The sequence below is a fragment of the Falco rusticolus genome, chromosome Z, assembly GCF_015220075.1.
Source record: "Falco rusticolus isolate bFalRus1 chromosome Z, bFalRus1.pri, whole genome shotgun sequence".
NCBI classification, from domain to species: Eukaryota; Metazoa; Chordata; class Aves; order Falconiformes; family Falconidae; genus Falco; species Falco rusticolus.
The window spans coordinates 31,140,507-31,201,454 of NC_051210.1; the positions used below are offsets into that span (position 1 = coordinate 31,140,507).

The following is a 60,948-nucleotide window of genomic DNA, read 5'->3' on the forward strand; positions in this document are numbered from 1 at the left end:
TAAGGTAGGAATATGCTATAAAATTGCACAACTACGGACTGTAGCATCACATAAAGATCATCAAACAAGATTTAACTGGCAGCTTAGCTTAGATAATCTAGACAAGCAGTTGAGAATTTAGCACAGGGAAATGTTCTCTGTCTGTAGGGGCAATTAGCCTAGACTTAACTGTTAAGCTACATCCTAACTGGCATGCCTGAATTGCACTGTGGACACAGTGAGAGTACATAATAATATCATAGTCCTAAATATATACAGCATATCAACGCCAGCAGCGATACCACTACAGTGCAGGGTGTCCTGGTACCATTATTTTCATACTCAGTCTTGTGTCCCTGCTCTAATGATGAGCAGTGCTCTTCCTGTCTGCTACAGACCACCTATGTGTGCGAGACATGTATGGTGCTGTGAATCCTGTGCTGGGTGGTCATTACAAGATGCTGGTTATTATAAAAAGGGGAAGCCTCTCTGGAAGAACACAAAGTAGGGGAACTGGGCCTTAAAAAGATGGAAGAACAAGGCTGCAATCAGCACCAACAGTCCCTAGAAACTCTCCCTGGCCTCTTACAACCAGGCAAAGCTTGATGGTGATACACTTCATGGCATGATGATCTTTTCTTAGTAACAGGGTAAGATAGATTCATTTTCCTACCTTTCATTGCTTTCCATCCTGACTGAAAGTCAATCCAACCAAAAGAAAATACATCTCAGTAGCTGCACTACAGCTGCAACTTACAAGTGAGCCCAAGCAACACCCCCACCTGCTCTATCCAAGAGAAAGTTACTGTATAAAGTTTTGGGCTTTTCACTGGGGGGTGACTTCTTACATGTTTAAGTCCCCCAGAAAGAATATTTTGGACACCATTAGTAGTTAGAAACTGCCACCTTCTCTTTTGTACTGTCTTGATTTATGGTTAGTTATTTTTTTCTCTTGACTCTCATTTGTTGGGCACACTGGGAAGGATTTTTTTTTAAGAAAGCATTTGGCTTCACTTAATCAGAGAGGAAGTAAAATAATTCTTTTTGCTTCTGCTTTATGCTATTTGCAGCCAGTGTTTTCTTGCTTGATTTTACTGCTACCTAGTTTGTTGGCAGCACAGACACCAGCTCTGTTCTGCTGAAATGAGGTAGCGCCAGTGTAATAATTCAGAACATTGCATGCAAAAGTTGTTGATACTCACAAGTCCAAGCAGCAAACTGTCGCGACGGAGGGAAGACACAGTCACTCAATATGAGTGATCAGCAGACTTCATTTATTGTCCCTTACAGTCACCTTTTATGCCTCGTTACAATTAGCTCATACGTATTACAAAAGTTAAGGTCATTATTGGTTAGTTGCCTAAATACCAAGCCCGCCCCTCGTTTCTCTTCTGTAGTTATCTGTTCCCACCTGTAACATTCTTTTCCCACCGCGATCTTCCTGTTACTGTGTAACAAGAACAGCCAAGGATAGTGTATTTTTGCTTTACTTCAGATAAGCTGAGAGGGATGTGCATTGTTGTCCAGCCAGCTGGACTATGTTTATGTGAACTTTTTCAGCTAGCCAGTTATCCACAGCAAACAAAACTCATAGAACCACAGACACATTTTCTTACTGGTATAGATAACCTAGTTTAAACATCTTTATAAACTACATTTCATAGCTTTGTAAAATACAGTGTTACAGTGACTTGCTACTTACACAATGCTTTGAGATTTTTTCTGAAACTTTGAGGCAAGGCCTGTACAACTTAACAGAAATTCTGTTTTTCACCTGGTAAACCCTGTATTCAGTGCCATAATTGCTTTCTGTTCTTCAGTCCACTATTTTTTTTTTAGCAAACTGTGTCTGCTTAGCCAATTTATCTTTTCCAGACTTACACTTTAATGTTATACTCAAGTTCTCTGACTCCAGTCAGCATTTTTGATACGTTACCCTACAGATTACACAGAATTTATCTATGTAATCATGTCACATCTCAGTCTTCTTTTTTGGTAAGACAAAGTGATCATTTTTCTCACATTTCTTATGACATATGTTTCAGTCCTTGTCATTTTTGCAGCATTTCGATGCTACCATCTCTAGCTTTTTAGCAGTTTTGGAAGAATAACTGTTTGCAGTACTGAAATCCATGCTTCATCAAGTCTAACACATAAAGCTAAACCGTCTCCCCCATGCCTCCTCAATGCTCACATCTACGCATCAAGGATCACATGAAATTTTTCAGATGATGCATCATATTAGATCACTGTATTTGTGGGATGCAGCTAGTCCTCTGAGATGAAACTACAGCCTTGATGGCTTGTTCTAAGAAAAAAATGACTGCATTCAAAGAGCTCTTTAGACATATTCCCTTTCTGTGTTCATTTGCCTTTGACAACCCAGATCATTCCAATTTGATGATATGTTCTTAGCCTCTGGAAGAGGTTATGTTGATAGTGACATCCATGCAGCATAAAGGGTAGTCATAATATAAAGTCCCATGAACAAGGCAAGCCACTTTGATCAGAATCACACTTAAATCACAATAAAATTTAAATCACTGTGCACTTACTTTCCTGTGAACCAAGGGCATCACTCTGCTACTGTAAAGGCATGGTAAATATCTATTTAGCATTTCTGAATTTTGAGTTTTATTAACAGCTTTTACTCACTCTGTGAAGAAATATATCTTGACATACATCTTTCCTCAGTTCTTTTTTTCCTTAATTTTATGAGATTCCTCATTATCATTAGCTCTGTCAACCATTGTTTTCCCTGATACAGCTGGTTTTTTCTCATCTATTTCTTACATGTCAGCATTTTTAATTTGTATTGGAGTACTGTGTATTTCCTCTGTTCTGCTTATTTTTTGCAGCTTTTTTCCTGCCTTCTCTTCTCCTCTCAGTCAGTGTGCCAGAGCTGGCCTCTTGACTGACTGTAGAAGTGTTGACTGCCAGTCAGCTCCTGAAAAAATTTTTGGATCACAGGATATATATCAACATGGATCAGTTGTTGTACTTCATCAATCTGTTTTTCTATTTGTGTTGTACTCACCACAGGCAACCTTGGCATCTGGATCAATACTGAGATGAGCGTCTAGAACAGCATCACTTATCTGATCACACATCTTATCTGGAAGACAAAAATAAGAGAGACATTTCTTTCTGTGATGAAAACAAAAAAGTGATTTCTCAATAAAATTTAATTTCCAGTGGGTAAGAGACTTCTGTTTATAGACCATCTGCCAAGAGGCAACTTTAGCAATGTATATTCTGAAAGGTGTGTTTTACCCTGTTTTCACTCCTCTGATATTTTACTGTCATCTGCACAGGCCAGCAGCCTCCCACGTGGGGGAACAATGAAAAAGGCCTGTGAGGGCATCTTGAAATATTAGTTTTATGGGAATAGAAGATACAAGTAGTAACTCTGGAAGAAGTATTTAAGCTAAGAACTTTCTGTAGGGGTTTTGCATTCTTCCCCTCTTTATTTTAACCTTGTATTGCATTTTCTGTGTGAATTGCCTATTTTGATCTACATCTTTTAACTGTCAGAGGTCTGTGCTTAAGGCAGTGTTTATCCCTTCAGTACACCAGTGGGGACCTCTAAGATCTCTTTTTTGGATGCCAAGAAGCATTGTTTGCCCTATAAACAGCTGCATTAGATTTAAGCCACTGCTGCAATTAACCACAACTATTTGGCTCAACTGAATTTAGAAAAGCATCTGCAAATATTATCTCACAGACAAGCATTGGCCACTTATAAGTTTCCAGTTATATATCTGAGGTTTGGTCTTTTTTTTTTTTTTTTAGGACAAAAGCACTGGAGAAAAAAATTATACCTATTCTGTCTTTAGCACCTGTGACTTACTGTCCAAGTAAGACCTGAGTATGTCAAACACATTTGGTTTGTTAAAAGTTAATGAACAATTTAGGGGACAAATTGAGTTTCTTTCTCCCATCAGGGTAACTGAACCAGGTAAAAGCAATTCAGATTATTTATTCAAAAGTACAGGTTTGAAAGGCATCTGCAGATCAAACATAAGACATGTGAACTAATTTTCACCCACCATTATTACAAAAAAAGGTAACCAAAATATGTTCAGCCACACAACTACACAGCTGGATTTACAACACTGTATCAATGATCCAGGTGCCTATATTGCTTTAAACAGCCTATGTAATTATCCATTAATTGCCAATCTAAAATAACTTCTCTTGAGGGTCCGAAGAGGAAGTTGATGAAGAAGCATAAGTGAATGTCCAGTTTAAACTACTTACTTACTTACTTTTAAAGATAATCTGGTCTGGAAGCAAACAAACATTAGAATGAAATTATTAGGTAAGAGTTGAGTTATTCTGTACCCCAAAGGATGTGTAATTCAATGCAAAGTGTAAGTGAAAACTGCATTTTAGTATGAAACTGTAGAGTAGTATTTTCCAGCACAATGTAAAAGTGAAGTGAAACATGCTAGCCTGTAGCTTTGAATGGATCAGCCATAGTGCCATCAATGCTATCTCACGCAAATACAAACTAAAAACAGGCTAAAAGCAAAGCAGTAGTGCTAAAAATATATGTGCCCCTTTTATTCACACAGGCTACAGTGATCTCAGTGTCAGCATGAGATTTGCTTATGGAGGTGCACAGCTCTCTCCTTCACTGGCATAATTTTCACAATCTGAAGCAGCAATTTCCATAGCTTTATGTTTTATTTCTAGTGCTTTCCCCAAACAAGCTGAAAACATTTAACTCTGCATTTTATAAGTACTTGCAAAGTAAATGAAACAAATTAGAGGCTTGAAAAACATCAAAAGAAAACACACAAAAAAGCCAACTTGATAGCTGTAAAGCCTGTCTTCAGCTATTTGTGCTGCACTGATCCTCAGCTCAAGCCCTATCTTACTGAAAATTCTTGCTAGCATATTACTTAAGAGAATCAGAATCCTGGTCAGTTACTAAAGTTGTATGGTACCTTCACTGACAAAAATTAACCACAGTTTCAAGACACAAGGATGTAAGATGAAAGACAGAGACATCATGTGGTCATAATTTCAGACCCAGAAATCGTTTGTGCAATCAACTATGGAATCAGTAATGTCAAGTTCCAAAGTCTGTCATCGGGCTAAATTCGTCAACAACCCAGAGGCAAACAGTCCTGAATCACATCAGAAGGTCCAATGCTCAAGCAGGAAAGGCATAACCTGGAAAAACTGGTAAGTTTTATTGCCTTCAGTTACTTGCACCATTACAACATCCTGCACAGTGTTTTGTAGCAAACAAGTGGTTGCAGCGGTTCGAGATATGATGCTACATGCTCCAGTGGTCTTGCAGCTGTTGGGACTGTTCACTAGGGGCTGGGCACACAGCATAATGTAACTGGTCTCACACTGTGCCACTCCCACCTAACGAATAAGAAACCTGAGAACACAGATACACAAGAAAAACTCTGCTGCAAACCTTCAGTGTTTGACACCACACTCATTTTTCACTATTGGGTCTTTTGTCTTTCCTTCTACTATGGAAAAGGTAAGAGGTAGTCTTAACATTAAAAAACACTCCATTTGAATGTTCCACCATAAAAGGAACTGTTGCTACCTTTACTGTAAATTTGAGTTACTAGTATGTGTGCTGGAGGTCCAAACCTCCTCCGGTCTATCAGTTAACACAGCTTCTAGATAAGTATTTGTATAAACAAAACTGTGTGGAAAATAGCTAAATTTAATAAATAGCAATTACAGCTGAAGCAGTCGTGCAGTCCCAAACCTGAAAAATACAATGGCTTTGTACAGCCTACAGCACCGGTAAACTTGTGGTAGGGAGAGCAATATGGCAAAGAGGCATAAGCAGTATTACAGCTGTATCTGAAATGCAGCTGGACAAAAATCCATACTTAGTATTCCAAACATTTCAGACATTCAGAGTTCAGTGATCACCTATAATAAACACATGCATAGAGTAGTATTTTTTCATTACAGAATTAAAAATTAAATTGTAATTCCAGTACATGTGGCAGCTCCAAGTCTACCTGTAGAAGTCCTCTCCGTGCTTTTTTCTCTCAAACAAGGATTTAATTTTGTCTGTTCCAGATGATGTTGCATTCTGAACAAAACAAATTCTTGTCAAGTAAACCAAGACACTAATCTGAAGTCTATTCAAAATAACTAATCGGGTCCTTCGTTTCCTCTTTTGGAGGAGATATGAATGAACTTTCATTAGATACCATTCTTCAGTGCAAACATTAATAAAAGCAAAGATTCAGTCACCATTTTTACTTACCAGAATGTCCTTCAGCAACAGATTCTGAGGTAAAAAGAAAACGTTTTTCCCTTTTTGAGGTATGAATTGACATGACTTGGTACCTTCAGCAAGCCTGCAAATGAGAAAGACCCAAAGTAACTGGGCTACAGAACAAGCACAGGCAGAAGGTGACGTGGAAAGGTTAATATCTATGCAAACAGCTGAGGTAATCACTTCTGCATGTTTGTTCCTCAGAAGTTCAATAGATTAAGACTGCTCTGTGTGGATTTTACAATGCATTGCTACAGAAACTCCTTTCATAAGACTTTTGTGTTTGGTTAATAGTGGTCCCGCTAAACTCTGCAGAAGCATTGTCATGATGTGAAAGGTGAACACAGCTAAGCCAGAGTTCAATACTTTCACACACTTCCCCAAGCCTCCATTCTTACTGTTTCTTCTAAGTGCAAACTACTCAAGATAGTAACCCAGCACAGAGATCTTATCTGAATTTGTAAGGTCAAATAACACTTTCTCCTAGGTATAATATCTATACATTGTACTCAGCTGCAGCAGTGAACTATGCGGAGAAATGTCTATGTGAGACAAATGTTCCTAACAGCTCCAGGTGGTGAACTGTGCTCTTTCCCCCAAATTCTGTTTGTGTCAGTGGCTATGTGAGGAGCTGCAGAGCAACCAACAGCACACCTTGTAGAAACAATTATGAAGACAGTGGGTTGATAAGTTACCTTGGATTTTGAGACTAAAATATATGTCCTAGCTTAATAAATCTTAAACTTGTCAATGGTCAGGCTCTCGCAATTCATTTTACAGACCCCTTTTCTCCCACTGTTTGCCTTGATGAAGAGATACTAGCAGGAAACAACTGGACTCAAGTATCTAAACTAAGAAAAGAAGCACTGCCCCTTTGGAAGCATTGTTTGCTTTGGCTTATTTCAGAACGCAGTGCAACAAGCACACCGGAGCACCTGAGTACAGCACAGTGTTGCAAAGCTACCTAGGAATGACAACAGGTTATCTGGTCATAACAACACTTGTTCTGCTGAGCAGCTCTACACTGCTGCAATACATCCTGTTGAGCTCAGCTTCTCTAAATCAGTAGTTGTTTCTGAAAATGTTGCTCCATAAACTAAGCATGTTAAACAGTAACAAGAGTGGTACAGAGATCAGGTACAACTTCAGCTACAACTGAAGGCTTTACAGCTGACCATCACAAGCAAACCACATCCCCTACCAGGACACCAACAAACTTCTCACAAGAGATGCGTGTTCATTCTGCAAAGAAGTCTTCACTGCTAAGAAGTATCATCCCTTTACTTCAGGGAGTGAGGGGTATGAGGGAATGAAAGCAGCAATGAAGGCAAAGCGCTTAAGACAAATGAGTCAAAGCCAACCCTTAAAATAACCAAAGCAAAATTATAGCTCAGCTGCATGAATGACTAGAGGAGGCACTGGCTAGCTGTGGTAACTCAAGTGGCTGCTAGTGTGCTGCAACAGGCCAGTCAACCTCGGTGAAAACCACTGCTCTACAGAGCGATACACAAAGAGGTGAAAGAGGTGATCTGGTTGGAGAAAGGAGACCATCTGCACATCTTTTGATTTTGCCCCTTTTATTTATATCTCAGGAACAAAAGTTTTTGGCGCCTAACACCAAAAAACACACCAATTCTCAGAGGACAATGATTGCTTAAGTGTTTGTGAAGGAGAGCAATAAAGAGAAAGACTTTAAACCACAGTTAATGATTGCCAGAAGTGCCCTATGAAATCCATTAAATCATCTATTTATTTGCTTTTCTTTAGCTTCAGAATTTATTATGATACAATACAAAACTAAACTAGTAATACAGAGATCTCTGTGCCTGGAGGTACTTCAATTCTGTGTAATAAATACGCTTTGAGCTCAAGTTAAACATTCCATAAAACACTTCATATAAAGCATAGAGAACCACTCACATGAAGAATTTCTGTGTCCTGTACCTTGAATTCATTATGCTGCATGAATTATGCTCCATTCTAAAATACTTGTGCTTTCGTTGTGTCTTATACACAATTCTTATAAATATAAAATATAAATATAAAATAAATTCTTCTCAGCATGTTTTATAATGTGGGGTATACATATACCCAACCCTAGCCTTGAATGTAAAAGAAAAAAAGAAAAAAAAAAAAAGAAAATAGAGTCAACCTTTGTAAGCGAGAACCCAAAAAAATGGAGGCAAGAGACACTAGAGCATAGGGAAGGGGTGCCAGGGCAGAAGAGACATGAAGGAAGGAGGATGCTGGAGAAAAAGCAGGCACAAGAGAAGTTGCTTGAGCAGGACAACAACAGAGACATCCACAGCGGGGCAGACACACAAAAGAAGACCTAGGGTTGGTAGGCCTCCAAGGGGTCTGCACATGGTGGAGAAGCCCATGTCAGAGGAGCGGAGACAGAAACATGGAGGAGCAAAAGAAAAGCAATGACAACACACTGAACCCAATCTCGTGCTCCCCATCACCTCACTCAAGGGACTGAAGTCAGGAAGCGGGGAGGAGAGGTGTCCAGAGTGAAGTCAGGTCACTTCTCCCTGAGTGATCTTTTGTCTTCTTTTCAATACTAGAATCAGTAATTAAAAGTTCATTAATTGGCAATAAATTCAGTTAAAAACAAGCTGTTCTGTTGCCTGTGGCAGTGGGGTTGTGTTTTACAAGGCAGCAGTCCCAGCCAAGATTTATCTATCACTAGTGAATTTGTTCAAGGAATATCTGTCAGAGCCATGTTTTCTTTTGCCTCTTCTGCTGATGTTTCTTGACCAAGTGTAAAAAAAAGCCATCAGTGTCACCAGATTCAGAAAGCTGCTATGGAAAATAGTGAGATGAACTGTAAGACCTTTTAAAAGCAGGATCACTTCAGCAGCTGAACTTTCAGTATTGCTCCGCGTCCCAGGGCCTCACAAAAATTTACTGTTGGAGCCACAGAACTGTACCTGTCCCAGCTGAAGTCCATGCATATTCTACTTATATTTGGCACACCCATTCAGTATTTCAGCCAGTCTTGCCCCTTTTTGTTTTACAAATTTATTTTTGCCACAGTTCTGCTGTTTTCTCTCATCATCTATACAATACTTCAGTTCAACTTGCTAATGAAAAGAGGTTGACTTCTGAGATCTTACAGCTGAAGTCTTCTGTAATTAGTTCTATTAGAACAATGTATGTTCCAGCTCAGACCACTCAGGTCAGCCCCAAATGAAAATGCCATTCATTCACATTACCTGCCTCAGGAAACTTTTGTGGAAGAAATGCTGTTCTTATGGGCAAATGTATTCAGGTCTTTCTCTCCGGACTGTTCCTGGCACTCCAACAAGCTGTTCCAAGGTGATTTCCAGCCCGTTCTCTCCTAAGGCCAGCTGCTAATGCCTGATGAGAGTCTCCTCATACACTTAGTCAAAAGCTGTTTGGCTGCTCCTTTTTTCCCAGATGAGACATCCCAGCTTTTCAGCTCTTTCCTCCAGCCTCTTCCTGCTTCTGAGTGCAGCCATGATTCCTGGTTTTTCTCACATTCTTCTTTCCAGGAAGACCACCTGAAGTTTCAAGCATATCACACTCTCAGGCTGATCAGTTCTGGCATATAGGCAGGTCTACAACATCCACCCACTTTCTTGCATACCCTAACTGGTTTAAGAGCTGACTTGCACCAGAGGCAGAAACATCTCTCTTGAGCAGAGACTGGGGCACAGCTGAGTGGTCTCCACAGGTTCTTCCAACTATTTACTAGATTGTATTTCCAACTCCTAGTTACGAATTTTAGAGATTTCCACAGCAGTTCTAGCACATCTGCTGGGCTCTTCCTTCCCAAAAGTCTACAACAAACTCATTCCGATTTACAGTACGTACTTAGCTGTGTATTTCTGATCTGGCTATTGTACCCTTAGCTTCAGTTAATACAGGAACTGAGGAAAACCAGTTACCATTTACGGGAGGCAGCATCCTATACTACAAGAACACAGTATCATGAAGCTTTTCAGTCTAGAACATCTTGGATTTCTAACTCCCATCAGTAAGCTGAGGCAACTGTTTATGAATTAAACTGTATCTTCAGTGTATTTTCAGATCAGAATTTGTGCAAACCTAGAGGATTTTCGCCCCATCAGACTGTGGTTTTGCTCCCTGTAATTTGCGTTCTTTACATGATATTTAAATCTTGGCCTTTTCTCTGGTTTTCTCTTATGAAGTCCATTATTCAGTGAATAGGCTTTCTTGAAACCGAAAATACAACTTTCAGGATGACAAAGACACTGCCAGACAAAAACCTCTCACAAATCCAGGCATGTTTCCTTTAAGACCTCAATTCCGTTTCAGTTACAGCAGAAGACTTAAAAAACACAGCTGTTCCTCTGCAACAAAACCACCTTGCAGCAGCGCTGGAATCACTTGTTAAAGCACAGCTGGAAACTACAATAAGGCCTACATGGGCCAAATAAACTATCATTATGGCATGGTCTAAATGTGCCAATGGAATAAACACCTGAACGTAAAACAAAAGTCTCCAGTTCACAGCCCCAGAGGACAGAAGGTGACAGACAGAGCAAATGCCAAATGGTTTGAAGCGGTGGGACAAGGTTGGTTAGGCGGGTAAAAAAACCAAACCAAACCCAACCCAGGTGGGGACAAGTTATGCTGGAATTCAGATTACAGATTTTAACATACAATTTGTAAACAAAGCTGAGAATCTCCAGACGCTACAGCATCCAGTGAGCGCAATCTTTGGTGTGCATACATGTGCTATGAAGACCTCCGGTGGCGGGTAACACACCGACACGCCATTTGTAACGCGGTTGCTCCCCCCGGTGCCCACCCACGCATGTCACCCGCACCAGCCCTGGGCTTCCAGATTTCAAGAGGTCACGGCAGACATTCCCAGACCCAGGGGAAAGCACCCTCGGTTCGTGGGGATTTCGGCATTCCAGCAGCAGAAGCCCGAGTGCCGGCCGGCAGCCGTGGCCCCGCGGGGGGCCGGAGGCCGCTGCCCCCCAGGCCAGGCCAGGCCGGCGGGGGCCGCCTCACGGCGCCCGAGGAGGGGCCGCGCCGCTCCCGCCCCGCCCACCGGCCGCCGCCGCGGGCGCAGCGCACCGGGGCCATGTCGGCCTCGCGAGCCGCGGCGCCGGGCCCCGGCGGCGGGGCGGGGGAACCGGAGCCGGTGCCGCTGCGCGGCCGGGGACTGGAGCTGGAGGGAAGCAGCACGCCGACGTCGCACCGGCTGCTGGCCTACAGCGATGCGCTGCTCTCTATCATCGCCACGGTGATGGTGAGCGCCCGGCCCTGCCGCGGAGCGGGGCCTGCCCGGCCCGGGTCTGGCCCTGCCGCGGGACCCGGGCGGGCGGCGGCGCCGGCGGGGTGGCGGGGCCGGGGCGGGCTGGCTCCGCGGGGAGGCGCGGGGCCCGCCGTTAGGCGTCGTGAGGGAAAAGGCCCCCGAGCAGCCGCAGCTTGGACCAGGCCCTCCGGACCGAGCCCGTGCGCGGGCCGTGGGCCTGTCTACCCGGCGCTTTCGAGGGGCCGTGTTCGCCCGTTCCCCCGGCCCCGCGGGGCGCCTGGGAGCCTGGTGCCGGCGGTCGCGGCTGGCCGCCCCCGGGCCGCAGCGCTCGGCGGGGCGGGGCGGGGGCGCGGGCCCCGTGCGGCGGCCGAGCGGCGCTGCCGGCCGCACCGCGGGCTGTGGGAGCGGCCCGGCCCGGGAGTATCAGCGGCCACCTGAAGTTTTCCGGATTTTAATAAAGCTCTCCGTAAGGAAAAGAATGCCCTGTACTGACGAGGTTTTGTTTTTTCAGATTTTGCCTGTGGCTCACACAAAAATACATCCTGATCAGGTACCGTATGTCTTCTGTTTTGCTGTTTCCCCGTCTTTGCAACTACGTGTAACATCCTACTTTTGCACCCCCACTTCAAGTTCCAGATTTGCAACGCTAAAGCCAACAGAAACTTCCCATAGGGGGAGGAGCTGTGGAACTTGACGTGAAGAACTTAAATACTGAAGATCTGTGTAATCTGCAGAAGTTGTGGTGTAAAGCCTGAATGAGGTGTATAATGTAGGCCACAGATTTATCTAGTCACTTTTGAATGCGAAATGAATTGCCTGTCTGACTAAAACACCTTTCAGAAAGCCTCTGCTCCTTTTGGTAATACATCCTCACATAGAGAAACCACTTACATAGTGCAATCTAAATGCTGGTTTTAAGATCGGGTTAATAATAAATGCAATCAGAGTAAGCAAAGGTGGAAATAGAAGACTAGAGAAAATAAATTAAATCTGAAAAAGCCAGGAATGTTAGGAAACGTAAATTAATAAATTGAGAAAGTACAAGATTTTGTTTAATCAGGATTTATTTTTCTGCTGTTATAAACACATATAGATGCAAATATCTCTTCTCATTTAGTACAGGAAACTCAAGTATGATCCCTAACACAGCAAATAGCCACATGAGTCTGTTTAAGCCATTGTGGTGGTACATGCAAAATCTGTTGTGGTTAAGCCTTCCTGTTCCTTGTTAACAATCATCACACGAAAACCTGTGTGATGCTTCTACCGCAGAAGTCAGTGCTAAGAAAAAAAAGGACCATTTTGTGGCCAGCCCTCCTCTGAAATGCATTGTCACGTTACCTGTGTGATAGAGAGTGTGTGTAAATGGATCACATTGGGAAGCCCTTTTATAGATTAAAGAGAGATGTTGGTTCATCATAGGCCACTAACTACACACTTCAGCATACTCACAGGTGTCTAATAAACCAGTTCCTCTGCATGGCAGTGAAAAGATTGTTGGAAAAGAACAGCATTTTTGGCAGGCATTTTCAGAAAGTCTGCTACGTGACTGCATGCCCTTCGTCATTTGCAGATGTTGCTAATAATTTCACAATGTAACATTTACCTTTCATTTCTCTGTCACTGGGTGTCACTTTCTGTTTCAGAAACTCGGTGAAAGTATTCAGCAACTTCTTCTCGCAAAAATTGCAGTCTACTTGATGACCTTCTTAATAGTCACAGTGGCATGGGCAGCTCATGTAAGGTAGGAACACAGTATTTAACTCCAAAGTTAAAAGTATTGTTTAAAAGGACAGGAGGTAACATTTCTGTCTTGCTGATGTATTTCTGAATTGCCTTTTGTTGGGTAATACCAAAAATTCATTGTAACGAAGTGCTACTCTAAGCAGTGAATAACTGTACGCTTACACCACTGACACAGTGATACAATGAAAACCAAGCATTTTGTATATTTTAAATGAGAGTTACTCTTCATTTTACTTCATATTCTAGATGAAATTGAGCTTCTGATTATGCTGCAAAAGCATGACTTTGTATGCTACACAAATAGGGGAATATTTGCGTAGCTGATGTAGTATAGCTGGCCTAAAGCTTGTCTTAGTCCTCAGCAGTGCTTCTCACAAAATCAATAGTGATGTTGCAGATGCTGCATTTTATAGAGCTGTGGTCACTGTCACCTGCCCCTGTTGTGGTAGTTAAGAAATTGACATGCAGGCATCACAGTGGAATTAGGGCAGTTTTTGTGTGAATTACGAAATTTACAAATGTTACTATATTCTTTCCTTAATTAAGTGGATTGACAGCATTCTAATAGAGGTGTGCAACCTGTAATTTGATACTTGAAGCTGGTACTTCACATCTAGTGCTCTTACTGCATTGCTTTTCTTTGCATAAGTAAATACTAAGGCATATAGCCTTTGAATAGTTTAGGGTTTGGTGGAGGGCGATTGGTTCTATCGTTTCTAAGAGACACTTCTGTGGTTCTGGAGTTTCAATAACAAGGTGTGGGGCAGTTTGGAAGAAAAGCTAATTTTTCTTTGCATAATAAGAGCTACATTATATCTTCAGTAGAAATAATTTTAAGCCTTAAAATTCTGAAAATACTGTGGCCCTAACAGCGTGAACTTGTCTCTGTTCTCTCAAGTAAAACTTAGAGAAAATCAGAATTAATAGCTCTTTACAATGGCATATGAGACAAAGAAAAATCTGAGACTCTGAACATCTGCATCTGCTCTGGAAGATCTGTGCAGTGCTACTGCAGGGCTCAGATCCCTACACAATATTGCTTCCCATGACAAGCTAAAAGTCAGCCTTTTAGCTGGTGCCAGTGTGTTTATTTTGGCATCAGAGTATGAAATGAACTTGTTGATGTTCTCGTGTGAGCAGTGAACAGTGACTGCTGGTGAAAGTCTGCCTTTGTTCATGCTTCAGAAGCGTTTGCTTGAGCAGCGAGCACAGGCTGTGAGTCTCCAGTTAGTTCTGGGCCTTGCCTGTGTTTAAGTAAATAGGCGATTAATTGTCAGTTAATGATAGTTTTCATGTGACTCCAAGCCTTGTGCAGCTCACTAGCAGTTTGCTGGCTGTCCGGTCCCCAGTTTGCCAGGTGGCAAAAGGTAAGAGTTGTTCTGGAACAAAACTGCCATGGAAGAAGGCAAACCAAACCCTGTGACTTGGCTGCATTTAATCCTGTAGTGAAGTGGCAAGTCCTGCAGAGAATCGTCATCAACTCCTGCTCTCAAATCATCCCCGTATCTTCCATTTTCCAAGGAAATATATCAATTTGTAGCTCACTGCCTTGTTAGGTTTTTGGTGTGTGACTCAATCAGAACTAACATCTGGATCACTTCTTCACAGATTAATTGGCTGTTAACAGCAGTGAAGTTTACATCAAAGTTTATATATAAAGTCAGGTGTAGAGGAAGGATAGAGTGGGGGTAGGGGGAAGCCAGTTTGCTACACCATATGCCACTTGTCCTTCAGATAGAAGTGAGGTTCTTAATAACTACTCCGTAATTGAACTTGACTGTTTGTATCTCGTTTTTCAAATTTTTCTAGCAAATTACTGCCATGTTTGAGCCAATGAGTTTTGGTAGACCTGCACTACTTGCATAAATTCTGGAGGAAATTAAATCACATTCCCCTATAATATTATAAAAGTGCAATTTTTATACAGTGTTGTAAAACATTTTGGGAGATGGCTTGTTCATGATATCTTGCCTTGCCTTGCCAGGTTGTTTCAGGTGATAAAGCTTATAGATGATGTCCTCGCTCTTCTAAATCTGGTGAGTCTTGTCAGACACGCTGGATGTTTGATGAGCAAATACAGGTCACTTTTTCTTAAGTCTGTATGTACATGTCCAAAAGTTTCTAAATTACATAGCATAACTCTACCAGATTTCCAAGTCAGGAAGATACAGAGAGCTTGAATTACTCCTTGCCAAAGTGGATGATTGACAACTAACTTGCTTTTAACTTCTGCATGGTTTACTATAAGTCAAAAGAAGCTCTGCAACAGGTTGAAGTGAAGGTCATCTGAGGGAACTGAAGAGGCACCTATGGCAAAAGCTTTTTACCTCTGTTTATCTCTGTCCAGCTGAACTGTCTGTCCTCCAGGCTTAAGAAAATGAAATGCTATGTCTTTTGCGGCAAAAATATCTTAAGTGTAGGTTTGATTTACAGTTACGTTTTCAGTCATTTCTTTGTTTAAGTTGCTTAGAAAGTCATTCTGAAGCTTATTTGAAACAGAGGATTATATGATCTTTCAAAAACTGCCACTGAGGGACCAATCCTGAATCAGTGTTCTGAGCTTTACACTTGCCTAAATCTTATCTCTTAAAAACTCTTCATTTATTTGAGTAAGTTTTTTAACCCTGTAATATCTTGGTTACTAATAGTTGTAATGGGATGCTGCAATGGTGAACATATTCTTGCTCTCAGCTTTTTTTTTTTTTGCGATATGGTTTAAAATTCTGTTCTCTGACGGTGCAACTACACAGTTAATTTAATTTTGGTAATAAAGATACTGCATTTAAACTCCATGGGATAACGCTACAGGAAATAATGCTAGGAGACTAGCTTAAGGCATGTAATTCTTATGTAATGTAGCTTTTAAAGCAATGCATTTCTTTGTGCTTGAGGTGGTTTTTTTGTTCTTTTTTTTTTAATTGGATTTTTTATATATGAAATATTTGTCATCAGAAATTAATGTTTGTGACCAATCAGAAACAGCTCTTTAGGAGGTGTGGTACTTTTGGCATTGCTACTGTAGAAAGAAGTCTGTTAAGAACCATACCAAACTTCTACCCATGGTATTGCTAACAAAACTGTAGTGTTTACTAAAATAAACCTGTACAGTTTGGATAGCAAACATGGAAGATGTGTACAGAACTAGCCATTTGTTACAGTCAAAGCTCAGCAACCTCAGAAATGTGGGGTTTTTTCATGATACAGCACAAGTATTTGAGCTGTTTGTGTTCCATTACCTGGACATGTCTTTAATGAGGGAATTCTCTGCTTTGTCTTTAGTGCTTCAGTACACTTCTTTCTTTTTTAGGCTTGTATGATGATCATAACTTTCTTGCCATACACAGTAAGTACTTTTCTAAAATATATTTTTAAATTAGAAAGTTTTTTTCTTTCTTTAATTGGAAAGACTTTTATCAAAATATTCAGAAACCCAGAAAGTGTTGTTACAATATAAACCCTGAATCCATTGTAATCGTTAAGCTTTACTTTTTAAAAATTCACGAGGACATGTTATAACCTTCAGTCACTGCATGTTATAGACCTGGCAGAAAACTGGTATGCTAAAAGAGAACTTATAAACATGGAAAGTTATCGTTTCCCATGATTTCTTATAAAAAAGTAGCCATACTGAAAAAAGTCAAAGTTGCCTGATGAGAATTTTGCATTTTGTAAGGGAACTAGCTGTGTTTCAAGCTCCTCTTTAGATGACAGAACATTTTCCTTTTGTAATCTAGACAGGTTTTGGATTAACTTTTGACTTAATTCAGTAAAGTTCATTCTGGCAGCCAAACATTCATTTTTGAAATCTGTGAATTTGATGTTTTGCATAATTTCTGGTCAGATGACCTTTAGACCTTGCAAGAATATTTGCAGCTGAACACCATATTCACAGAACAAACCAGCAAAAATGCATCTTGACTTTTATTGTGTGTAGAACATATATATATATATATATATATATGACAGGCACCTGTTTCTCTGTGGATATATCTGCATTATATATTAGTCTGCAAAGGATAAGGCTGTGGTCAATGAAATTACCTTTATTAGCAAGAGCACATACTTTCTACTTTGCCTTGAAGCTGAAATAATTTTTTAAAGTTGTCAATGTTACCCTAATACTACTTCCCGCTTTTTCTCCCCTCCTCTAATGAAGCTGCAGAAATTAATATAACAGGAGGCCATGGAGACAGAGAAATTAAAACATTCAAAAAGGTGTCTGCGTATTAATTTTCACAGCTATGAACATCTTGTCCACTGAAAACACTGTTAAACTTTGTGCTGAGCTGCAAGCCAGTCTGTAGTTAGTATGGAGACACAGCATCGGAGAGTTTTGGTGTATCAACATGAGAGCAAAGCCACCTCTCCAGATGCCTTTGGTTGTGATGCCTGCATGTATTTGTGGTTAGAAATTACATTTCATGGAATTATATTGAAATGCAAAGTCTTATTTAAGTTTTTGAGCTTCTATATTGAATGAAAAGTGCTTCCCTTTCTCTACTGTTATTCCTACATAGCTTCTTAATTAAATATTTCACCTAGTTTCATTTTTTTCTAGTTTTCCTTAATGGCCTCCTTTCCAGAGGTACCTTTTGGCATTTTCCTGTTCAGTGTCTGTGCTGTTGTCATTGGCCTTATACAGGTATTGGAGCTATCCATTTATGTTTTCACTTTTAAATAGATTTTCTTGAGTAGAGCTACAATAGCATTTTTCAACTATGGATATAAACTGCTAAATGTCTTTTTGTTTGTTTAGCATTCTTTTTCAAAGTTGTGCCTGTTGTGATAATACAATATCTGTACGTAAGATGAAAATTCGCATTGCCACTGTCTTGTGAAGTGGCAGGGCCTTAACATCCACTGAATAGTAATTCCTTTCCCACTCTTTAAGTATGCCTTGGGGAAACAGCAACTGATTTATGCTGAGGTTCTTACTGAGCCATGCAGCAATGGCTGAGTGAACATGGGCTTTTAGCCTCAGTCCAATGGCACTGGTTTTCTCCTGGTGCAGTGCCTTGTTGCTTTCTGTTCCTTATTGTGGAGGTCTTAATTCCTTTTCATATAAGATACATGGTCATGACAGGCTCTGCAGAGGAGACCAAAATCTTGACATGCAGTGTATTTTGAAATTTCAGAGTTTCTAAGACCAGCCCTCCATGTAGGAGTGGATAAGGTTGAAAGTGTTTTGGAATTTGTTGATTGATAGTTTTACAGTTTTATATTTTCATTACTGCATATATTGGTATGTAATAACTTCAGTAATTATCTTCTTCTTGCAGGCTGTGATAGTAGTATATGGATTCTATCACCCACATTTACTGAATCATGAGATACAGGTGTCTGAAAATCAGAATTTCTATAAACGTCGTATCTTAAAGATTATCCTAAGAGGACCAGTTTTATGCTTTTTAGCAGCCATCTTTTCTTTTTTCTTTATTCCTTTGGTAAGTTCTCCCAGCTAACTGAAAACCTTGATGCAGCAGTTTATAACAGTTGTATTATTTAGGACTGTGTATTAAAACAGTGAGTTCCATGCTAAATAACACAGACTTTATCAGTTGCCATCTCTGTGGGGTTGTGATCATGGCTGCTGTTTTGCTTTGAAGGTGTTGAAATCACAGATACCAATCCATAATTTGATCCATGAGTTTGGATAGTTTTGAAAGAATATTCTGCTACAGTATTAGCCTTACTTGCTTCGCCTGATTTTTTTTACTGCTTCTCTTCATTAGAAGCAGGTCTTCTAAGCTGTAACTTAGCACCTTGCTTATTAGAAGTCAGTGAGGTAATGTGAAAGGTTATATGAAATACTCATTACATTGCACCAGTGTGCACAAATTGAAGACAAGTGAATGTAATTGCTGCACTAATTCAGGGTGTAAGAGCAAACAGAATAAGCAGAGCAAAGTTAACCAGCCTGCATCTTAAACCAAATGTTTTCGCCTAAGGCCTGCTCTTACACAGCCTTTTTCTCTGCCACCTTTATTAAATGGCAGTGAGTTGCTCCTACTTAACAGCTTTTATCTTTCTCAGAACCCTCACTCGGAACTGAAATCTAGTTTTTTGGATGTATCCTGAGCTTCCTTTCCTCTCTCTTGTTCTTTAGAAAAAGGTGGATTGAACTGAACTTTGAGAAAGATTCCATGGGAATTAACAGTATTTAAATAATCCCCTGATTTAGGAGGAATTGCGTTGCTGTTGATAAAAGGGACATTTACAAGTCCAAATGTGAAAAGGCCTAATTTTAACTGAAAATATGTTCTCCTCTTACACCATGACTTCCCTTTTCTCCCTCACCTTGTTTATTAGTGTATTATATTTTAATATTAATAACAGTGACGATTGTCTCCAAGTTGCTGTTGTGCTTAGACCTGTACAAAGCCTGTGAACCACTGTGATGTCTTTGGGACACAAGTAGTAGAATCATAGAATATCTCAAGTCGGAGGGGTCTCATAAGGATCACATGGGATCGTTCTCCAGCTTCTAAAGAGAAGGCGTTACTGAATTTTTGTTAGCTGAATTATTTCCCTTCCTGTTTTAGCTTGCTTCATTACTGGTACTAAATTAGCTATCAAAAAGCAGTATTAGTTTGCACATGCAATATTCAGGAGGTGCATGTGCATTTCAGGTGAGCAGTTTCCATGTCATAAAGTCAAGATTTGTTTTTCTCAATGTGATTATACCTAAAGATTGAAGTAGTATTTTCATATGAGACTTGGAAGGTAATTTATATTTTGATAACTAAATTTAAACTGTGTTCATTTTTCTCTCCATAGTCTTATGTACTTCTTGGGCTCGTAATTGTTTTTCCACATCTCACTCGATTCATTGCATGGTGTAAAACCAGGATTGTTGGTGAGTAACAATATTCATTGTATGTATGTTCAGGTATGTTATTAGGTTGTCAACATGTTATCCAAATGGCCTGCTATGAAGTAATTTTAGTTCTACTTCCATTTTCAGGCTTGGAACGCAATTTTGGGGTTTATTGCTGTGCTTCCAAACAGTTTCTCCTTTGCTCCTTGGTTTCCCTTAATTTGTGACAAGATTTGTGTAAGGCAGAACACATTCAAAGATGATTTCTGAGTGCGAAACTTCTCTGGTTTGTCCTGAACATGCACATGCGTGCCCACACACACAAGTACATGAATGATGGCTGCAGGCCATCCATTCCTTTTCCCTCTTAAAAAGGGAAGGTGGGTACTGAAGAATATAGGAAGCAAGCTCTATGCCTGTATCGCTTTCTTCCCAGCAATACTGTATGTTCCCACATGTTCAAACTGGCAAGAAGAGCACCTATAAATCAAACTTCTTCAGGGTAATTAACTGTTTAGGGTGTTACATCTCATTAATCTAACTGCTATGGTCTAAAGGTCCTCACGCATTGCTTACATCAGCCTAAATCGATGCTTCCTTCCCTCATGCTCATTGCTTATGTTCTTCTGCCCTCCTTGTGTCAGCACTAACAGTTGCACAACGACACCAACAGCCAGAGCTGCTCTTAAACTCTGCTGAGAAGGAAGTTGCCAGTGCCAAAATAAAGGAAAAGGTGGTAACATGCAACCTACTTGGCCAAAAGGTGGAGTGTTCCTCTTTGATAGCAATATAAACTGACCACAGAACTGCTGAACAGATCATGTCTTTGGACAGATCATGTCTTTGGCACAGCATCTGATCTGTTTAGCTCAAACATTTTGTTCAATTAGACCTTTGAGTCATTATTCACTTGGTGGAAACAGTCTGCCATACAGTTTAAAGGACAGGGCTTTTTTGTCCCTGAAGCACTTGTCCTGAATGCAACATGAGCTTAAGGGAGAGGCACAGCTGCTGAAAAAAGTGGAGTGACAGCTGTGTGAATGAATGGCACCCTCCCTTCTACAGAAATACTTTTGGCAGGTGGGAAGAAAGACAAAGGGAGGTCACAGTAGGTTGTTTAACTACTTTGTTTTATACCACCTGATTTTGTCTTTCATTAGTAAGCGTCTGAATTTGTTCCCAGGTCAGAGAGAGGAAGAAGAGGAACACCATAGCTTAGAAACCTTCACTTTTTACCTCAGTGAGCCTCTGAGTAAGGAACGGGTAGAAGCATTCAGTGATGGAGTCTATGCTATAGTAGCAACCCTGCTCATTTTGGATATATGGTAAGGCTTTGTGTTACTTCCTACACTTTGTGTTGTTAAATACAATACTAACATTTGTCTGTATGCAATATTTGAGGAAATAAAATTAACCAAACATTGACTTCTAAAACCTGCAGTGGTTACTTTAAGTATGATTTTCTGGAAAGATACAGAACACAAACAAAAGACACTTCTAATGCCCATATTTCAGCAGAAGTGATCATCCCTGTAATGTATATTGGGGTGGGGAGTCTTGAAGAAGAAAGTGTCCTTTTTGCTTAGTTGTGTTTTCAGATAAAGGGCTTTTATCAACAAAAGCTGTTTAGTCACTGTGGCAACTTTATTACATTAACCTAAAGAATGCCAACTTATTTTCAGATTTCCTTTCAGATCTGATTTATTTGCAGAGCTGTTATTTGAAATGCTATTTTTAAGTTACAAATTAGAGAGCTATGGAGTGGGCCTCTGTTGTTCCTGCTTGCTCACAGTAAAGAAATACAGTTCAGTGTTGCTGCAGGTGTGTTTTTATAACAGTAATATGCAAAGAAAGTGTTCTCTCCACAGTGAAGACAACGTCCCTGATCCCAGAGAAGTAAGGGAGAAGTTCCATGGAAGCCTTCTTGAAGCTTTGAGTGAATATGGGCCAAACTACCTTGCCTACTTTGGCTCATTTGTAACAATTGGTCTCCTGTGGTTTGTCCATCACTCACTTTTCCTCTATGTAACAAAAGCTACACGATTAATGGAACTGCTTAACATACTTTCGCTGGCTTTCATTGGTGGGCTTCCACTAGCTTACCAACTGACCAGTGAATTTGCAGAGAAGTCTCACAATGAACTAGAAGCCATTCAGGTCAGCTGTGTTATCACTTTCTTTGCCAGCATATTTCAGTTTGCAATATGGACTACAGCTCTCCTCCATGAAAGGGAAACTTTGCATCCTTTTGCTCAATATGGTGGCAACGAGCATGCCTTCATGTTTGCCAAGCTGGCTCTCTACCCTTGTGTAAGCCTTGGGGCCTTCTTTCTAACGTGCTTGTTAAGTGAATTTAGCACAGCAATTTTCCATCTTATGCAGATTGTAATCCCATTTGCTTTTCTTGCCTTGCGCATTTTTGTTAGAATTTCTTTAGCTGTTATAAAGTCCATGGTGTCCCTCTCCAGACGGAAGGCTGTACTGTCAGAAGAAGAGGAGGCATGTTTGTCTCCTACTGAAACATTGTCCTAAATTTCCATGTAGTGCATGTGAAGTTGTGGCATTAACTTCGGTTCTTCACATTATCTTCATGTGTGGATTATGTTGATCTAAACTAATGCCTGCATTGGGCATAACCGGGGGATATTTAATTTTTAGCTGGTCGTGCTTGAGACCCTTTTTCCAAAACCCATAACTGGAAACACTGGGTGAATAGGGGATACAAAGAAAAGCATGTTGCCCTTCCTTTAGAGTTACCCTTTTGGAAAAATTGCTGCTTGACATGTAACTGCAGTGGTGATTGATTAAGAACTGCACAGACAGTTGCCCAGCAAAATGCACTTTTCTGACATGTGGCCACATCATGGCAGCCAAAAACAGGTATAGAAGCTGATTGTGCTAATGTGACATAGGGAGTGAGATCTGGGAGACATGGAGACCTCTGGATTTCTGGATGGTGCATGGTGTTAAAACACTCATGCATACAGGTTGCTGGTGTGGGGGGTTTTTTTGGGTTTGTTTTTTTTTTTTTACTATTTGTTTAACGATTACAATGTCTTCTGCATAGTCACAAACTTGTGATAGCTTTTTGAAAACTTTTGTTGAATGGCTGTGAGTGTGAGTTTAGAAGGGAGTTGCAATTGTGACCCATATGGAGTCTTCCAGGCTACTTGAACACGAGTTCTTAAGGCACATCTGTTCTTTTAAAAAAAGATGGTATTTAATAAATGAGGATTCTTGTGGCTATGTATCCAAGGTCTGAACTAGCTTTAATATCTCCCAGGGAAGAGATTCAAAGAGCTGTGGGATTAGAGGTAAATTTATTTTCAGTTTTGAAGCAGCTGCTTATCTGAAATGAAAGGGTTTGATTTCTCAAGCTTTTTGTGTCGGTTTTCATGCCTGCTAAAAGCAGCATCCTTCTGTTATTCTGAAGGCATGATGTCACATTCAGAGAGCATATGAGATGTTCCTGCCTTGCCTAAGAGTTACCCATCAGGTAAGGGAGATGAGTTTTTCCCTAAGCAGAGTCTAACTAAGGGATCCCACGGATTTCTGAGACTCAGCAAGACAGCAAAAGAAACTAACCCTGTAGAAGTTCCCGTCTATGACATGTTGAATTTTTTTATGTGCAGTTTTTTCACACTTACCCTGCAGAGAACTGTACAAAAGGAGTGGGCAAAGTGATCTAGCCTCTGGCTGCTTTGGAAGCCTTTGCATTTCTTTTTGCAGAGCCATTAGTTTGTGTCTTGAACTGTCTTAGTGCCTGATAACTTTAATGCTGTATTTAAAGGCATTTGAGGGATTTCGTTGTTCCTCTAAAAGAAAAACTTAAAAATGCTGTTGCAAAGTATGCCTGGAGTGATTGTTAGTGAAAACAAATTCAAATATCTCATTTCAGTTGAGATCAGTCTTGAAAGCGCTTGTGCTTTTTGGTTTGAAGTACTTTGGTACTAGTATGTAATTGTTAGCATTACGTACTTCTTGTGAAAAAAGTATGTTCACATATTCAAGGGGTTTTATACCTGGTTGAAGTTAAATGACTTGCAGTAGAATTCTGCACTGTGTTGTGTATCACAGAGTTTTTCTGATATTTATTAAAAGCACTTTTAGTTCTATATGGTTTTGTTTCTCATATGCAGTGGGCACATAATAAACAGTGAATATGTGTATTTGTAATAAATTTCAATCAGTGAAAAAACAAAGCTTCTAGTCCTTTATTTCTGCTCTGCAGATGAAACTTAGATCTGATGTCTACAATTAAAATTATGTTGGAGATCTTTTTATTTTTTTGTCTTCAAAATCATCCCTGCCAACCTCTTCTATTCTGTGATTTTGTGTGAAACACCCAGACACTTTTAATGGTATGCAAAATATGTTGATTCTACTTCTGTGGTACTTGAAGGAAATGAGATCTGAAACTGAGTCTGACCAAGGAGTTTCACACAGGGGTGCTTTAAAGAGCAGTGAATTGCAACATAAAAATACTACAAGATACTGTACTGGTGTGCATTTTTCCTTCTTTTTTTTACCCCACTTGCAAGTGAGTAATCTGTTCTGCAGAAAGAACAATTATATAATTTTTTTGGCATGTAGTCAAGATACCATTATTCAAATCAAATTTGGTAGTATCTCAGAACCTAAACTTCAGGGCAAACTTGACCTGTGGTTTTGTATAAACAGGGTTGGCTTAGGATCATTCTGATAATTTCGGTAATAATTTACCAAACTGCAGAAACAAACCACATTTCAGAATGAGGCCTTAATCTGAATTGTGTGATTCACAGGTAGAAAGAACATTCCCAAATTTAACTGTACCTAGCTGTTCTTTACAGAATTACTAATGACCCCACAGGTTTTTGTCTCCAGAAAAATTAAAGTGAAACACTTGTAGTGATTATGATAATCCCAGAATCACAGAATGGATGAGGTTGGAAGGGACCTCTGGGGACTGTCTAGTCCAACCTTCCTGTTTAAAATAGAGATGAGTCCAGTCAGACTTTGAGCATCTGCACAGATGGTGACACCACAACCATTCAACAGGTCAACCTGTTAGAATGCCCAGTTGTCATTAGGGTAAAAAGAAGGGGTTTTTTTCCCCTTTTTTTCCCCATATAAAAGAAATTCCCTTTATTTCAGTTTGTGGCCATCACTTCTCACCCTGCCATTGGGTGCCACTGAGAGGAGTCTGGCTCAGTCACTGCTCTTCCCCATCAGGGATTCATAAATGTTGTCAAGATCCCCCCCGATGCTTCTCTTGCAGGCTGCATTGTCCCAGCTCTGTCTCTCCTTGTATGAGTATGCTCCAGTGCCTGTGTCATCTCCATTGCCTTTTGGTGGACTGGCCTTTGAATGTCCATGCCCTTCCTGTGCTTAGGAGGGGAGAGCTGGAGACAGCACGCTGGATATGCTTTTAACTAGTCACCTCCCTTGACCTGACCTGCCAGTGACAATGACAGTTTTCCTAAGTCCAGGAGGTTGCTGGCCACCTTTGCCAGAACAATAGTTTTAATTACATAAAATCTCCTGGAAGCAAGGAAGTAAAATTGCAGTAAAATGTTGCAGTAAAACTTCTCTTCTAATGACACTGAAATTTTTTGCCTATGGTACTGGTACTGCCAGTCAGGAACAACTGCCTCCTGAACTGAAGAGGTCAGGTTGGACAAAATGTGGTTATGCATGGTAGGGTACTTGAGAAGTCTGTTGTTTCTCAGTTCACAACTGTGATTCCATAATAACAGCTGTTTTGTTTGCTCAGACTGGTTGGCCTTGTTAATGGGTTCATGTTCAAGATTAATCCATTCAAGACTTTAAAAGATGGTAACTGCCACTTGCAACACCGTCATCTTTGCCTTCCATTACAAATGGTGCTAGCTGAAAAAAAGACTGCTGAAGGATGCAGTTTCAGCTTGGAGCCTTCAGACTAATGATAAACATAGGGAGCTTAAAAGAGTAACAGTAACAGCTGGAGTTATTTGCAGAGACAGGATTTGCGTTTAATCACTGTAAACATTGTAAATAGTTGACTTTTTTCTATTGCATTTGAAAACAACTGAGTTAGTGCAAATAGTTCTCTTACAACTTACTAGGAACATGCTTCTTACAGTGACTCAACTTCCATACAAGTTTGGAGCAGACATAGTCAAAGCTATAGTTTGGCATCTGATTAACCAAGAGCAGCTCTTGCAATTGGATTTTTCAGTAAAATAAAGTCAGTCACCAGGAATTTTGAACTTGCTCAGTTTGATTTTTTCCAGTGTGAGGGTGCTTGACAGTAGTGTGCAAAGCTTAAATTCACTGTAGGAACTTGGTTTTCAGCCTTCAGCTTGGTAACCTGTGGGGTTAATCGGGATAGTGTCAGGCAACTGCAATCCATTTGTTTGTTGCTATTGAATGGAACACAGATAAATTTTGTTTGTGGTGAGAAGAAAACACACAGATCTCTTTTAATGCTTATAATTCGAGATTTTATTGCAGGCATCTGCATGATGCCATCTACTCCTCCTTTTCTTCTTCATGTCTGATGGCATAGCATCATGGCTTGTAGGCCAAGTCGCCTGCTGCATCAGTAGGGGAAGACCAGAACTTTTGTTCTGTCTGTATATCATCAAAAGAAATGAAGAGCAGTGGTGATTTTTTCCTCAGAGCTTTAGTGCTTTTTGTTTAAATATCCAGCACAGGGATATAATTCAATTAATTGCTTAATTAAAAAACACTGCAAAATTATAAAAATCATAATCATGTTACGAATCATTAAAAAGGAGCACTTCACTGCTTTGAATAAATCAAGCTCAATCAGTAACTCAGTAAAGCACTTCCTCAAAGCAAAACCTCAAAAAATGAGTTGGTGCAAGTTTATAAAGATGCTGCCTCAAAGAGCAGAATCAGTTGTTACCGACATACGACTTCCTGTAGGATTTTTTTTTCTTGAAAGATGTAACATTTTTCTCACTCTGTCTTAGGAGTTTGTAAGTTTTAACTTAAGGGACTTATTTACTTTTTAAAAAGCAGTTTGTATTTAGCACCCACATCCATGTCAATGACAAAATGAAGACAGCACTAAATTTCTTAGCCTGGGTCATCAGAAGGCATTTCAGGCTGGTGGTACACAGAAAAGTCTTGTTAGATGGCTGGTTAACATTAGCTGTATTTCAAAGTAAGTGATTCAGTTAATTCAAGACCATCACAGTTTGCAACTTTTTTCTTCTTAGTACCAAGTTGAAGAACACTCCTGGCTAGTATATGATCTAACTTGCACTGCTTGCTTTTAAAATTGGTATACGAGCCTATGGAGAAATGCTGGACTGGTTCTAGTTCTGCAAATGCCCCTCTCCAAGTCACTATGTGTTCTCTTCACAGACCAGCATAAAGACTCCTAGTTAAAATACAGCTGCTTTGTGTTTGGGAGATTTATAACATTTCATTAAAATCATGCCACTGTCGAGTACCTAAGGATTTTAAAACTGTCATGTGGATATGCATTAGACAAAAGGGGTTGAGTAAGCAATTGTCCCACTAGAAGCTTCACCGGTTTGTTACTGACTTGGCACTGAACTTTGTGGTGAATTACTGTGGCATTAACAACTGATATTGGTGCCTGGAACTAAAGTGATATCCACCCAGCACTGACCAGTCTCATCTGTAATGCTCCCTTTCATAGGTCTTTCATAGGTCTTGCTATTCAAAGTAAATAAATAGATGGTGGAATGGTGGTGGTGGAGGGGTAGAGGGATAGGATAGCTTTCCATCCATGAAAGAAAGTACTTTCTGGTCTTACTGATGCAGCACATACAATAATTGAAAAAACTTCATGATACTACAAATGAATGGAACACTAAAAATCTTCCAGTCAGCTCCCTAAAAACATTTCAGACCTCTCTTAATGAAGGAATTTAAATTACCTGTGGTTTGATGAGCAGAAAAAAGCACAGGTAATTAGGTTCCAAGGAGTTTAATAATCATGTCCTTACCCTTCCACTGTGTATGTTTAACTTTAGGCAAGGATTTGAAAAATGATGGCACTACTGAGCAGTCAGCTGAGGTTAAGATTAATTAGTTTTGTGAGAGAATGTGAAACATCATCCAGATTTCTTGTTGCCCGGCACGTAACAACAAGGTTATGTCAAGGTTCAAGAGCCAAACACAGAAGCGCACGTCGTAGTCTTTGCCAATGGGTCCTCTGCCCTCTGGATCCAACATCAAGGTGCTGTCGGTGCGGTTCCGCGGGGGTCACTGCCCGCGGGGCACAGGCGGTGAGGTCCCCGGCCCGGCCGCAGCCTGCCGTGCCACGGGCAGATGCGTCGCCCCGCTCCCCGCGGCGGGGTGGCAGCCCGGGGGGCTCCCGCCGCCGCCCCCGCCGCCCGCCACGCCCTTCCCAGGCGGGGGGAGCTGCGAGCGCGCCCCCCCGCGGCGGCCGAGGGACGCCCGGCCGGGACGGCGCCTCTGTCTTCTGTCGTAAGGGAAGCGAGCACGGCCGTTTTGTGGCGAGATAGCTCCCCGCCCCTGGGCGGCGTGTGACCGGTCACTGAAATGTCACAACACGCACAAAACGACGGCCTCACCTCACCAAACCCCCACCCCGGGCACCCCCCCGCCCCTTCCGCCCCTTCCGCCCCGCCGCCGCTCCGCGCCGTCACTTCCGGCCGCCGCGCCGCTGCCGCCAGGATGATCCCGCCGGTGCAGGTCTCGCCGCTCATCAAGGTGAGGGCGGCAGGCCGGTGCCCCGGCGCCGCAGGGGCGTCCCGCCGTACTGCGGGGCGGGGGGGCGGCCTGTCGGCGGGCGGGCGGGCGGGCTGGCAGCGCCGGGCCGAGCCGGGCCGGGCCTGGCGGTGCGTGTGAGCTGAGTGCAGGCCGCGTCCTTGTCTCTGCCTCCCGCAGTTCACCCGGTACTCGGCGCTGCTGGTGGGGATGATCTACGGCAAGAAGCGATACGGTGAGTGCGGCGCTCCGGGCGGCCTGTCCCCTCCCCCTCACGGCCCGCAAGGGCACCTTGAGGCGGCCGGCGCGGCCTGGCCGCCATTTCCCCTTCCCCGCCGCAGCGGGAGCTGCCTGGGCCTTGCCGAGCAGGCCCTCGGAGAGGGGCTCTTAACTGGTTAGAAGCCACAGATCCGTGTGGAATGTGCCAGTGTGCCAGCGAAACTCTCTTTCTTCCTTTTTGAGTAAGCTAGCAGGCTCAGAGCTTTGTGCCGGGTTCTAGAAATTGTGTTTTAAATCAAATGTGTTAATGACAGACTACCTAAAGCCTATTGCTGAAGAAGAGAGAAGAATAGAGGCTGAAGAGAAAAAGAAACAGGAAGAACTTCAGCGGATTGCAAAAGAGCTTGCAGAAGGTAGTCCCTTGGTTTAATTTACGCATCTCTTGCCAAAGTGCACACAGTGGTTTGCAAGTGGGCAGCTGTTTTGCTGCAGTGTTTTTAGGAGGAATTGAGGCTCACGGCCAGTGGGCTGCAGACTCTTGTGGATTCATGGAGCAGTGGTTAGAGTTATGTGAAGGGTAAATAGTGCTGCTGTTTGACAAGCCCTGCAAAACGTAAACATCAGTAGAGGAAGAGTTAAAAACACTTTTGCAACCAAACGGGATTTGTTAAATGACTATTTGAATTTCCACTAGGAAAATAAATTGCTAAAAGCTGCAGATTTTTCTGTGAGGAGTAATTGGGACTGTATATTAACTGTACTTGGATTTGCCTTATTCAGCTGGACACAGCAAATCTGTGATCCCTTTTCTCCATGCAATACAGAAATCTCACAAATGTGACCGATAGCCTAAACCAGAGTACATAGGCAGCTGCTTGTAGTTGCAACTCAAAGCTTTTAAGTGGTGGTAGTAACACAGTGTTAAGAGATCAACTTAATTTGTTATATTTCTTGTGAGGAGAATATACTGAAGGTGATCAGTTGGTATTAGTATTGCTGCTTTTTTCTCAATGCCTTCCACCCTCTAGTAGTTCTGCTGCAGCATGCTTTCTCTCATCCTTAGGATTATTTCTTGGGACCCCTGTGTGTTTCTAAGGGAGGGTTCCTTCCCCCACCTTAGAGAAGTGTGTTCTGTAGCTTGAATTCACCTAGGCTTTTTTAGGTGGACTTACAGTTGAGAACTTTAAGAAAATTGATTAATGACTCAAGCTGTTCTTGGTGCAGCTACACACTTAGTAACTATTTCGCTGGGAAATAGTGACATTTGCATTGTCCTAAAGAAGACTAATGTTGAACAAGACCCCATAATTAAATTAACTGCACATATATAAAATCAAATATGTAAGTAGGTGAATTATATTGCTTACTAGAGATAAAGCTATTTTGCGCAGCTGTTGTACCATCTTAAAATACGTGGTCCCCATTTATTTGTTCCATAACCAATGGGTCTTTTAGGTATTCTCTGGTTTAGCTGAAACTTCACATTTTTTGGAGATAGAGGCTGTAGTGCAGTGTTACTCTGCTTAATGGAATTACATGATTATTTCTGTAGAATGTTTAATCTGTTTAAAAGTAGCACACAGATGACTGTTCTGCATTCCGAACAGTGGGTTTGTTGTGGTTTTCCAGTTAGAAAAGCAACTGTTAAAACTTCATTCAGTGCAGTGCAGTTGTTGAAGATTGTTCTTTAGAAATGAATAATTGGACATACCTGTAATGATAGCTTTTTCTGGGCTTATTTGAATTACCAGTTCAGAAAACTGTCATTTACTAATGAGTAAGCCAAAAAAGTGCCTCTACCCCAAAGCAATGAAATAACAGTTCTGTTGAATAAGCAGAAGTGGGAATCATTAAAAACTGGCTAGAAAGAAATGGCATACTTAAAGGAAGCCTTTGATCCCACTAGTGCTTTGCATATTTTAGTACTGCATGGGAGTGACTAGTAGTCCTAACTATGTTTGGTTTTTTCTTCCCTTATAGCAAGTGAAGATTCCATATTGAAATGAACAAAGGATTGGATATTAATTTCCCACATGGAGATACATGGCTAGGCCCTGAATTGTTCAGTGTTTGGTGGGCTCTGCATGTTATTCTATCAATAAAGGTCTTGCAACACTTCAATTGGTATCTTTTGAAAGAATTGCACAGAACAGCTGCAAAAATAACTTACAGAATGTGACAGGAAGCATTTGTCACAAGCTGGCCATTGCTGCAGCTGAAACACCCTGTTGTATTCCTCCAGCAACAGCCAATCACTACACCTACTACTCGTAAGTAATATTTGTGATCAGAAAATACATACAATTTAATGTATATGGGCATGTGGGGGAGGCTGACATGGCACTGGCTGCCTGAACCAGCTTATTAAATGGCTTGACTGGGGAGTTGCTGCCATCTATTTTCAGCGTTGTTATCACAGTAGATTATTGCACGATTCTTGCATTTGACAGTGCAGTCAAACTTGATGGTGATTTGTTAAGTTATGCTGAGGAGATCTGAAGCATTGGTGCTGGCTCACTAGTCGGGTATTTTTAAACGTATCTTTTCAGATTTAACAGAGGGTCAAATGTTCCCCAAAACTATGAATAAGTTACCGTTAAATTGTAATCTGCCGCTTTTATAGGAAGTGACTGGCAATGCAGGGGACTGAGATTTTAAAAAGTAGTGGCCTTTAACGTGAAATTGTCTGCCATTAGCATGTAAGCTGCTAAGGTACCTCCTCAGCTGTACGGACCTCAGATACCCCAGAAGGTAAAAAGCCTATCCTGGTAGATTGTAGTGGTGGTCTTGGGTTTTGTCACTGTAAGTAATACAAATAACTCGGACATTCAGGGGGCCTTGTTTCTAACTTGGACGATGGCTAGCTTCCTTCTGACATTGCAGATCAGACAGCGGAAGCGGTGATTTCAGGTCTAAATCTCTCCCCAGTGATGGCAGTCTTTCAGGAAGCGTCATCATATGTTTTATTATAATTGCTGTTGATAAATACACAGCCTCTTCTAGATTATACTTTGAAAGAAATAAATCCTTAAACTGCCAGTGCACGTTCTGAACTAATAAAGCAGTCCTACGGAGTATACGGGAATGAAGTATAACAAAATTGAATTTGAATTGGAAGTGTAGCGTATCCAGTAACTGCAGGGAAAAGGGGTTAAAATGGGGTGTTTTCAAGGAAAAAAGAGGAATAGGAAAATCAGCTACATGTCATGATTAGGCTTTTGGTTTTTTTACTTGAATGTATATCTCGTGGTATTGAAATTACAAGGTAATGCTTATGAAAGTAAGGATACAGACTGGCAGTTAGTTTCAAATCCTCTTTCTGCAACACAGAAATAATGCATCATATCCTGAACTCTCAGGTTAACAGGATGTGTTGCACACTTAAAAGCCAATATTTTTCCAGTAATTTCAGGAGCTGTAAATCAGATCTGATTTGTCAGAAAACCTAATGTTTTTAAAACACGGGCGCTGAATTCATGTCTGTGGTGCTAGCCTGTAAGCTGTCAAATGGTGGTATGTGAAATAAGGGCTTCTGAAAAACCTCTGAAACTCAACACTTGGGATTCACCTGTGACTGTGCTTGAGCACAATGTGATTATACACATTATATTTATATGTCCTTTTACATTGGGTTGAATTCCCATGTGGGTGGGAAAGGTGCCACAAGCCTCACTACAGCTGCCCCATGGTGACCAAGTTACTCCTCTGCCACCCCATTCTGGCCAGGCAATAGATAATTACCAGGTTTGAGACAAAAAAAGCCAATGCTAAACAGCTATAGTAAGTTTTAACACTATTTACAGCAAGACTAAGGTACCTGTGAAGATCAAGGGGTGAACCGTTGTCCTCAGCTGAGGGAAATTCTGGGAAATACAGCCTCATACTCAGAGGTGCACAGCAAAAGGAAGGTGCTGCAGGCATGCGTTGCAGAAGTACAGGGAAAATTCTGACAATGTGGTCAGACTTCATTTTAATAACAGTCCAGACACAATTTTTTTTCTTTGCTTCTGTGGCAGGCTTGGGTACTCCATTTCATACACATGTCCTATGAATAGAATTTGTGCAGGTGTTTGGGTCCAAGGCTTCCTTTTTTCATTTATAAAACACATGGAAGAGAGGGGCAAGCCTATGGAAAGTAGAGGTGATCCATCTGACTGTACATGCAGTTTTGGAAGCAGTCATCCAAAGGTGCTGAAGGAAACCATTAGGCTTTGCACCTGTGCCAGACTAAGAGCACTTACGAGGTCAGGTGGTGGTGCTAGGGGGTGTATGATCAGTCTGCTTGTGGTTGAAGTTCAGTCCCAGTGTTTAGCCCCTGCAATCCTGAGGAAGCTGATGGAATTGCCTCTTGAGGAAGTGGGGAATGTGGGAACAGATTGCACATACATCTAAAGACTGCTGTGAAAATGATGGGCATAAATTCTTTTCCAGACTGCTAGCAACAAGACAAAAAATGGGGTGGATGTATTAAATAACCCTTTGATAAGTATCTGCTGTCACTGAGAAATAAGTGAGGCCACTCACTTGGCCAGATGACTGCACACCAAGCCAAGTATTTGCCTGCAAACTTGATGAAAGTTGTGTTTGGCAATAGATTTTGAGATAATTGGAGAAAGAGCTGTGTTATTTGAGCCTGAGGCTGCTGCAACCCCCAGCAGCAAGAGCAACCACAACTTGATGAAAGGTGTAGAGGAGAAAGCAGTAAAGACAAGAGTATCCAACCCCAGGTGGCATTACACAAGTGTAAGGTGCCAAGGAAGAAAGCAGGGAGAAAAAGAGACTGATAGCTCAGTCAACGGACAATTTTTTCTTGGAAAGAGGTAAAAAATGAAGCAGAAAGTTAACTTGAAACCTGTTGCTTGAAAATGCAAAGATGAGGAAGGAGGCAGCAAGAAAATGCCTTTCCTTTCATGTTATGAGGGGAAAGATCCTCATGTTTGTTTTGTGGTCTGTAAAACACAGCAGCCACCTTTTTGTCTGCTGGAACTAGGTTTGTCTCGCTCCTCTGTTGCTGCTTGAAAAGGAGTTTCTCTCTCTCTCTGAATGTTTTTCCTAATCTTCCCCATACCCCACCTTAAGATTTTGTGGAAGGAGCAGGTGAAGAGGTACAGAGAAAAGAGATTTTTCTCTTGCAAGCATTTGTGATGGATGATGCAAGCCACATTCAGCCCAGACAGCAATAAAGCCTTAACTGGATCCAGTAGTCTCTGGGGTCTTGTGGAGGTTTTCTTATGCAGGAGCTGGAGCTGCTGGAAGGACAAAGCCATCCAGCCGAGTGCCAAGGAAGGCAACCCATCTGCCTGGAGGGTGGAACTGGGATCCATACCCCACCTGTGCGTTTAAATACTGTCTCTTCCTTTGAAGAGTGAAGGTTGATTTGCTTGTGTTCAGCCTCTCTGGGAGGGAAGCAGCACTTCCCAGCCTTAGCTGGGGTCAGACCATGGCCAGCTGGGAAAAGACAGCACTTTTCCCAGAACCACAAGGGGCAGCTGAAGACGGGACCACGGGCTCCAGTCTCCCTGGCAGGTTTTTCCCCTCTCTGCAGGAACTGCTATCCTCACAGCTCTGCCAGCAGCAGAGACTTCATACGTGCTCCCACATTTCTGGCAGTACCAGGTCAGGCACCTCCACTCACAACGCACGAGCAGCAGCAGGCTAGGCTCCAGCAGAGGGAACAGCTGAAGGGCACCTATGTGCTTTTGAGTCACTTTGTCTTACCCCTTCCATCTGAGACAACAGATGATGGCCAAGATGCAGCATTAAAAATCCCTTGGCAGCTCCCAACTCGAGGCAAGCCCCTTCTGCATGGAGGGGAAATTTCCTCTCTGCCCCTGAGCCCCTCTCTTGAGAAACCTCCCCTACAAGTCTCAGAGGGATATTCATTTCCTTGCCCCACTGCCTTCAAAACTAAGACTGGAGGTCTGTATACATTACTTCCTTCAGCGAGGCACTTACAAAACAGGCCTCCTCTCACCGCCCTCTGGACTTGAGAGCCAGAGGTAAAAATACTTCCTGGCGTATAGGCAAATATACTAGAAGCCCAGCTACCTGACCAGACATATATCATACCAGTATACCAGAAGCTGCAGATACCCTGCAGCACTCAACAGGGCGTTGATTGGTCAGGAGACTTCTGAAATTGTCTTGCAGGCCTGGGAAAATCCTGGAAAAATCTATTTCTACCCTTCTCCATGCCCAGCCAGTCTGGCCAGCTGTCACCTGTGAATGAACCATATGCACTGCAGGTACGAACTATGCCAGGCCCTACCTGCATCTAACGGGCTAATACCTCTGGTGGGAAGCAAACCACAGGTGGTGTGGCTGTGGCATGCAACAAGCTGTAGAAACATCTGTTAGTAAGGGATTGCTGACCAGAAAGCACAGTGGTCCCAGTCTTTTGGCAGAGTGGCTTTGTGGGCTGATGGTACCATTTTGAAAAAAGAAAAAAAAAAAATAATTTCATCACCTGGTCTACGTAGTACAAGGAAGTCAGTTTTTCCCTCAAGACACTCAGCGTGTTAGGCAGTAGGACCGAGAGACACAGTGAGGGGCAAAAGGTAAGGGCAGGCTGCCTGCAGCTCAGGGCTGTATGTGCCGTGGCTGGGCACGACTTTTGTGTCAGATGAGAAGACAGCGGGAGCAGCAGATGAAGCATCTCGTCGGAGCACCTCCCCAGCTGCGGGCAGGGAAGGTTTCCCTCCCAGCAGCTGCCCCACTCTGGGGCACTGCATTGTGCCGTTAGAGCCTGGGACGTGAGGGGCCGTGGCCTGTCCTAGGGTCCCATGGGTGAGTGACAAGTGCTACCTGCCACTTAACTGTTGGGTAACCTCAGACGGCAGCGGCATGTTGTCACCCCACCCTGCACCCACCAGTGCAGACGTGCTGCTTGGCTACAGACCTGTGGATCACCTCTGCCTCCTGCCGCCCATCTGTCCCCTCGGCGTAGAGGCTGCCGATGGCTGTGCAGCAGGGGCGCAATTCCTGCGCAGAAGATAGGCAGGAACTCTGCAGCCACTGCGAGGAAGCTGCACGGAAAAGTTTTACCCACAGGCTGTATCCTACCAGAAACAGAGTGCAGGAGGAAAATAAAAGGAAAATGAAAGGTGTTGGCATGCTGTTTCTGCTGCTGCCTTCTGATTGCTGCGTGTGGCTTCCCAGCGCGAAGTGGGACGCGGGCAGCTGCGACCTGTGACCGCCGCCCGACAGGCGCCTCGCCGCAGGACAGCCGGGGGCGGCCGCGCATCCTGCGCTGCCGGGCGGCGCAGCTGCCGCCATGGAACGGGGAGGCAGGACCCGGTGGGGAGGGACAGGGGCGCGGCTGGCCCGTCCCCCCGGCGGGGCACAGCGTCCTGCGCGCGGCACGCACGGGCGAGGTCCCCGCTGCAGGACCCTCCGGCTCCCACGGGAGAGGTCCGTCCTTGAGAGACACCCCGTCCCCTGGCGCAGCACCCCGCAGGGCCGGGGGCACCGCTCCGCTCCGCACGGCGCGTGGTGGCCCTGGGGCCGCGCGGCAGCACGCAGCACACCCGCCCCGATGCGGGAGGCGGGGGCGCAGGGCGGGCGGCACAGCCCCGCAGCCCGGCTGGAGCGCCCCGGCCCAGCACCGCGGCTGGAGCGCGCCGCGTGGGCCACCCCGCGCAGGACCACTAGCCCCCTGGCTTTATCTCCCGGACGGTGCTTGAGGGCGCAGGGAGCTTTTGTCAGCATTGCGGTGTAGCGCCCGCCGTGGTCTGTGAAAGCCCCTTGCAATATGTTGACCTTGTGGCGTTTTTCGCGCTGAAAAAATACTTGACTTCAAATGCTGTATGAGGAAAGCCTCCTACGTAGCTCTTGATGAAACTGACACAAAGCACGAAGCCGTTACTAGTGGCAGGTTTAGCTTTCGTGCAAGCAGACGGGTCTCGGTGTTTTCCTGAAAGACAACTTGCTGCTCGCAGAACTGCTGCATAGTGACAGAGGACTGCATTGTGCGTACCGCGCTGAGACACGGATAAATGATCACCAGGTATCACCACAGCTCTAGTTTTCCTTTTACTTGCAGTATTTTTGTGATGCAAAACAAGATACTGAAGGGTAAAAGTACTGAAGGTAGTGGGAGTAACAGAAGAAGAAAATCCCCAGCAAAACAGATCTCCAAACACTTAAAAAAATAAGAGAGAGAGAGAGAGAGAGAGAGAGAGGAGTAGAGAAGGGTGTCTCTACTGCTACAAGAGTGTAATTGTGTGTTCTAATATGGTCACATAAATAAACATGAAAACTAACTTTCATCTCAAATAAAAGAGTACAAGTCATCAGTCTTTCAAAGTCTGGAGGGGAATCTAAAAACCAGACATCTCAGAACAGGAAAAGTAAAGGAAGGAGGGCTGGTACTGATTGAAAGGGGATTAAATAATGTTAAATAACATTGGCATTATGAGGCAAAACAGAACAAATTTAGGAGATGCCACAATTCAGGTTGCTTGGGTAACTGTAAATGGAACTGTGATGAGTAAAGATAACACTGTCTTCTTACAGTCACGTGTTACAGAGCAAAGCCTTGGTTAGCGCCCAGCGTGGATCCTGCTTGTGCAGACAGCAGCTACTGAGTGTTGCACAAATGGCTCCACGCCTTAGAGCAGCAACCTATTCAAATTCTTGAACTGAGAGCAGAACTATTCTCTCAGTCAGTGTTTCTTGGATTTACATGGAATTGTAACTTTTTAAGAGCAGTTTGAAGGTTTACTATGGCCAGATTTCATGCTTTATCTTTGTTCCTACCCACAGATTTCTTTCTGATATCCTGACAGATGAAGGCTTAGATATGATAAAATTGTCTCTTTTTTGCTACTCTGCAGGCTCTGATTGCATGCACTGTCAATCACACAGGGTTGTGTGGAGCTGGATATGAGTTCAACTGGGTCCAACAGCTTTTGGGGGAAGAAGTGTTTCAGTGCAGGAGAAATGCTCTTCCATTGTCATGCAGCCTGATTTATTGGGCCAAATGTTGTTCTGACTTGCCATATGCCATCTGACATCAGGTGCATTAAATGGAGCAAGAGAGAACACAGAACGGGCTCCTCACCATCAGGAAGAGATGCAATTAAGGCAAACGAGATGTAGCCCTTCCCTGGTTGGTTGTAAGCCTAATTAAAGTAGCAGAACAGTCCAATCAGGAATATATCTGTATTGACATGATTATTGGGTTTTTTTAAAAAAAATGGGCATTCTCATTTTGGGTGGCATATATTGCATCAATAATAGGTCTAAAGTATGCTACAGGTTTTGGAAGCTGGAGCTGTTCCTCCATTACAGGTTATTCCATCTGCCATATAAAAAGAAACACAGAATTAGAGGCACAGTCATAAATGTCCTTCTCAGTCATTAGAGGAGACTTTAGCACTATTAAGTTATCCAGTGATCAATGTAGGTCATACCTATAGTACCCATATCTAAGGCTGGCTGCTGTGCAAAGTAATCATACACGTAAGGCTGCTTGGAAAAAGTGTTTTAGAGTTAGTAGATACTTTCCTCATTTAACTACCTATTACTCAGTCAAGAAATAATTCTTCAGAAATTTTCCAAATCATAGCTAAAGCACTTACTTTTGATATTTGAAGTTAATTGCTATTAATTAAACAGAGATAAGACATCTAGATGGCTCTAATATGTTCTAAACTGTATCTGAGGAAGGCCCACCCCATGGGCTGTTGGGATTTTGGGCCCAAAAAGGGGACCAAAGGAGACTTCAGATGCAGTTGCTGTGGAGTAGAGGCACCAAATTCTAACAGTTCTTTGCTCAGACACTTGGGAGAGGCCAGGAGAGCCTTCTGCTTCCACCTGCTTGCAAGTCAAATGGTTCCCAAGGCTATCAAACAAGCTTTCATTAAATGCCCACTGCAGCTGATAAATTTCAGTGCTACCCAGTCTGGGCCCACAGAAGAAGAAAAATGGATTTGACCAAAATAAATCGCTACTAGGTACTACTACTGCTGTGTGCTTCTAGGTAGTACCTAATCTAAAAATCTAATCTGGTAGTAGTAGATTAGGTAGTACCCCTAATATATATTAAAAAAAAAAGGCAAAAAAAAAAAAAAAAAGCTAGGAACAGGATGAACTGTAATTCCTTAAGTGTTCTCCCTAGGAGTGTGTTAGTTTTTCTTAACTTCTGCATCATGACCTGTGGAACAACACATCAGCCACAGCCTCTGCATACAAGGGGATGTCTCCCTGCTGTTTTCCAGGGACATATATATATATATATATATATATATATATACTGCAAAGGACTTTCTATGGCCCCCAGCTGCACGAATGCTCATGCTGCAAGTAGTCTCACTAGTTTCTCAGGCACTAGTTCCTGGTCATTTGAACAGGTGGCCTTTTTGGCAGCCTGTCATGGTGTCAGGTTTGAAGACAAGGTGTCTTCAGCTTTGCCAGTGGAGCAAGACTGTGGAAACCTGTTCTGGGCATCTGACTATGTTCCATGTCAGCAAAGCCTGCTGCAGATCTGGGAGAGTATCACATGAATGTGTTTTTGAATGAGGAAGAAAAGCTAAGCATTGTTTCTGACCTTTCCTTGCAGCCATCTTCTCTTCCTCTTTTTTCTTCTCTTCCTCCAGAGCTTTCATTTTTTCATCGTACTCATCAGCACGGGTCTTCCACTCATTTCTGTTGTTCAGCAGCCCATCAAGCATAGGCTGAATTTCCTCATGGAAACGGGAGAATTCCTAGCCAAAACACATCCATCAGTGCAATGCAACACAGAGGCAGTACTTGTCCATCACACCTGAGGACGGACCCTGACTTCTGGCCTCCCAGCCTGGCTCATGCAGGGAAAGCATTAATGGCATTAACAGGGACCATGCTGCAATGCTCTGGAGAGGGGCAGCTGTTGTTTCCTCTGCCTGTCCCTCCCCCATGAGTTCTGCTTTACCAGGACTTACTCATCTGGGATCTGAACCCCTGCCAAGAAGGTTGGGGTGTGCAAGGGCGTGCTTTGCTTACCTTATAGACAAACGTACACACAAAGTCAATGAAACCCACTTGAAGTTTTGGAAGCTCAGCAGCTTTCCTCCGGTCCATCATGGGCTGTGGGAGGACACAAGTTGACCATGATTTATGAGAACTGTTCATTGAAAAACACACCTCTGCTTTCTCCCCAAAACTGCCTTGTGGTGTCAGTCTGGCAGTGCTGCCATGCTGTCCATAAAGGCTGTCTGTCACAGCCCTCTTCCTCCACTGCGGGACAGTGACATGAGCTCATCTCCTTTGCCATTTTAGCAGAAATTTTAGACAGCTCTTTCAATGTTTATGGATAGGGAGGAGGACAGAGAGATTTTCCCTTGTGCCTGTCAACCAGATGCCTGAGGGCAGGTTTGTGTTATAAAGTACTGAAAAGGTTTTCAATTCTCTAAAGTGTAGCTGAGCATGAAATTACATGCTTATAAGGCCTTGTTGCTTAGTATATCATTTGTGATGCCTCTGTGGATAGAGTGTGTGTGTGAAAGTCTACTTAAAAAAACCCCAAACCACACAGCTGGAGACCACATCAAGGAATGACTCCTTGTAGAGGAATTATAGAGGACTGTATGAAAAATTTATTTGTAAAAAGGTTGTAATGATTGTTAAAAACATAAGGTATGAAATGTTAAGAAAAAAAAGGGGGAATTGTAGAGGAATGAAGCTGGGTTAATTATCATCGATAATATACAGCTGTGAGCTGGCTTCAGGGGTGGTGGGTTGGCTGATGTGGATAAGGTGCAGCTGTGGCTGGTTCTGTTAAGCGGTTGGGCAGCCAAGGAAAAGGGAGCAGCCAAGGAAGAGAGAGGAGGAAGAAGCAAAGAGAGAACACGTGCTCTGAATGAGGAGAGACTAGGAGAAGGCAGCAGAGGGACTGGCATTAAGAGTGTGTTGGTATGAGATGGTAAAAGACCTTGTTGCAGCTTGATAGTTTTGAGAGTGCTGTGACAACTCCTGGCTCTTTCAATGCCAAATTTGTTATCATAGCAGAAAAGACATTTAAAGAAACACTGCTTTAATGCACTTCCAATTACCAGAATTAATTTCTGGATGCTACAAAGCTTGTGTTTGTAGTTTTTATTAGAAACTCAGCTTTTCTCTACAATGTATGTATTTCATCTTCAATTTTTCTATAAGGGACCAGCACAAAGTCTCCAGGGGGACAGTCACTCCTCACTGGTTCACAGCCACTGAGACCCCTCTAACTATATGGAGAACTGGACAAGAGGGTCTGTCACAGAGGGTCTTCCCTAGCCGGGTACCTACTTTTCCAATGGATTTTGGCAGGCAGAGTGATTTCAGAAAGACTCCCAGTGCTCTGAGAGCAGCATTGCTTGTGGTAAGTCTCTGCCAAGACTTGCTGTCTGAACTGAACTGTCTGGTTCTTGCATGGTACTTACAATAGGCTGCTGCTGAAGGACACTGATTTCTAAGTCTCCTTGCTCCCAGAACTCAGCTGCTACCAGGAGAGCTACCTACATTGCCAAGGAGGGAAAAAGAAAAGTTAGCACTAACTTCGACTTTATAACTTCATGCACTTCAGGTCTCCACCATGAAGTAAATCATCTAGCCCCACTGTTGCTTTGTGCCCAACCCCAGCACCAGCCTTTCTCCTGGGAAGGGCAGCAGTGGCAATGGGATTGCACCCATGTAGTGACAGCTCGACAACCTTATTGCACGGGAGCTCATCTATGAAGAAATATTTCCATTGTGTCCCCCTCAAGGATTTGCCTCTCGGTCACAGTTGTGGCTGCCTATTACGATTTTCTCAGTTGTCCTTTCTCCATGCTGAACAGGAAGGTGGGTTTTATTTCTTTTATCCTCCTTTAAGTTAATGTTTCTTACTTAGCAATTGCTCAAGTACAGTTCTGGAGGGAACTCCTAAAGGAAATCAAACAACTGAGCAAACATCAACCCATATGTTATATGCAAAAAAACCCTCACTGTAACCCAAGAAGCTAAATACTTGGGGTGGGGTGGTGGGTGTCTTTTCTTTTTTGGTAAACATGAATTTTCTACAGAATTCCCAACTACAATCTTTAAAGATTGGTTTATCCATCAAAACCATAGTTATTCTAAAGTCCTTTTTGTAGTTTTGGTAGAAGGCTCTGATTCAGCTTCCAGGCAGCTTGAGAAACTGCACTACTTTGAAATATAAGCTAGAGAAATCTAACAGTATATCAAGCACCTGACCTTACTCTGGACTTCCCAAGGCTTTGTGATTGCTGACAAATCACAGGCAGTCATCATCATGGCCCTAGAAACAGGAAAGAAAACAGTTCTTTTCTACAGCCTGCACCCTACTTCTTGCAGGCTCAGGATGCTCACCCCCCAGTACTGTGGCAGGTATCCCCCAGGCCCTGCTGAAAGAGGGAATGATAGGTTGCTCTAACATCCTTGGCTCTGGCTGGGACACCATCAAGGATTGCTCTCCTGATTAAAATGGATTTATGCTAGGGAATTTTTTGCTTCTGGCACTAAGATGTTTGCTGCTTTAGTCATTGCTGGGCTGAACTTCTTGACTCTGGAGTAACACTTCTGGCTCCCTCACGGACATGTAGCAATGCAGACTGCAGCGAAGCTGTGGGTACACTTCATCACCAGTGCAAAGCGTCCTGCAAAGCATCTGTCCGGTCACAACAGCAGCATTGTGCAATCCAGATTGGTTGCTGCTGGGAAGAACAACTAATGGATTGTATTCCTGTAGATCTATGGCAGATCTGCCATTGCAGCCTTCCCCTGTTTGTGGCCTACAGGGCAGTCTTCTAGGACTATATGGCCAGAAGGTATCCTGCATCTTGTTAGGGGTATATGGACAGAAGGACACTCCAAAATCAGTCACTTACCTGGATGAAGAACCACTTTAAGCTTTATTCCCTGTTTCCCTGCTTCTCCAGAACATCAGATTTGAGTGGGTAGCAGTGTATCCCGTGCTGATTTTGCACTAAGTGCAGCACAAGGCATGTTCTGGAGCTCTCACCAGGGGACCAGGTCACTAACCTTTCCCGAGCTGATTACTCACATGACAACCTCTTTCTTTGTTGTCTCCAGAGACAGGTATTCAGTCCAGGCAGTTGTGCTATCGTAGGTCTTGGACTCATCAACGATCTTTTGAAACATTGTTCTCTTTCTTTGGGGGAGGGAAAAAAAAAGAAAAAGCTCCAAAACAAGGAAACAAATGTGTTAAAAACAGATGGCTGATGCTGGTATTGACAACCCTTCCAGGAGGGTTTCCAGTAGTTGCTATCCTGGCATTTATGTCCTCAAGGAAGCCCCCAGCAAAACTTAGTAGTCACCTGCTTCTCTTAAGTAGGGAAGACTATTGTAAATGCCTTAAAAATATGTATCATGGTGAGACATGAGCAGGAACTTGGAAGTATGAGCTACTGCAACGTATCAGCTAAGAAATTCTTTCACCTTTGCTGCCAGCACAAGGCAGCTTTTCCCATAAATGTTGAGCAAACTGCAGAAACCTAGAGCTGGCTGGATTTGTAAAGCTACCTGAGTTTACATATTTAATCTGACCTTGTTAACCTTGTTTATATACCTAAATATATGCAGCAAATTCTGGGGAAGGGTTTATACACAACATACTCATGTGTTGCGTGGTGTGAAATCTGGAAAAATCTGCTGTTTCCATGGTAGCAGAGAAGACATTTAGGACAGATTCACAAAGTGACTTTCATACATGTTCTGTCTCTATGATTTTACCTGGGTCTGATCTCAACCAAGCTTTTGCTTTCAGACCATGGACCAAGGAGGGCAAAGACCAGTTTGTTCTCATCTGGTAAGGAAGTGGTGGTATCTGCTCCCATATAGCCACCCTACCTTTCGAGTAAGAGGACCAGCTATTTCACCCTCCCTCATATTCCTCTATTGTGGACTGTTTATATTTTGCGTAATCACTCTTCAGTGCAAAACACAGAAGCAGTCTCTGGTCTCAGCACTGTACTTCGAAGCACATTTTGAAAGCTCCTTGCTAATTAGGAAGCCATACATTGTTGAATTCCAGACTTAGGTCTCAGGAACTCAGTGCATGCTGCTCCAACATTCGGCATTTTTGGCTTTTGGATGTGCAATAGACTATGAACTGGATATTCACCTACAAAGGACCGGTTGTTATTTGGGTTGTGCTGCTCTCCCAGAAAAATTAATGTAGCCCTGGCCAGGCCATTTTGCCATTCATGAGTATTTTTAGCGCTGAAGTCCTAGGTAAGATAAAAATGAAACATCTCTTTCTATTGGGGGGTCATATAGCACTGCCTTGTTGGAAAGAGGGTTAAAAAGTCACATATGTGATCTAATGAGTAAATGTTCAAAATTCTTTTGAGCAATTTGAGTTCTCTCCACCAGCTCTAATGTCATTATTAAAGGCAGCCTCCCAGAGGCAGCGTCTGTGGAAAGGATTGCTGCATGGGGGAGCTCTGAGAGCAAAGCTCCACGTTTTGCCTTTGTAAAGTACTAGCTGCTTTCTGCCCTTCACATATCGAGTAATGTGACCAACTTACTTGAAGTAGAGTGCCAGGTCTGTTGCTATAATGGCAATGTCCATCAAGTGAATCACGTGCTCATGCTGCCTGCGGTTGAGGTTCTGACATATATTCAGCGACTGAAAAGCAAAGCAAAGGGAGCTGCAAAATCCAAGCACTGTAATGTGAGTTCCTGGCCATGACCATCTCCCTTTCTCAAATGTGCTTGTTTGGTTTTTTTAATAGCTTCAGCTTGAGCCCCTAAGGCTCAAGTGTTGTGAGCCCTGACCACTGTGTTGGTGCCTAGTCTCCCCTTTTGTTCATTGAAGAGGGTCAGGGTCCTGAAGCTTGTTACACAGTGTGTGCCCAAACCCTGGCCCCCAGCCCCAGGGCAAATTTGCCTGAAATTGAAAGTTGGCTGGGGGAGTGGTGCCACCCTTGACCCTGTCAGAGATGCTCACAGGAGGACAATCCTGTATGTAACATATTTCTGTAGAGACAATGATATGACTTCTGAAGAAATCAAGTCATGCATTTAGGAAACCCATGTGTTTTGACCCTGGGTGAGCATAGAGTAGTTGGGGAGTGAGGCAGCTGCAGTTCCTCAGGTGTTCAAACTAGAGAAAGGTCTTGTGCTAAGCTGACAGCTCTGTTGTTGCTGAAAAACTTCCTTGAAAGTAAATTATTCATGTCCTTACATTACAGTTCATTACCAACCTCTTCAGAGAGCAAGAATTTTCCAAATTCCAAGTGATGTCTCTCTAAAATTGAGGATCCATGAAGCTTAGCTAGAGGATTTTGAGATCTGGTTGCATAAAGGAAAAATTAAAGATGTTAGTGCAACACTTAAAAATATAGATAAGTGCCTCATTTTGTATTTACTTTTGTCACACACACAAGTTCAACACATATTAGAAGGCCTAGGAGTAATGCTTTTAATAGCTAATGACTTCAGTCTAGTAAAAGACTTCTGTGACACTGCTAATAACACTTTATAACAGTCTTACAACTACAGACTTCACCCAAAAAGTTGTTTATTACTGGACTCTTACTACTCAGCATAGCAAGCTTGTTTCATTCCTGAATAACCACATGTTGATACCTAGTAACAGGAACAGAAAAAACAGTGGTCCTTGGACACTGTCCTAGCTGAAAAGCAAGACCGTTTTTATATTCAAAACACCAACCACCTTCATTTATATTTTCCCAAAGCTTCAGAAAACAGCAAAACTGTATAGCCAGCAAGCATTGCAGAAGAACTGTGATCTGACACTACTTTAAGTGAGACAGAGTCTTGACTGGTCAGTGAAATCATGCAATTGTTTTTCTGTAACGAGTAGCTACCTATTGAGAGCAGGACCCTCACACTCACAGGTGCTTTGTTTCTGCAGGTGGTGAGGGCAGTGCCATGATACCATAGATACCAGTATCTTCATAGACACCTTCCAGCAAAAAGTAGGTTTCTTATGTCCAGGATGCTCCTGGTGGCATCCTGAGCCTCCTATGATGCTCAGGCTACTAAATGCCTGCTCTGTACTTGTTCCACCCTGTAACGGTAATGTAGAGTGTTGTTTTAACCAAAGGACGTTTGCCAGGACATAAAGAAAACCCCAGAGAGCACCGCAAAATTTCAGCTTCCCCTCTGGCCAAAGTGTAAGCCCAAGTGTTGTAGCAAGCTGAAAAGCAAGGCTATTTGCAAAAGGAAGGTTGTTACATCTGTGTATAAACCAGACCTGTACAGGGGTTTGGTGTGATCACAGCTTGATTGCACTCCGTGTAAGAGCAACAGTAAATAGTTTGGAGTGATCGGAAAGTGCTTACTTCATTTGGTAAAGGTTGTTGGTTCCCCTGTGGTCAATGTCATGGCACAAAGCAGCAGTTACCATTGCAAGGGCTTCGAGGTCTGTGTAGTAACGCTTCAGTTTGCCAGTCTGGAGGGTAAGAATTTGCATGTCATCTGTCAGTATCTCTTACAGGAAAGGGTAGTGAGTTGTGGTGGCTCTGTGCTGGGCATCTCCTCGCTGGAACAGTCCAGGAGAACTGAAAACACTTGTGAAGCTGAATGCAATACACAGTACACTTAGGTTAAAATGGGGAAGCAGTTGGAAACAAAAGGTTTCAGACTCAGGTGGGCATGCATGTCATGCATATGTGCTTGATTCCCACCTCTGATGCTGGCTACCCACTGCTATAGTGGTGCCCTAGGGACACCCAGGTCCTCATAAGCACCCCTCCAGTCACTGAACACAAAGTACTTTGCAAAGCGGCTCTGCATCTTTCTGGGCAATGGGTTCTCAAAGCTGAATTGCCCAAAGGATTGTCTGGGGGTGGGAGGCTTAATTCTGCTGCCAGCTGTGTGGGCCATACTGCCTGCACTGGGTCCTGGTGCTGGTCCATCCCTGGTGTGGAGCAGTGGTCTAACACCATTTTTTCTTGTTGAGCCACCTGTTGCCCTGACAGCCTGTGAGAAATGGCACTTGCCACATCCACAGTAGCAGTAGAATCACACTGGTGCCTGTTCTGGCTGGAAATGGAAAGTGTGAGGTTGCCTCCAGCCCAGCCAACTGACTTCAGTCTGGCTCTTACTGCCAGAAACTACTGGAGGAAGGAAAGTCCTGTAGTGTGTCTCCCCTACCCTGCAGAAGGATATAATCTGGAGGCTATTCAACACCGTACATGTCTATACCTATGAGAATTAAAGCACTCCATACACTGTGCAGTGTTGGCCATGGCTTTAAGTGTAAGGCAAGGACTGCCCCTTCAGAGAAATGGAGAGCTCGTTTAGCAGGACCTGTGCGAGGAGTGGCAAACTTTTATCCTACATCAGGATTCAAAGGGAACCCTGCATATCTCCAGGGTGCAACAGAAGATGTTCTGTAAATAAAGCCAAGCCACAGAATTAACTGGGGTGGTGTTACCTTACCATCAGGAGCGTGAACATGGTCTGTGCGACATTGAAGCCATGGCGCCAGTTGTGATAAGTTATCTTCCGGTAGCCTTTGCTGACAGAGTACACAAACCTTACCAGAACCTGCAAAGAGGGGAAGAGAAAGTCAGTTTGTGTGATGAGGCTGCAATAAAGACCACAGAGAACTCATGGATGAAGTTCTGACCAGTTCTACAGACATGGCCCCAAAAAGGAATCAGAAGCTTTAATATCATCAGGCTTCCCTGACAGTGTTTTTATAGTAAAGCCTAGTGGACAGCTAACAGGGACACTAAAATTAATATCTTTCTCTTTTCTTTTCTTTTTGAAAGAAAAATAAAAACACAGAGATGTCTGTGAGGGAAACAAGAAAAACCAGTGTCTACAGGAAAGGAGTTTTCATCCTAGTGTTTATGAATTTATGGAATTTTTGTACTTCTTTATGTTGTCACTAGTAAGATTTGTCCCTCCCACGTCTTGTGATTTAGTAATACTGATACTTTTCTTCAAGGGGTACGGCTCCATAGTTGTAGAGATAGGTGATGTTTATATCACCTAAACAGTTACAATATAGGGCATTAAATAACCAACTGTTTTACTCTATCCTAGTCAAAAATAGGAAAGTATTCTACTTCTCCATGTGTACTACCTCTTGTAGCTATGTAGGTTTTCTCATTAGAGAGCAAATTAATCATGGACGAGTATTCATTTTTAAAAATCTCAGCTTCTCAGAGTGGCAGCAAAGAATGACTACTTTTCACACCTGTATCAGGGGTTAGTTGTTCCAGAGTAGATGTTTTGAGTACTTTTTGACATTGACTTGCTATAAGTAAGAAGCACAGAAATAATTCCCGTTCAGAGCCCTTTACTCCCTTCTACCGCCCAACCCGCCTCCCCGGAGTGAAAACTCTTCCTGCAGTTTCCTCCAGATCCCACTAGATGGGAACAAACCTCACATGATGTGCTGAGAAATCCCCTGGGGAGCAGCAAAGCTGCTGAAGTGCCAGATTCACAATTCCTACAGGGGCTTAGACTGTGGCAAAACCCGTGAACTTGCACATCAGGTGCTACGGGGTCCTTGTTCCCGCAGGGTCACACCACTCCTGTCACCAGCAGTCAGGAAACTGGTACCAGCTGCACCAAATGAAGGCACATACGTCTTCACAGAGCAAAGAAAAGCAGAGTGACCTGCCACTGTGGGTTGCAGCATATGTTGGCTGAAAGCTATTGGGTACATACTATACAAACGAAACACGCGCACAATTATGCACTGTCCCGTGTTGCACCTGGAAACTGTACTATTACACTCCGGCTGTGAGTGGCATTAGACACACGAAGTGCAAGCAATTTTTTGCATGGTGTAGCCTCCATCTATATAGACCTGATAGCAAACCCACACCTGTAGCAGACAGTGCAGAGCAGAAGAGGCCAGCTTCACACTCCAAACCCACAAACAGCGACCAGGGGCTTTGAGAGGGGTGTTCCCTGCCCTCGGCAGGGCTAGGGGCTCAGAACACACACCCCTCTCCCTGCAAGCTCCCATGAACCCAGGCCTCCAGCCCCTCCGTGAGCTGCACAGGGCATGCATGGGGACCTCAGCCATGTGGCAAGTCTGCTGGCCATCCAGGACAGGAGTCCCTCGGTGTTGTCAACTCCTACCTCCTGTGGGATCTGGAACTTTTTCACCACACCGAGTTCATAGTACATCTGAATGCCGCACTTCACCAGCTCTAGCTCGGTGCAGTCAAAATCAGAAAACCTGAACTCATAGATTTCGAACTTGGTGGGTCCTGGGAGTTCTTCTTTCTGTAAGAGAGGTGGGATAGTTTGTTGCTGCACTACTTATGCCATCCCTAGAAACACCTAGAACGGGTTTTGCTTAATAAAAATTTTACAGTTTGGTACTGCTGGAAGCTTTTCTTTTTAGAATATAACACATAAATAGACTGAAATGCAGCTTCTCATGATAACCCTGTTAGCAGGGCAAGAGGGAGGGGCATTTTTGGTCAAGTGCCAGATATATTGCTTGTTTTCTCTTAAGCACTTTTCTTGTTGATATGATATAGTTTGGAGACTCCAAACTTGACAGGTCTTACAGGAGAAGACTTACAGCTCTCCATATTTACTCTGGAGAACAAAATGCGTGACAAGTCAAGGTGACTGACATGTTTCCAGATGGACTTTGAAACTCTTGAGATAAAGTGGCAGAGAGCAGGTACTCCCTGGGAGCTGGGGAAGGCATTCGCTGCCACCTGATACTAATGTCAAACTCGCATGGCAGAGGAGGGCAGGGTATGCTTTGCCTTCACCCTTCACCAGGTGCCTTGTCGATGTGTACCACTGTGCCAGCACAGGAAACTCTTTCCTGCGTCCACCCAGGCAATATTTGTTTGCCAGGGCTGCCCATTCCAGTGGTACATTGCTCTTACCAGGATGCTTGCCAGCTCTTCTTCCTCACACTCACTTGGCTCCTTCCCCAGCTTTTCTCGTGTTGGCTGCAAAGAGCACAGACATGTTAAACTGATGACCGAACCGCACTGGACTTTGCACTGTGCAGCTTTGGGGCAATCTAGGGCAGCTCCCATATGGAAGCTGTTTTTCTCTTGGACCTTTCTTCTATTTCTGGTCTCTCAACCCATTCTTCCAGGCAAAATGTTCTCCTTATCCTTGACTTTGGTTTGTGTTTCCCCCACTTGCAAATGTCCTCCTAGAGACAGTGTCCCAGCTGGGTCCTCTTACCTCCATATCCTCTGCACTAAGGAGGTTTTGGGGAATAAATTGGCTCCTCTTCCACTCCCACAGCCCTGCCCTGAGCAGCACCTGCATAAGCCCACCTCCAGGGCTGCCTTTGCTGATGAAATTGGAAAGCACACAGTGCACAAAAACTTGTTCTGCTACTGTGCAATAGCTGGGGCTCCGGGTGCTGCCTCATCTCATGCCTCAGGCATGATGACTGTGAGCATTTCTGAGGGATGTGAGGCCTGTGTCTGTGCCCGAAGTGATGGGCCAGACACCCATCACGCTTGGGGGTGTGCTGTATGTTGTGAGGCATTACCAGAATTTCTTGGATTTCATCCTTGTCACATTTCACATGGTAGAGCACCATGTCCTGAGCAATGTCCTTCCGGTTCTCCAGCTTGTTCATCTTATCGTATGTGTCTGTGTTGAGTACAGACCAACCCAGGAACTGTGTCAAGGACTTGGTGAGGGGAAAAGAAGGAAATGGTGAAATAACCAAAACATCCATTCTTCAAAGACACAGAAATATAACACTGCGTGATATATATATTTAGAAAAACACAAAAGCACCCAGCTGCTACTTGCTCCTCTGCAGAGCAGCTTCCCAGACATTGAATCTGCCTAGGCTTCCAGGGCATCCATTGTGTGGAGATTCATGGACCCTCAGTCCAATTCAGCATATGGAAGGCTGTTTCTCTGTTGTTGCAAGTGTCTCCATGCATGTGGAAAAGCTGGTGTCACAATGGTGACAGCAGTTCAGGAATCCTTGTATCAGGGGAGAGCAAAGTTGTCTCATCATCTTTCACATATGTTCACCCACACCCTGTGTTTGCTCTCAACTTGTTTGCCATCCAGTGGCCTATTCAAACCGATATTTTTTCCCCACAATCTTTTTGTTTGATAAGAAAAATCTTTTTCAGGAAATGCTCTGATTGGTAACAGATGCCAGGAGCTGAATGCCTATGTTGGACTGAAACTAGCATAGCAGCATTTCTAAGAAGCAAGGTCTGTAATTACAGCTGCTGTTACCAGATTCAATAGCTGGCCACCCTTTGTATCTTAGCTACACAGACAATTTCCGTGTAATTTCTCGAGGGAGTTGCCCAGGCATCATGAACCAGCTGTCATGTATGTGAATACAAGTCAGAATCATCGTGTTAGTACATAGTAGCTGCTCATGGCTAGGTGTCTAATCCAAGAATACTGAAACAAAATGAGGCAAACACAGCTGGGCTTCCAAGACTGAAAAAAACCTTGTATTTTGTATAGTTGCTTTCAAAAGCAAAGTTGATTTCAAGCTGATGCATAACACTTCTATAAGCAACGAAGAAACTTAGCCGCAAAACACTGGTGGCTGCTTTGCAGGTGTACAATGAGCAATAGTGACCTCCTCAACCATATGAACTACTTCTAACTGCAGCAAGGAACTGTACCTCCATGAGGGTCTCATCTTGTTCATCAAATGGCTTCCCATCTTTTCTGTTGTAAAATGTGACAACGCCAACTATTTCTTCCTTTTTGTTGACTATTGGCATGGAGAGAACATTTTTGATAGTCCATCCTGATTCATCTAGAGGACCTTCCTTGAAGCAATAGCAAGCAGAAAGACACCATGTACTTAATGTGTTTTCTAAATACATAAGCACTTCCATTTTACATCAAGACTACAGGCTAAAGCAATATTTATGTGCTTAATATCGACTCTAAATTACACTTCTGCAAACTAAGTAGGATCCTTGATGGGACTGGAAGTTTTCACAGTACCTGAAAGTTAAACATCTCATCTGCAGCAGCATTCATAATGTTGCAGATCTAGGGGATTGCACAAAAGGAGAAGTTTTACAATATGGGCAATGAGCAGTTTAAATGCCAAAACAAAAAACCTGAATTGAGAACACAGCAGAATTAGCATGACTTCATCTCAGAAAGCTTTAATGAAGCCTAAGTACTTACAAATCCACTTTCAGCCACATAGGTTGGCAGTCCAGTAACTAGTGCCCAGTGATCTGGTGCAGGATTTCTGAATGAAAGAAAAACACATCATAAGGGGAATTAAGGATATATATTTATATATTTACTCAAAAATTATCATGGCACTGAAATGTACCTAGCTGATTATGCAATCCAGGTATTTCACCCTCAGCTACTGAACAGTCCTGTTTCTTTCAAAGAACCCACGTGTGCAAGCAAAAATTTTTCACATAAGTAAATACTTCTCTTTCAAGGATTCGGTACAGAGTAATTCACAAAATATCATAGTCTGCAGAGATTTAAGAAAAAGTTGTTCCTGGAGGTGAGTGCCATATTTCAGACCTTCAGCACAGGGGAAAATAAAGTTAGATCCTGGCTAAGGGTGTCTACCAGCCTGAACTTTTGAACAATGCTGTACCTAAGCAATGGAGGCCTTTCTCATAACACTTTACACTGATGCAAAGCAGAATGACCAGAACTGGGCAAAACTCCTTAACATCAGATTTGTACAAGACTCCTCTGAAAAATTCAGTGCCAAGAAGAGAGGGTGGTTTTCAGAAAGAGGCAGTCAGTGGGTGTCAAGAGAGGAGGCAAGTCCAGAGGTACAGAAAGAGGGGTCAGTGACTGGAGGATAAGAGAGCAGCAAGGAAGCTGGAAGACAAGCAGGAAACAGGAGTGACCATGAGAGGCCAGAAGGGTAGCAGAGGGGTGAGGGGCAGGGCTGGAACAGTGAGTGCCTCAACTCAAGGGCAGCCTGGACGGGCTTACCCACTGACACAGGGAAGGCACCAAGTGATGCCTCAGCCTGGCAAGGAGAGTGGCAAAACCGCAGGCAGTCAAGGTAGTTCACTTCTGCATCTAAAAATAAGCACTGGTTGCCATGACTTCTGGAGTCTGATTTGCAATCCAGGATCCTAATGCCTGGAGGAAATCTGTCCCACAGAAATGTGAGTCAAAGTACCAACTTACATTCTGGCTCTCTTATTCCTCTATGAGTCCTTTGCATATCTCCTCATCAATGTCTTGAAAAATCATGGGGAACTTCGGTTTTAGCTACACTCTGTGTCAGTACCTAGCACTCAGAAACTGGGAACTTACGGGATGACTTTAATGTCTTCTTTTCCATGTAATATGTAATCAATGACCTTGTAGAAGACTATTTCCTACAAATAAAAAGAAGAGTGGTGTTAAAATTAGTGGTGAGGCAATCCAGTCAGACAGGAGAGAGTTTAAGAAATCTGGTTCTTCACGTACCCTGCCATCTGGGGTGCGAGGTCCTGAGTAGGGGGGGACTTCTCCCAGGAGGACTGGCCACAGGTCAAAAAATTCCTGGTTTTAAAATGAAAGAAGTACTTTTAGAGTAGAAAAGCATATCCTGCCTTGAGCCTCAGAGTAACCACGCTGGTTTTGGTACTGTGTAAACAAGGCCGGACATAATAAGCCCAGTTCAATATTAGGCAGCAGAATGGTATATCTAAATCAGAAAGTATCAGGTGTATTATATGGCTGTATATAGGTCATATACTGCCTATATACAGGATGCTGCTTCATTCGGTGAACAGCACAGGCTGTACTCACAGAGCAAATGGCTATGTCAACATTTTATGTGTTCTTCATTTTCTGGAGTGATATAGGGCTGATGTACTACTTGCTATCTTGCTAAAGTGGAATATTTTTTTTCTCTTTAGATGGCATTATAATGCTGATCAAAGTAAAGTGCCTTCAGCACACTAATGGTCTGTTAATACACCTCTCCACAAGACAGCATGCTATAAAGGCTCTGACAACACGGTGGAGATCAATGTTCATGGTAGCCCCAGTCAGCCTGACCATGGAATAAACAGGCTCCTGTGACAAGGATGCTGTGTAACCCCCACGTAGAGCTTACCCGAGGTGCAAGCAATCAGACCAAATCAGAGCTGCAGAAGTAACTTAGCTTCTGTCAGCTTACTTTCATGAAGCCAAATTTCACCTAAAAGCCTGGATAACATGCACACAGATGAGTCCTTGAGGACGGTGGCTGCTTTGTTGCTGTGGCTTTCCACAGGTATCTCACTATATTTCTGATATCCACAGACTTTGTGAGGCTATGCTTATGTTGCAGGCTTTGACCAGGATTGCCAAGGACATGTTTGCCCTTCCTTAGTCTTCCCAGCCTCTGGCTCCTTCAACAGCTGCTCAAAGCCCCACCCAGCCTGACCTTTAACACTTCATTTGCACAGCTGAATAAAACAATGCCAACCAAAGCATGAATAATGTCTTAAAAGCTAGTTTGCACTTTGGCTGACCCAGTAAAACTCACGTCCACACATCACCCCTTAGTAGATAGCAGCAAAGCAGAAAGATGTACAACACACAGGTGAACACTCACCTTCTGCTTCGTCATGTCCAGGAGACCTACTGAGTACCGGTCACAGTTCAGGTATGCTCTCACTGTGTAAAAAGCCTTGTGAAACTGTCTCTCAATGTCTGTCAGTTCCTCAAAAACCTTATTAGCTGACCACAACAGCACCTGCAAGATAACATCCAAATAAGTGTAAGCATATCCTCTCCTTGAAAGCTGGGCTTCCCAAATGTGTTTGGAGTAACGAGGCAACAGTTCCTGAAAAGAGTAATAGCAACCTATACTGCAAAGTGCAAAACCATTGCTTATTCACACTGGGAATTACTAGGGAAAGGTGCACTCTGAGGAAGAGTCAGATCATCATGGAGTGCTATTTAAAAGTCCATTTTTAAAAATATAGCATGAAAAAGTAGTATTGCCAGGTAAAAAGATGGCCCCACTTACATTTTATACACATAAGTAAAATCTTGCATCCAAAACCAGTTAACACTAAAAGTGTTGCAAACTCCAGAGGCTGGAGTTGGAAGTATCTGAATTAACACTTTCCTCAAAGCCTTTGCACAGCTGCTTTTTGTGAGCGTCAGCCTAGGATCCTCTTCCTCATCCTGTGCCCCACAGATGTACCCTTAAGAAAGCTGTTGCTATTAGTCTCTTTAATTTGTAAAAATGGAGGATATGCAGCAAATTAGGCAAGTATTTCTCATGGCACAAGGAGGGTCTTTGTAGGCTTAATGGAGAACTTAATCTTTTTCTGAAAAGGTAAGGAAGCCATCTGTGCAATTGCCTAGCTTAGCTGGTGCATGTGTGCCTGTATCTGAGTGTGTGTGCTTTGTTTTCTGAGCCCAGGGAACATGAGGCACAGTGCTTCAGAAGCACTGAGAGCTGCTACCTGACGATGACTGGACCTGTGCTTTGAACAAGAAGTACCGTTACAGAGCCAGAATCAGAAAAAGTGTGTCTCACCTCTTCACTGGCCACTAGTAGATATTTTTAACAATTCTGAGCTGCATCAGTCTGTTTCTAATCCATAAATTGTGACAACTCTGCCACTTCTATAAATTCTGAGGTTTTCAAGTGTCACTGGCCTCTGAGCATCACTCAGATATGATACTGGTTTTGCCATACAAACCATTAGAGGAAAATGAGCAATGGTTTATTTTGACATTTGACAGCATGCAATAATCAGTGCTGAAAGCCACAAGTCCAGACAGGAGGAAGAATGGCCAATTCATAGAAATGTAAAGGAGCCAGGCAAAATGTGCTATATAGCCTTCTGGTAAGACTCTTAAGCAGTACCTAAGCACAAGCAGACTGAACTGTCTTTGCACAAGCCATTTTACTTCAGTATCCCCCAGTCTTTGCACTTGGGATTTGCAAAATCCTAGACCACCTTTGAGAAGGTCATTTGCTCACTTTGTACTTTGGTACTTTTAAGTCTAACACGATGAACCCTATTAACCCTTGCACAGACCTTTAGACCCTGATGGCCAAAGGTCTGCCAATTGAACTGTTGGTACAATTAGAAGTGTGTCTTGCATCTCATTCTCGCATGCTTCCCTTTCTGTGGGATCTGTGGATGCAGCAGTGAAATATGAACACATGACTCTTGGGTTCTGCCCCAGATCAGAGCACCTTGTGGGAGACATTAGATCTTCTACCTCTTGGGGTCTCCACTTTGTCTTCTAGCCCCTTCCTTACTTCCCCCAGTCCTACTGCTAAGGCCTCAACAGGAATAAACCTTCACTAGTTCTACTTTGGTTGAACTACTCAGCATTGCTAGATAGCTATATTAGTTGACCATCATTCATGTTTTTGATAACTGAAAAAATCAGATGAAACACATAACATAATGAATTAATAAGTATAACTGCTGTCCCAAACCTTCTAAAATAAACTTTCATTCTGCATCCATTTTGCTGAAACAGGTGTTTATCCCCCACAGGAACACCCACTGAGACAAGAGCATGGCTGCCCATGAAACATAGATGCAATTTCATGTCCTCTTCAATGACATCCAGTGGACTGCTGCAGAAAGTAATTTCATGGATTCACATCCATCCCAATAAATTTGAGATTATTTTCATAACTCAAGTCATGGAAAAGAATGGTAGCTGAATTGTTTCAATTTAGAATACCCTAAACCCCTCATCTATGTTCAGTTCTACCAAGGCCAATACAACAGGCATATGAGAATCATTTTACTGGCACTAAGAAGAAATTCAACAGCAATTTTAATAGCAGATAAGGAAAAAATGCTACATTCTTGTTTCGGGAAGTCTCTTGGTGCTGCTGGCTGAAGTGGTTAAATGCCCTAAGAGCATTTCATAGTGTCAGTTCAACAAAATGTCTGGAGCTCACTCCTGCTGAAGCTGGTGCCACGGTGTCAGTTCCTGCAGTTCTGCCAAGAGCAGGAGGAAGAGACTGCAGGACTCTGGGGAATGAACAGTACCCAAAAGCAGATAAGGGCACTTTTTTCTTTCTGCTCTTCAGGCACAAAGCTTGAAGCAGACCAGCTACATCTCTGAACTCAGAAGAATGCACTCATTTGATTTTAAGATACAGCCCAAGCTGCATTTTCACTCTTACCTGGCCTCTCCGAGTCTCGCAATTGTGAAGATAACTCAAGTGATAAATTTTCAAGTTCAAGGAGGCAAAATTCAGGTACTTCAGAAAAAGCTGAGAAGGCAAACAATGAGATTGAGTCAAAGGCAGTAGCAGCCTCGTGTATACTGGATTTCATAACACCCCTTCAGCAACATCATGGTAATTCACCTGGATAAATGCTTTGCTTTGCTTTGCTTTGCATTGGTGTGAGATGAGGCTTATCCCGCAGTAACTTCCCTGAAAGATTTCTGAGATAAGCATCCTCATAATAAGCCTCTTCTGTTAAAGACTAAGTCCCCTCTAGGGAAATTCACACCAGTGGAGCTTCACTAAAGCAGACATCCCTAGTGTAGAAAAGTCTGTTACTTGGCAAAAGCGACAACTGCTTGACAGAAGCTGAGCTACTGACCACTTACTGTTTCATCAGAGCTGGTGAAGTGTGGGCCGTTCAGCTTATTAATAGCCACAATGACAGCAACTAAATCTTTGCCATTCAAGATGGGTGTTGCAAGGATGCTTTTTGTAGTGTAGTCGGTGAGCTCATCAACAAATGGACTGAACTGGGCACACTGTTCAACAGAGAATTTATAAATTAAGCATTTTCCACAACACCTGTAGTCTTAAAATCAAGTTAAAGCACAACCTCTTGAAGTAAGCTGCCTAAACAAAGTTTTGCTTAAAAAAATACTGTGGGAGAGAAATGAATTAGCAGATAGTTGGACAATATACAGGTGATAAAGCTAGTATCAAGAGAACTGGCTGTGGTTTTTGACTGCAACAAAGGCACTCTTTCACTTTTTGCAGAGATCTTGCAAATCGTAAGATTTAACATATCAGACTCTCTCAGAACAAGGAGGCTCTCCACTGGTCGTTTTCAGATCACTGACATTCTTCATAGTACCTCCTCCATCCTTTCCTCCAGCTTCTCGTTAACACTGCAGTGTGGGTACAGCCAGTTACCACGCAGCACTGTGTAGCCACAGTTTATAAACCAGTACTATCTGGTACAGCCACTGGGAAGTTCACTGATCCTCATTTTGCTTTTGCTTTTGCCTAGGCCCTGAAGCTGCTGTCAGCTTGCAGCCACCATGAAGCTGTCTATCCCTCGTTTCTCTTGAAAGTGTTGTCCCAGGCATTCCCTCCCATGTTGTGCATGGGAAGGTAGATGGTAGGGAAGGCATTCCAATGGAAGGTGCAGCTGGCACCGGCGGTGTATGGTTCCTGGCACTCTCCCCTTGCCCCTGGGAGTCACCCACTCCCTTCTGCCCCAGGAGCATTGTGGCAGCTGTTGCAACGTGCGGATAGCACTGCTGTGGACTGGGCTGCCCAGGGAGCTGCCCATGAGGGCATCACCATTCGGACCACGGGGAGGGTGCTAGGTCATGCTGCAGGGGCAGCGCAGAGAGAACTCGCCCAGTAGTTCCTTATGTGAATATCATTGTCTCCCCAGCCCAAAAGAAAACAAAGCCGAGAAAGGGTAGTAAGGGGAAAGCAGATGGCCCACCACCCTCATCACCTGAGAATAGGGAGTGCAGGGATAGTCTTGCTGACCCAAGATCTTCTCCCTGCTCAGCTGAATAACTTGTCAGCTACAGGTCCCTCTAACTGGGTTAGCAAAAGCCCTTCATCTCTGATCATATTCAGAAGGCTGCACTAGAAAGACTAATCAACTCTAAAGCACCTTTTCCCCATACTTTCCCCACTACTGGCCTTCCCTGCCAATTGGGGTAGACCAAGCACTTAGTCTGTGGGTCTCCTACAAAGGCATTGCCTTATGACAGTGCCTGAAAGCACTGGAGATGGAGGGCAGCGCTTGGCTCATAGCACTGAAATTCTTCCATGCTCTTGGAGAAATGCTTGAAGACAGAGAGCTCTGAAAAGTTTAAGTCACATTGTGATGCTTTTCCTCCACTCCTTCCCTGAAAAATCAGCGTGTCAGGATGTTCTGTGGACAGCAAGGAAATTTTTGCTGAAGCGTTTGCATATGCTTGTATTGAGTGACAAACGGATGACAAACAGATGGTCTCTTTGTAACTAGCAAACAATAGATGGAGTAATCCCAAATGCTATATTTGGGTCACATGGATTTTAGTTTTGTATCTATGATTAGAACAAACAGATTGCTGTTGCTGCCATTCAGGTTTACATGTTTCAACCCAGGAGTATGGGGGGTAAATACCGTTATGAAGGCATTAAAATAAAACTTTAAAATTCCTTGAATCCCTCCTGGTATTGCAGCGTGCAGTGCTTTCTGAAAGAGATTTTTTGGTCAAAGTTTGTCATTTGCTGCTTCTGATGTAGATCACCCATAGACAGGTTGCAGTTAACCCACCTGCTCTGAAGTCTGCTCCCTCCAATTGACAAAAATACCTCTAAATGCCCTTGGCCCAAGCTTCATCAGACAGCAGACATTTTCAAATGTCATTTGTGGTGGAAAATCCACTGTAAAGGATTTATTTCTCTTTGCCAGTTATTTATGGAATATAAATATGTGTGGAAAATTCCATGTGTATTCAGTGCAGATCGGACTGTACCTCAGCCTCTCTTCTCTGCTGGACAAGATATGATTTTATTTTTTTCTTTTTAATTAGACAGGCAAGGTGTGACAATGCACTTGTTTTCCAGCATTAACACCTAGTGTAATTAACGTGCTTAGCTTTACCTCACTCCATAAATGAAACTGGAAGCAACTTACAGACTTGCTACTGGTGCTTTCATTTCCACCACACAGCCTTTACACTGCAAGAGGTTTGACCAGCACTGAGATGCCCTGCTACCTCTTGACCCTTTTGTACTAGTAAACATGTGAGCTTTTCTTCTACCGAGTGAATGAACAAATGGCAAACCTACCTCACTGACATCCTTGATGTTCATGGTTTTCTTGGTTTGCGCAACGTAGCCCACAATGCCTATGTCCAACGGATAGACAATCTCACAGTCTGGGGAAACCAGGCATTCCTCCAGGGTGCTTCCCTCTTGGATGTTGAAAAGCCTTGTTGCCAGTTCAGGTGTGCCATTTCTCTGCCTGTACATGAAAAGACTACAGCGGTCAGCGTGAATAAGGGACCTGATTCTTCTCAAGGTCTTGAAAACAACTTTCTCCATGTTGATGCTTTCTTGCATGTCTTGGATCAACTCAAAAAGGATTTCATTCTCATTGTTATCCCAGGACTCTGTTTTTAGTTTCTTCTCAAAGTACTGCTTAGCAAAAGCAGGGTTGCCATCAAGAAACTTCTCCACGTCGTCTTCACTAATGCTCATTGTGAATGCCCTGGGTCTTGTGGTAGGTAGTACTCCAAAAATGTGGTCTGTGCAAACAGCACTCTAGTTTCCGATGTAGTTCCTAAGTTTTCGCAATCGAAGATGTTGCTTCTAGAAGGACCAAGGGTGAGGTAACACTGCAAAGAGAGCTTGTCATCAGGAAGAGGTATTCCTTTATAGTGCCGAAGGTGAGTCTGTGGGAGGACAGATCTTCTCAACCAAACAGATTAGATGACCTCTGCAAGAGCTTTGGGTGAACTTCCTTCTTCTTAATCTAAATGCAAACAAAAACTGAGTATTCACAATATCTGAAAACACTTCTTTCTCTTGAGAAGCAGGACACTTACTGAAACAATTATATTCAGGCAGCAGCAACAGGCAAGAACTGCATCTCCTAACATTGAAATAAGCTCTTTAAAGTCCAATTAAATATATACTGCTTGGGCCTAATCCTTGGCTAACAAGGTGAGCATCTTATTATTTCTGCTCTCCCAGCTCCGTGCAGTAGTAGCAAGTGCATCCATCCTTCACGAAAGTGCACGGTGGTCAGAACAGAAATAGTGAGGTAATGCTACTCTTTCAGGGTTCCCTCTACTATTACATGGTTCTTTGCTGCTGTAAGGGCTGTTCTTAAATGGAAGCACCAATCCTGAATG

The 60,948-nt window shown here is 43.0% G+C and overlaps 4 protein-coding genes and 1 long non-coding RNA gene across 8 annotated transcripts in view; 3 read left to right on the plus strand and 2 right to left on the minus strand.

Moving 5' to 3' along the window:
* The window catches only part of LOC119141740 (S-adenosylmethionine synthase-like), a 22,035-nt gene extending 15,688 nt beyond the window's left edge, over positions 1 to 6,347 (minus strand). The window contains exons 1-2 of one of the 2 annotated variants that reach the window (XM_037374314.1): positions 6,236 to 6,347; positions 3,017 to 3,094 (exon numbers count right to left, since the gene is read on the minus strand). In XM_037374314.1, the coding sequence (XP_037230211.1) occupies positions 3,017 to 3,094; positions 6,236 to 6,308 (151 nt within the window). In that variant the 5' untranslated portion in view covers positions 6,309 to 6,347. Of the gene's footprint in view, positions 1 to 1,181; positions 1,220 to 3,016; positions 3,095 to 6,235 lie in introns of those variants that run through there. The other variant, XM_037374315.1, reaches the window with a different exon arrangement.
* A 4,969-nt stretch (positions 6,348 to 11,316) lies between these two features.
* TMEM175 (transmembrane protein 175) lies at positions 11,317 to 24,265 on the plus strand. 3 transcript variants are annotated; one of them, XM_037373830.1, is made up of 10 exons: positions 11,317 to 11,498; positions 12,016 to 12,054; positions 13,151 to 13,248; positions 15,235 to 15,286; positions 16,558 to 16,593; positions 17,809 to 17,892; positions 18,530 to 18,694; positions 20,028 to 20,106; positions 21,251 to 21,392; positions 21,936 to 24,265. In XM_037373830.1, exons 1-10 carry the CDS (start codon positions 11,331 to 11,333, stop codon positions 22,597 to 22,599), a joined length of 1,527 nt encoding a protein of 508 aa, XP_037229727.1. In that variant the 5' UTR covers positions 11,317 to 11,330; the 3' UTR covers positions 22,600 to 24,265. The 3 variants fall into 3 exon arrangements, with proteins under 3 accessions (XP_037229727.1, XP_037229728.1, XP_037229729.1); XM_037373832.1 differs by lacking the exons at positions 11,317 to 11,498; positions 12,016 to 12,054 and adding an exon at positions 14,697 to 14,858 and having other exon boundaries at positions 13,184 to 13,248; XM_037373831.1 differs by lacking the exons at positions 11,317 to 11,498; positions 15,235 to 15,286.
* Positions 24,266 to 28,663: 4,398 nt separating this feature from the next.
* On the plus strand, positions 28,664 to 31,101 carry ATP5ME (ATP synthase membrane subunit e). Its single transcript, XM_037374226.1, has 4 exons — positions 28,664 to 28,764; positions 28,942 to 28,996; positions 29,295 to 29,393; positions 30,961 to 31,101. Exons 1-4 carry the CDS (start codon positions 28,729 to 28,731, stop codon positions 30,984 to 30,986), a joined length of 216 nt encoding a protein of 71 aa, XP_037230123.1. The 5' UTR covers positions 28,664 to 28,728; the 3' UTR covers positions 30,987 to 31,101.
* A 5,574-nt stretch (positions 31,102 to 36,675) lies between these two features.
* Positions 36,676 to 38,165, plus strand: LOC119141761. Its single transcript, XR_005102032.1, has 2 exons — positions 36,676 to 36,985; positions 37,815 to 38,165. It is a non-coding gene; the product is annotated as an uncharacterized LOC119141761 (long non-coding RNA).
* PDE6B (phosphodiesterase 6B) lies at positions 36,993 to 60,697 on the minus strand. Its single transcript, XM_037374347.1, has 22 exons — positions 59,882 to 60,697; positions 57,448 to 57,600; positions 57,014 to 57,103; positions 54,455 to 54,595; positions 53,338 to 53,412; positions 53,182 to 53,246; positions 52,066 to 52,132; positions 51,877 to 51,924; positions 51,546 to 51,695; positions 50,429 to 50,572; positions 49,803 to 49,868; positions 49,033 to 49,179; positions 47,371 to 47,478; positions 46,269 to 46,378; positions 45,165 to 45,252; positions 44,487 to 44,587; positions 43,001 to 43,108; positions 42,172 to 42,235; positions 41,379 to 41,453; positions 39,964 to 40,047; positions 39,530 to 39,686; positions 36,993 to 38,281 (listed from the first exon to the last, which is right to left on the minus strand). The coding sequence occupies exons 1-22, from the start codon at positions 60,290 to 60,292 to the stop codon at positions 38,223 to 38,225; spliced, it is 2,511 nt and encodes an 836-aa protein (XP_037230244.1). The 5' UTR covers positions 60,293 to 60,697; the 3' UTR covers positions 36,993 to 38,222.
* Positions 60,698 to 60,948: the final 251 nt, after the last annotated feature.

Bases quoted from the DNA above. Each gene is read 5' to 3' on its own strand.
- ATP5ME (XM_037374226.1), top strand. From the start codon at position 28,729: ATGATCCCGCCGGTGCAGGTCTCGCCGCTCATCAAG. The intron at 28,765-28,941 runs GTGAGGGCGGCA...TGCCTCCCGCAG, and splicing joins AGGTCTCGCCGCTCATCAAG to TTCACCCGGTACTCGGCGCT. The intron at 29,394-30,960 runs GTAGTCCCTTGG...CTTCCCTTATAG, and splicing joins TGCAAAAGAGCTTGCAGAAG to CAAGTGAAGATTCCATATTG.
- PDE6B (XM_037374347.1), bottom strand. From the start codon at position 60,292: ATGAGCATTAGTGAAGACGACGTGGAGAAGTTTCTTGATGGCAACCCT. The intron at 46,379-47,370 runs GTAAGGTAACAC...CTTACCCTCCAG, and splicing joins CCATGTTCACGCTCCTGATG to ACTGGCAAACTGAAGCGTTA. The intron at 40,048-41,378 runs GTAAGTACCATG...GTCCTCCCACAG, and splicing joins TCCTTCAGCAGCAGCCTATT to CCCATGATGGACCGGAGGAA.
- TMEM175 (XM_037373830.1), top strand. From the start codon at position 11,331: ATGTCGGCCTCGCGAGCCGCGGCGCCGGGCCCCGGCGGCGGGGCGGGG. The intron at 16,594-17,808 runs GTAAGTACTTTT...ATTTTTTTCTAG, and splicing joins TAACTTTCTTGCCATACACA to TTTTCCTTAATGGCCTCCTT. The intron at 17,893-18,529 runs GTATTGGAGCTA...TTCTTCTTGCAG, and splicing joins TTGTCATTGGCCTTATACAG to GCTGTGATAGTAGTATATGG.